At 39.5% G+C, this 72,089-nt stretch overlaps 2 protein-coding genes across 2 annotated transcripts in view; one reads left to right on the forward strand and one right to left on the reverse strand.

Annotated features, from left to right (window-relative positions):
* Positions 1-15,178: 15,178 nt before the first annotated feature.
* Positions 15,179-23,991, reverse strand: slc6a1a (solute carrier family 6 member 1a). Its single transcript, XM_041800084.1, has 15 exons — positions 23,679-23,991; positions 22,335-22,718; positions 21,960-22,091; positions 21,730-21,830; positions 21,540-21,649; positions 21,241-21,373; positions 20,436-20,570; positions 20,241-20,344; positions 19,549-19,673; positions 19,304-19,416; positions 18,547-18,678; positions 18,222-18,324; positions 17,844-17,944; positions 17,513-17,680; positions 15,179-17,401 (listed from the first exon to the last, which is right to left on the reverse strand). The coding sequence occupies exons 2-15, from the start codon at positions 22,564-22,566 to the stop codon at positions 16,946-16,948; spliced, it is 2,145 nt and encodes a 714-aa protein (XP_041656018.1). The 5' UTR covers positions 22,567-22,718; positions 23,679-23,991; the 3' UTR covers positions 15,179-16,945.
* A 41,198-nt stretch (positions 23,992-65,189) lies between these two features.
* The window catches only part of tnnc1a (troponin C type 1a (slow)), a 12,617-nt gene continuing 5,717 nt past the window's right edge, over positions 65,190-72,089 (forward strand). The window contains exons 1-2 of the mRNA XM_041799705.1: positions 65,190-65,262; positions 69,193-69,223. Of these exons, the coding sequence (XP_041655639.1) occupies positions 65,239-65,262; positions 69,193-69,223 (55 nt within the window). The 5' untranslated portion in view covers positions 65,190-65,238. The remainder of the gene's footprint in view (positions 65,263-69,192; positions 69,224-72,089) is intronic.

Here is a 72,089-nt window from a genome sequence, read left to right on the forward strand (position 1 = left end):
GCAAACACGGTACCAATTCCATATTGTGGACAGTTTCTGTTGGTGTAATGGTCAGGTGGCCGAAGACTTTTGTAAATATAGTGCAACGCTACGCTACACAAAGAAAAGATCTTCTATTGGACACTCTTCTGCTAATTTGTCAGCATAATCAATTAAGAATTGCATCTTACCAATACAAACAAACTGCACTGAACACAATGAAGAAAATAAATGGTTTATGAATTATGACAAAGTGTTTGGCCAATGCTGTGTGATGACTAAATTCTGCTGTTCAGGTTAATTAGATAAAGAGTAGCTTTGTATCACTTCTTCAAAAATATGTGTCTGAGAGGGAAGTTTTTTTTTCCCAATTTCAGTCTATTATTGCAGGAAGTGTCTAATTTGTAAAATCTGAGGCAGAAAGCATATTATTAAGCCGACTTTATCAGCAGCTGATATTACCTCCAAACTATCCACACTACTGTCACAGTCAGCACCATGCAACGCAGTCACAGTGGCCACCACAAGATGGCAGCAGCCACGAATCAGTCATCATATTTGTTTATAAAATGAGCACTACTTGAGGGATTATGATGGGGAATAAATTTATTCCAAACTATTTTAATATCAAATATCAGAGCAACTTTGGCATTTATTGAGAAGCCCCTGTTTTCAAATGTCAGTATATGTTAAACGTCCCATCGAATAGAATTTTGCTCTGTCAACCATGTTTGTGCTGGTGAGGTTACGTCAGCGATTACACCCTGTTTGCGTCACTGTTTGTCTCTGTCTTGACCTCATTGACCCCTGCTGTGTCTTTCGGCCTCTCAGTGCACAGGCTTGTCTCCGAGCGTCTTACCTATCACAGTTCAGCTCAGGGAGGCAGGGAGGGAGCTGAGCAGAGGTGCCTGAGGATCAGGAAGGGACAGACTGGCCAGGCCGCCGTGGCCCCTGCCTGGTCGGGCTCACTCATCAGTGAGCACGGCTCCCAAACCTCTGTGACAGATCAGAATAGAAAGCATGCAGCACATCATAGCTATGATTCACTGCAGACCCAAGTCCAAGCACGCCCTGAAGGCCCTCAGACCTCTTATTCATCGTGTGTATGCCGGTGTGTGAGTGTTCGTCTGTGTGTATGTTGGGTTTTTGAAAGGGAATGAGACAGACAGAGAATGAATGAGCTTGTTTGCATACGACAGTGCTCCTTTAAAAGTTTTCTGTGTGTCAGAAAGAGTAAGATGCATCTTAACAGGCCTCATAATGTTTCTCAGAGCATAGCACAGTTTGTGCCTCGTGTGTTAGTCTCAGCTTGAGACTTAGATTTGACGGAGGGGGTCTTTATGCATGCGGGTCAGCCCAAAAATGTTTGTTTTATCTTGCGCAGTCATAATGTGCAGTCAAGGGCATAACTACATGAGTGAAAATGTCATGCAACAGGGAAGATAATTAATGCAAAGCACATGGGGAGGTTACTCGGTCACATTCGTTCTGCCAAAAAGCAAATTTTTGGACACGCACACACAGACAGTGAACCTTAGAGCCTTACCTTAAATATTTACATGAATTAAAGTAACATATGCACCAATTGCCACGAGTTATGCATGTTCTCACTTTAAAATTATATAATTTAAAATGACTCAGCAAAACTCTAGATTTAGAATTAGTATAGAACATTTTTACTAGGGCTGTCGGCATTAATGCATTAATCAAGGTTAATTAAGGCTCATAATTAGTGCATTTTTTTTTTCTAGTTATTCACTTTGGTGAAGACAGTGCATGTAAAATAAGGAAAGATGTCTGACAGCAGATTGTCCATCTCTGGCAGCCTCTCTCACAGACCATTTATCTGAGATGCTTTATATCTCAGACAGGAAATGTTGTAGTTTGCCAGTAAAATGTATTTCCAATTTTAGATTTAATATTCAACTTCATATGTTAACAAAGTCTAACAGTTTTTATTAAATAGCCACACTGCAAACATTACAGAAAAACAAACATTTCAAAAATTAAACAGATAAAATGGTCAGAGGCCTAATCCGGGAATAAATTATGTGTAGATCGGTTTAAGACGTAGTAACACTAACACGCAAGTTAGAGGCAACAGTGGCTTGCTTTAGCTTCATCTTTAGCTAAAGATAAAATGGGTACACTAGCTACGTAGTTAATGTTACTACATAGGTCAATATAGCTAAGTTAGCTTTAGCAATATAAACTTTTGTAAACGTAGCAAAAGCTAACATAGCTATGGAGATAACATATTTACCTAGCTTAGCTGCTTTGTGAGCTTAGCTCTAGCCAGGTTAGCTACATTACCTATTTAGCTCTGTTATGTAAAGCTAAAATAGCTTTGGCAACATAAGCTTTAGTAAACTTAGCAAAAGCTAACATAGCTATGTAGATAACATATCTGCCCAGCTTACATAGCTGTTTTGTGAGCTTAGCTTTGGCTAGGTTGGCTACATTAGCTATTTGGCTCTGTTATGTATAGCGAAGTTAGCTTTAGCGACATAAGCTTTAGCAAATGTAGCTAAAGCTTACGTAGCAATGTAGATAACCTGGATACATAGCTTACATAGCTGCTTTATGAGCTTAGCTATAGCTACATCAGCTAGTAGCTACATTTGCTGCATTACCACATGTTTTCATGGAGGATGACCTTTTTCATGTAAGCACGTTTACCCGGGTTTATGAAACGTTTTGTAAACAGGTTTTGCAGGTCATTTTTTAACCTTTAATTTTGGTATCCAAAGTGTTACCTAATCTGTTCAGAACTTGAATTAAATTTAATTTTGAAAATTTTGCCGTGTATTTCTTTTTTGAGATACACACCATCTCAACTGTCTGCAGACTGTCTTGAAAATAAGTCCAATGCTGCTCCTTAATGCAAGACAAAAGGCATCTTTCCTTTTCAATCGATACAGTTTTCCTTTTTACTTGGATAATTTCATTTCACAATCTTCAAACTATCTTAAGGTCCTTATTTTCTTTTCTAAATAAAATGGACGAAGACAGTTTTGAATGCAAAATAGTGGAATTTAAAAATGGGTAGATAAATTGCAATTGGATATAAAATTTCTGAGATTGGTCATGATTGTAAATGTAATTATTCAGCAGCCCTACTCATTACACTTATCAAAAGCCATATTTCAATTGAAAGTCTGTGTAAAAATCTTATTTCATGATATAAAAAGAAAAAAACAAGGCTTGGATTGCTTGTCATAAATTAAATATCGGCTTCTACAGCAAAAAAAATGGTGATTGTCTTAAAATAAATTGTCAATATTCAAATTAGTAAGTACATTTCATGTCAGGACTCAAATATTCTTGCTGCAAATATGGGAAAATATTTTCCGTTTTTAAAAGCAATTCATGCCTTATTTCATATCCTTATCCTTATAACTTATCCTGACAGCCCTACTTTTTACTCTTATCAGCCTCATTCACATTAAATATTTGGATAGAACATCTAATTTTAAGATATTAAAGGCAAAATATAATCTCAATTGCTTGTGATGTGTAAAATATCTGCATTACCTCAACAAAATGGTGTCTCGAAATAAAATGTATTTTTAAGTAGTAAGTACAATTTGTCATCCATAAAAGGTTCTTTTTTTCCCATGGCAAAGTTCATTTCCTTACTTTTATCTACCCTAAGTTCCTTATTTTCTTTCAAAATAAAATCAGGTTTTTATCATAAAAGGGAATCCAAAAGGAGTGGATTTTCATAATGGGTAACTAATTGCAATAAACTGCAAAAAAATCTACGATTTAACGTAAGACATTTTAATATTTGACAGCTCTCCTTTACTTTAACTTTCAGCCCAAAGTGCTCCACGTATGAGAACTAACAGAAGAAGAAATATTTACAACTGGCGTCATTTTGTAGGACAAAATTATTAAAATAGATCAAATAAAAATGTTCAGAATTAATAAATATAATGTTAAACAGATCACTAGGGATAAATTCAGTGTAAAAGCAATGATAAAAATGTGGATGTCTGGAAATGAATCACAATAAAATCAAATAAAATGACAGTAGTTCAGGGTCATGAACTTTCTCTACCACCTGGTCCACATCTTCCACCTCACTCTCAGTTCCTGGCTCCAATAAACGAAGGAGATTCCGCCTGCTTCTCTAGGACTGAAGTGTTAAGTGTGCTGGCGTAATCTGACACAACTTATTTAGAAAGAGGGTCTTTACTAAAGCTGTGCCTGAAGCTGCTGCCTGCTCACATCTTTACACTTAACAAGAATATTTGTACATACAGCAAATCCATGCCCACACACTCACATAACTTACGTTACATGTGAATGCACCCGTTTATGCAAACGAGGCCTGCTGCACGTCTGCTGTGCATGCACACAGGTGAGGAGCTTGCAGTTACGGCTTTGCTCGCTGACAGGTTAAGTTTCAGGAGATTAGCAGCAGAATTTCAGAGGAACCCTGAGTCTGTTTCCTCTGTTGCCATTTGAGGGAAAGATCCAGCTGCTTTTGATGTTAGCAGAGTTTTTCATTTGTCAGCTATTATCAAAGTCCTTTAGCCTTAAGAGGCCCCTGGTACAGCACAGGGCCAGAAACCCTTTGGACAGGGAATCTACGTGGAGGCCATTAGAGGAGCTTCACTGGACAGCTAGCCCTTCCTCTGAGTAGCTTTACATCAGGGCACAAGATCATACAGAGCAGCCACTGTGCGTGACATCCAGGCTCTCTCACCATGTGGAATTTCTCCCCTTGGCTTATGTTATGTACATTAGCTGGCTGTGAAATTTAAATACATAACACTAGTTTGGACTGAATTTTGTTTTTTCTCTAAAAGCTACGCCACTGTATGCACACATGCCACAGACTGAGAACATATGACAAATGTATACAATAAGGGAAGTAATGCAGCTTCTATTGCAACACACTGCTTCTTTTTTCAACGTTTCACTTCGCCTGTTCCTCGGCCTGATTTGCATTCAGTGTTTGACCCAGGCAGTAATCTACAATGACTCCCCCATAAGCCTCTGGCACATTGGGGAGATGTTATAAGCTGTGACAAAAGACAAGAAGCGCCACAGCAAACTGAAAGTAGCAGGGGGAAAGTCTAACCCTGATTAGCTGGAGTGCTCCTCTTTATTGGGACTTTAAATTCACTCATACTTGCATGGATGCATTAAAAAAACAGCTGCTTTTCTGCTAGATTTATGCCTAAAATGTGCCCCATTTTTGGGATAAATGCATTGTTGTTTGAGCTGAAATTCAAACAGTTAAATATTTACATTAGGGGGCGGGCAGGCGCAGGTTTTGCATGTGATATTGTAGAGAGGCTCTATGAGGGGAGGGCAGACTGGAAGCCTTTTTTGAAGGGTCTGTATAATTTCTACAAGAGGGGGATTTGCTAATCCAAACCCATAGATATTTTAAGCTCATATTAATTACAAGATAACCTGCAAATATTCGCATCGGCTCAGGAATCACATGCTCTGCTCGCTTCTGACTGCAATATTTGCTGTGTCACGAGAGCGCTGTATCAAATAGCAAAATCACTGGGAATCCACAATTTCACATGTCCCAGAGTGCACCCAGTAGTCTTAGATCTTTCCAGCTTCACAGCAGGAATGCTTGATATGTAGGCAGTGATGCAGTTTTATGTGCATGGGTACAAAAAAAACGGGACACTTTGGTGCCTTAAAAATGAACCAGTAAACAAGTTAATTTCAGAAAGGTTGGTATTCAGACTGGAAATGGAGTCCAATTAGCATATATGCAGAGTGAGCTTTGCATGCTTGACATCCTCTCAGCCCCTCTGCTGGAAATAGCCATGCACACAACATCCTCTGATTACATTGATATGTAGATTCATGCATCTGCAAAGATTAGTTATTCATTAATGTATTTGCTTTGAATTCTCATGTGAGTGTACCTCAGACAGAAGTCTGGGGCAAATAAAACGCATCAGAGGAAAAATGTCATAAATGATCACACAAAATCCACATCAGAAATATGCAGGTCTGCTGACCCACGACTACGTAAGCCCAATAGGGCATCAAGATTAAGAAAATCCTTTGGCACCGGGGTTAAAAACAGAGAAAGTATAAGCATAATTATCAGTCATTTCATCTTCACAGCAGAATTAGCTTTTCTTGCTCTAAGTGGGCTGTGAGGATTAATCATTGCAGCCTGTGTGAGTTTATAAGCTGAAGCGTTCTGTCATCCCTTCATAAAAGCATCATGGATCACCAGTTTGCTTCTTCAGTGTCCTCTCTTGCGGCCACACTGCGAGCACTTTTTAACTTTAAAAATAGGCTCGCGACAGAGAGTGCCAAGAAATGCTAAACACCAAACACTGTCCCCTCGCTCAAATCTGCCCACAAAATGGAGCTCAGAAGCCCAGAGCCTCTGCATGAAAAATGTAGTGTCACATTCAAATGAATGAATACTATCTATACCGTTTAATGTGTACACAGCTGATACAAACATGCAGCTAATATAGGGGGCCACTTTGTGGTCAGGTTTATTTATAAACCCCTTTATCACAGAGAGAGGAAGACAATAGGTTTCATACTATCTACATAATGAGGCAGGAGATGAAAAAGAGCCTCCCCACACTTTGAGAGGTGTTCCCTTTATCGGCTCATTAAGGCAAAAAAGAGAGGAAGTGTTTGATGAATCCTTTAAAATTAAAAAAGAGCACTAAAAGGAGATAGACTATCTGTGTAAATATGTAATCACTTACAACCTGACTGTCATCACTGCTGTCATGATCGCTCTAAGTACAAAGGTTGGATTAACAGACCAAATAATCAACCTCATAGGTTTTTATCCAAACATAGATTCAGGATTCTTCCAGCAGTCTAGCAATTCCAGATGAGTTAGCCCATCACCAGCAATTTTGGAGAACATGTTGACCTCTCGGCTGCAGCCATTTTAATGTTGAAACCCAGACTAGCTCTACTGTATGATGACGGACAGTCTCTACCTCTCCTCAGACCCTTAGAATAAACCCGTCCATGTTGAGAAAAAACCCAGCCACATGAAAATAATAATGCTACGTATGTTAAAGGACAGAGAAGCAAGGAGCTGGAGCAGGAAAGGTCAGAGACAAAGTGAAAAAAAGAGATTTTGAGCCAGATCTTACAAAATGTTTGAGAATAACATTTAATTCTTAAAATCTATGTCCAAATGAAGAGTGCATGAGATCCTAAAGGCCTTTACAACTGAAGCAATGTCTGCCAACACTGCAAAAACACAAATATTATCAAGTTCATCTTTCTAGTTTCTAGTCAAAAACATCTCAATTCACTTATTATAAGCTACATTCGCTTGTAATGTCCAGACCAGCACCATTTTTTAAGATATAAAGGATATAAAAAAAGGCCTGAAATGCTTAGAAGTGAAAATGTTTTCCTATTTATGCAACAAGAAAATCTCCTTGAGCCCTGACATGAAATTTGCATACTCATTAAAATATAGACATTTTATTTCAATCTTCTTGCCGAATTAGCCGATCATTAACTTATTACAAGCAACTCAGGCATTGTTTTTTCATTTTATATCTGGAGATAAGATGTTGTATGCAGACTTTTTGATGTAGCTACTCGCAATAAATCTATCCATTATTGTTTTTCACTATTTTTTCATTTAAAGCGGTTTTATTTAAAGGGGGTTTTTTGATCTGTCCTAGGCTAAGAGTGATTGACTCTCTGTTTGGATAGACCTGCTTTTATTTGGAAAGGAAATAAGGGAGTTCAGGTAGATTAAAGATTATAACATGAACTAAGCCATGAGGGAAAAGGAACCTGTTATGGAGACAAAGAGGTTAAGCGAGTGGTGACTTACAGGGCTTAACCCTTGAAGATTTTTTCAAAAGCCTTGCATCTTTCAGGTTGGTAAGAGGCATTATGCTGCTTAGTGCTATGATGGATAAATGGAAAAAGACAAATTATAATAAGGGCTGTCAAAAGATTAGAACTTTTAATCTTGATTAATCTCAGGATTTCTGTACCTAAAGGCAATTAATTGCACCCTTTAAATCGCATTTTAAAATTCCACTATTTTGCATTTAAAACTGTTTTTGTTTCATTTTGGATGTTTGATCTGTCCTAGACCAAGGGTGATGGACTTCCTGTTTGGAAAGAACTGCTTTTATTTGGAAAGGAACTAAGGGACTCCAGGTAGATGAAAGATTGTGATATAAATCCATCTGTGGAAAAAAATGAAAATGAAAAGTTTAATAACACAAAGTACAGATGACTTTTGACCCTCCTCTGAGCTGTCTGTTGGTTTTTTTTTAATTGAACTGAGACAGTAAGCAGCAGCAGTGGACTTATTTTACATCACTGTAGCTGCAGGGAGACGATGCAGCTGCTTTTTAAAGGTAAATAAAGATGCAAATAATTGTGATTTAAAAAATTAGTGCACTAATCCAAAATCCATGAGCAGAAAAATTGCCATGAGATTTCACATATATTTATTTTTGTATCACTTTTGAAACTGATGAATGGAGGACATTTTTTAATCATTTATCAGACTGTGTTTAAAAGGTTTTTAAGTCACTTTTTTATCATGTTGATTAGACAGAGGTCTCATGAAAGAATATATCAAATCTGACACAATTGGCTTTAAGGGGATATAAAGTTAGTAGGGCCATCCATATGCTTTTGATATTTTTAAGTTCTTAAACATCATGGGACTTTTATTTTAAAATGAAGTGATAAAAACAGATTGCAACATAATTTAACATCTATTTAGCTCTAGCTGACATTTCTCTTGCGTCACAGGTGGGTGGGCACACTTTCACTGTCAGGTGGTACCAATAAGGTGAAACCGCTAAAAATAATTTCATCATTAAACCCTAGACTTTATTTCAAAAATGTATGCGTCCACTTTTTAACAAGAACAAAAGTAACAAAATGTGTGTCACAGTGTTAGCCTATTTAGTTTGAATATAGTTGCAAATTTCAGATATCAACCACAATGAATGAAGTTTTATATGTCACTGACCCATAGCATGACCCTGGACCCCAAGCCCCAGATATTTAACACTTGTAGCTCTGACTCTGATTGAAAAGGAAATAAGTGAATAATTAAAAGGTAAATGTTTGCTAGTCAACTTTTGACTTGTCTACTGAGCATCTGTGAGGTTTTTAAAATGAAACGAGGCGTTAAGGAGCAGTAGAGGACTTATTTTACATCACTGTGGCTGCAAGTGTGCTGAAAGGGACAATAGAGCATGCGATTGATTGTGCAATTAATCAGTACACTTATTATAAACCTTAGTTGATCACGACTGATGCCCTGGTGAAAATAGAATCTCTGTTGGGGGCGTGGGACCCTGTCTGCTCAGACATTTTCAAAATTTCTTGACTAAACCGCTGGGCAGAGTGACAAAGTGGAGCAGCCATGTCTGGAGAGTAGTTCCAGCTTTGCATTTAACTTTAAAACATCTCCGTCTCATAATGTTCCATGATTATTTCATAACGTGGTGAACTTGGACTTTGCCATCAATGACTCAGGACTTGACACAGACTTTAGTCCGATGACTTGAAAATACTTGAGATTTTCAGTGAGTGTGTTGAGTAAAAATGTGCCCCCATTCGAAGTATTCAACTAACGCAATGGTACTCAACCCATGGCTCTCGAGCCGCATGTGGCTCTTTAGTTACCAGTTGCGGCTCTTTTAAGGCTTACTTTAAAAAATCCTCCCGAAATCCTCTATAAATATAAGTCCACACAAAGAAGACAGACTTTAACTTCCAAATTCAAATGATATTAATACCGTTGGATGCGTTCTGGACGGAGGAACGTCCGTAAAAGAGTGCAGAGGAAGTCCACTGATGGCGTGTCTCTTCAGTAAGTTCATTCATAGAGGTGTGCTGTCTTGTGTTCAAACTGAAGCTTCTAGTGCCCTTGTTTTAACACATTTCTTCAGTCACTCCCTGCTGATGCTCTCCCATACTCGTATTTGATGATGACTTTTACGATGCGCATTATTATCAACGAGCCAAACACACACGGATCACATTTTGAAATAATGTAAAATTGAGTAAAACTAGTCCAAATATGGGTGTTTTATTTGATCTTAAACCTACCAATAATAAATACTGTCAAAAGGGCAGAAACAGAAAAATGAAAGCAACAAACTGGCAGGACAGAATGATTTGTGAGGGGGAGCTGCAGGTGTGAAGCAGGGCTGGTTTAAGCCATTTAGAGGCCCAGGGTAAAGACCAATATGGGGGCCCTCCCCCTTTAGCTAAAAGCAATAATAATGAGAGGAAAAAAAAGAGAAAGCATAACTTTAAGTTAACAGAGTCACAGAACTACAGTAAAAGTCAAAATATTAAATATAAATACCCAAACAGACACCCATGATTCATCAGCTCTTTTTCTGTTTATTCACTAGGAGGCAGTCATTGTGTCTTTTTCAGTCTTTTTCTGTGTGATTAAGTTCTGTCACACTGGTCTTATTTTACTTTAAAAATAAAACAATTCAAAATGCATTCATTGTATTTGTCAAATTTAATAGATTGTTACATTGTTAAAATGGCATTTTATTTGGTAAACAGTGCTTATGACCTGTAAGGACTAGAAAATTTCAAGCCTGTGACTTTGGACTTGACTCAACTTGTCTTTACTTGAGACTTGACTTGGACTTGCACGTCTTTACTTGAGACTTGACTTGAGACTTGCAAACCAATGACTTTCTCTCACCTCTGCTAGAGACTCAAAAATGTCAAGTTTAAAACCCTTGAATTTACTTTATTGTTAGGTTAAAAATAAAACAATGTTTGGATTTCCAACATTATAGTCTTAGAAATTCAGCGTTTTGGTTCAAGTACATTTACAACTTTTAAAGTTTCTTCCAAAAAATGAAAAAAAACCTCATTATTATACACCTTCATAATAATGTATTGTTCATACTTATATATTTTGTTAAGATCAAATGTATGTGGACCTACTATGTAGTCAGTAAAAACAATTAAAATTGATGTTTAATTCTTCCGAGTGGGTCCTGGGGGCACTTAGCTTTTCTTAGATATGATTGAGGGGACCCAAAGAAAGAAGGATGGGAACCACTGATTTATAGCATGTCGTCCCTCACTTTCCTCTCCTAGCATTGTAGGTCTTTACCATTTTCTCCAAATAAAGGCAAATGCCACCCAAAAATATATACTTGAAAGAAATGAAGTCATACATGAGCTGTCATGTATACATTTTTGAATAAATGAAAGAAATAAGAGGTTCAGCCGCTGGTCACCTATCTTCTAAGGTGGAAAATAATACAAGCTGATATTCTAAACACCAAATCCCAAAGGATGCCTTTTTCTAAAGAAATATGATATTAATATATTTTTTAACCAAATTAATCCATCAATGCCGAAGCTGCTGGAAATTGTTGTCCCTAGCCTACGACTTAATTGTGTTCTGCTGGATTTCCCCCAACTAATCAAGAGCTTCCTCCTTCTGTCCTCCCCTGCCTGAAATGATGATCTATGGCTGTGCTGGACGGAGCACATCAGTCTGGGACGTCTCGGCGGTGACTGGTTTTCATAGGTAATGATGCTAAATTACACAGCTGGGAATAAAGGAGGCCAGTAAGTCATCCATCAGGGGCTAGTTTATATGAGCTGCCATCAGGGGCATTATTCAAACCCCTGACCACTCAGACACTCAGTGCTCTGTCCCCAGCCTCCCTCTCTCTCGTCAGCACATACACATCCACACTGTTTGCCACGAGCTACTGAGGGGACATCTCATTCTTTTTTTTTTCCGTGGCGAGTCATTGTGGCGGTGTCAGCTGGTGCCGTCTCCTTTATCACACTGGAAGCTAATGGAAGCAGCAACTGCAGGAGGTGGGGGAGAAGACGCTGCCACACACGCGCAGAAACACACACAGATACACACAGAAGCCATAAGAGGTTGGGGAGAAGGGGCGGAGGGGTGGGTGGGCACGCCAGGCCCCGGGGCCAGAGCTGTTCTGTGGTGATGTTTTTCTTGCCGAGAAGGCCTCTCTCTATCAGCTTGTGTTTCTGACACTCAATAAACCTCAAGGAAGAGCCTCAGACGCTATTCTCTTTTGATGTTTTCCTTTATTTTTTTACAGTAATGTTTACTCTTTTTTCCCCCGACCCCCATGGGAGAACTAAGCTGGATGTCATCCTCACTCAAAACTACCGAGGAGAGGTTTTTGTTTAATTTTCACACGTCCCACCTGGCCTCGTTCTAACAAAACAGAAAAGAATCCAGCGATGCAACATTTTTTTCTCCTGACTTAATCCCTGTTTGTACGTTTATTGGTCTCACATATTTATCCTTCTATTGACTCAGAATTCACCGTAGACAACATCGGGGTTTATCTACAAGAGAGGGAACAATAGCCAATTACTACAGGAGGATTCAGCACAGCGTACATCTTTTGAGAGGATACTGGGGTTGACCTAATTTCCTGATACGAGGGTTGAAAAGCACGCGGCTGCTACTTTGAGCACACATACTATAAGGCAGTGGTTCCCAACCTTTTTCCTTAGGGGCCCCTACTAAGAAAAGCTAAGCCCCCCATGGACCAGCTTGGAAAAAGTACACATCGCTGTTAATGTTGACAAAATCCCAGCGTAATAGACCTACATACACGTGTTTTTGACAAAGATCTACGAGTGAAATTTCCATTATTATGACAGCGTTTTAGGGTCACTCTATAAATATATAGTAAACTTCATATTCTCAAGTTTCAAAAGTAAATTTGCAAGAAAAAAAAAGTCTGACTGTAAGTCAAATGTACATGAACCAAAACAAATTTTTGCTATCATTAAGTCCATTATCAACCACCTTTTTCCACCTTTTTGTAAATTTTTTGTAAATTAGCGTTTTTTAAAAGACTTGAAATTTTTAAGTTACCAGTGTCAAACTTTAAGAATCTTTGAACTTGTAAATTTCAAGTTTTTTTTCTTGTAAATAAATGACTTTATAATTTGTTTTGTTTTTTTTTTTCACCAAAATTTTAAATTTTCTGCCAAAAAATTCCAACAGGATCTGGATGCAGACCTCTACAATGGGGCAACCTCAACTGTGGGACGGGAAGAACTCACATTACCCAAGAATGGGTGGAACCAGAATGATGTACTGAATGACGTATATTTTCCACTCACTGTCAGAGGTTACAGGAAGTGGCTATTTTTTTTTTTTAATTAAAAATAACCCACCACAAACTAAGGAAAAACCCAACAAGGGTTAGTGTGTCACTTCCTGTCCCACAGTAAGTCGCCCCGTTATAGAGGTCAGCAACAGATGAGCCCACACATCCCACCATAGAGGTCTGCAACCAGGTGCTTCTCTAAGACTGAACAGATTCTCCCTTTTTTAACATTTAGGCTGACCATAATAAACCCTTGCACATGTTTATGTTTCTAATCATGATTCATAATAAATACATTTGTACATCTAATTTTGACATTAGAGCAGACAAGGTCCCGCGCCCCTCCTTAGTTTCCCTAAAGGTTGGGAACCACTGCCATAATATACCGTTGTACATCCTGTTTCTAATCATGATTTAAATATATGTATATAAGGGTTGTCAAGGTTAACTGCATTTATCGCAGTTGACTACTATCCACAATAAGTACACATTTTTTTATTGTGATTAATCTCCTATGCTCTGTTGTCCTTTTGAAAACATTTTGTGTCAACCTGCAGCCACAATGATGTAAAAAAAAAAAAAAAAAAAAAAGTCCACCACATGTCCTTAATGTCTCACTTCACTTTAAAACCTCACAGACAGCCCAGTGGACACTTCAAAAGTCTTCTGAACCTTGTAATATTAAAAATCTAACTACTTACTGCCCCTTTATTTCCTTCACAATCCATAACATGGTCCTTTTTCCATGGTTAAATTAATTTAATAATCTTCAATTTACCTATTAAAGTCAATTACACACCTTACACCTAAGAACAATTTTAAATGCAAAATAGTGGCATTTTAAAATGGCACAAAATTGATGTGATTAATCACAATTAACTACAGAAATCCTGAGATTAAATACAATTGAAATTTTAAATCTTTTGACAGCCCTGATTATAGTTAATGTCTTTTTTCATTCAGCTATCATAACACTAAGCAGCAACATCCTTTATACCACCCTGAAAGATTTGGGGCTTTGGAACCTTTGAAATTTTTAGAAAACCTTCGGGGCTTTTGAAAAAAACATTTGGAACTTTTGAGAAAACCATCGGGGCTTATGAGGAAAACTTTGGCGATTTTTGAGTAAACCTGTACTTTTGAGAAAACCGTCAGGGCTTTTTAGAAAATCTTTGGGGCTTTTGGCAAAACCTTTGGAACTTTTTAGAAAACATTTGGGCCTTTTTAGAGAACCTTCAGGGCTTTTGAGGAAATCCCTTTGGAACTTTTTTAGAAAACCTTTGGTGTTTTTAAGAAAATCTTCGGGGCTTTTTAGAAAAACTTTGGGGCTTTTGACAAAACCTTTGGAACTTTTTAGAAATCTTTTGGGCCTTTTTAGAGAACCTTCAGGGCTTTTGAGGAAATCCCTTTGGAACTTTTTTAGGAAACCTTCGGGAATTTTGAGAAAACCTTCAGTGTTTTTAAGAAAATCTTTGAGGATTTTGAGAAAACCATTGGAACTTTTTAGAAATCTAGGGCTTTTAAGAAAACCTTCTGGGTTTTGATAAAACCTTTGGGACTTTGAAAAAAACATTTGGGATTTTTAAGAAAACTTTTGGAACTTTTTAGAAAACCTTTGGGGCTTTTGAGAAAACCTTCAGGGTTTTTAATAAAACCTTTGGGGCTTGAGCAAACCTTCGGAGCTTTTTAGAAAACCTTCAGGGCTTTTGAGAAAACCTTTGGAACTTTTGAAAACCTTCGGGACTTTGAGAAAGCATTTGGGGCTTTTGAGTTTTCGGGGCTTTAGCCTTGTAAGCCACCCCTTGCTGTGCCTTTATTTTCAATCATTACAATTTTCACTCACAGCTAAAATGTTAGTCTTTTAACAGGCCTAATTTGTACATATTTTAGTTAATTTTAATGTCAGATCAGACAGGGTCCCGTGCCTCTCCTGAGATCTTTTGCGCCCCGTCTTTTGGTGCCCAGACCCCAGGTTGGGAACCACTGCTGTAAGGGACATATGCCAGGCATGTATTGTATTTGTATTTTCTATAACTCTTTATTTTTTCAGTCTTTTTCTGTTTGTATAACATAACAATCGTGCTTTATCATTTGACACCATTTAGATACATATCATGTTTATATTATGTTTTACATTAGGCAGTGAGACAGTTAAAAATATACAAAACAATATTGTTTTACTAGACATAGTTTCTATTTTAATATAATCATCATTATCTTCATTGTCATCATCATCATTTCGTATATTTCTGTAAGATATGTGCTTTAGCTTCTGTGATCAAAATATTATTGCAGAAAACAGCAACTCCATTTTTTCAACATTTAGACAATAACTTCCCATGTAATACAGACATTCACAGTTACATGTTTTACACAGTACAGTTTTACAACAAAGTTCCAGAGAAAACTGTGGTAGAGTTAACTTTATACAAAATTCACAGGACATGAACTGTAGCCATTTCACATTTTCGCTCAGTTGTTTTGCTTTTCAGAGTAAACATGTTCTGTTTCGACCAGATGCCTTTCACAGTAGCTGCCATAGAAGCAAACTAACATTGTCCTAACACGCCATGGCAAAAGTCTGGGGAAATTAAAGCTTTGTGCTTTTCACTAGTAAAGCAAAGACAACAGAAACAAAAAGAGAAACAGACCACCTGCTTACTGGCCTGCATTTCAACATCTACATATGTATTGCTGAATACATATTGATCAAACTATGATTGATCAGTACACATAAAGAAAAAGAATGACTGTACTAAAACACAGAGTTGGTCCAGGTTTTTGTGCTAGCATACAAAGTTTTATTTATTTGTGCCCAGTCATGTAAACAGACTATGGCTTTGCTGAAATTGGTCTATTGGCTTAAGGCCGTCTCTGTTCTTTTTTTTTATTAGTCAGGAGACATTTCAGCAAATTTGATCACTGATGTTCCTGAGGAAAGCATGCAAAACGTAAACAGGATTGACTGTCAGCATTAAGGGATAGTCGATGTTTGTAAATCATGTTTCTAACCCTGTGCTTTTTCTTGTTTTTTTTTTTTTTTAGTTTTTTTTTACTTGTACTTCTTCGTACCCTGTGCTTTGCCAACCGAACACTAAATGGCATAGTTTTTGCTTTTGTCTGCCTATTGATTTTGGTCCTCCATCACAACACATATAGTATAAAACATCCTAAAAATAACTCTAAAAATGTCTCGATCACATACAAGTTTTCCCTTTTTTTACTGAAAAAAAGGAAGGAAAAAAATAACAGTCTCTCTCACACACAAAAATCTTTTGCAACAAACACTGGTTTTGCTCCAGAGCTCCTAAACATGAACTTCTTTATTGGCATTGTGCTTACGTCGAGCTCCCCGTTCGCCTCGTGGCCTGTGGTTTTGACCTCACAGAGTGCAACATTTGGAAAAGAGACAACTGTGTGAGGTTTAGTAAACATCCACGATAAAATTGACGCCATCCCTCGCACTCTTCAATGATGTCAATTTTGTTCACTACTTCATCTACTATATTCACACGGTATTTACTTGATTCATGAAGATATTCAACAAATCTCTAATCTATATCTCTATATTTTTTCTTTTCTCACAGTATTACACAGTATGTTTACATTTTTTTTGTTGGGATTTACGGTTGTATTTGTGAACACTAACAGTCTTTGATATTGTTTTCGGAATGCAAACCAACAATAAGACATCATTGGCTTGGTTTTACAAATGCAGAAAACTAAAACATGGTTTGAAAATCGGTTTTGATCACATATTGCCCCTGGAGGTAGGTGAATCAATTAAAATCTTGGAAGTCCTTTGTAATGTTCTCTTTTGTCTACATGCTCCATGAGGGTTTCTTTGTTGTCTACACGTTGGCCTCGGCATTGGTCAGGTTCGAGGTTGGGCTCGTTGGGTTTGGAGGGTTCACAGGCTCCGTTGGGCTGACTGAGTTTGGCGGCGGGCTGGTTGGGCTGACAGTTGTGGTGGCAGTGGTGGTGGCTGGGTTAGCCGGGGTCGCTGTCGTGGTGACCGTGGTGGTGACGGTAGCAGTAGGACTCGTCACTGGGTTCACCGGGCTAGCAGCGGTGGCTGGATTAGCTGGCGCGGGTGGAGCTGGGTTAGCGGGGGCTACCGGGCTGGTGGAGTTGACGGGAGCCGGATTGGCGGGACTGGCCGGGTTAGCCGGAGCTGGGTTAGTCGGGCTAGCCGGATTGGCTGCGGGGCTGGAAAGGTTAGCGGTGTTGGTTTCCACCTGCTGTTCGGGTCCGTTCTCTTGAGGTCTCCTGACAACTGCAGGAGGCTGCAGCATTATCCGAAGTCGCTGGGAGAGAGAGAGATGACACAAGTGGATTACATAAGAGAGGGGGGATATCAGGGCAGGGAGACAGAATTAACTAAAGCCTTCGACCTGAAGCAAACTGACAGCTCCTACCTCTTTGTAGGTGCCCTTGAGTCCCATGTACATATAGACCATGTATCCTGGTATAAGGACCATTGAGGACAGCGCCATGAGCCAGCCTACTCCCTGACCCCAGCCTGGGAACACATAATCTCCCATCGTGAGAGGAACCATTTGTACGGCGCTGAACAGGAACACCCCCTGTGGGAGACAAGAGACGCTTTATGCATCCTGACACCGCTGACTCGGGGCGCCTCTGTCTGAGCCTGACATGGCTGTAGGCAGGTAATATTGACTTTATTTATTGTCTCATTCCTCATGTCGTGACTTTAGATGTACGCTTGTATTAGCTCGGAGTACTCACACCGACAATGAGAGGCGTGAACACAACCCAGCACAGCTTCCACCATATACATGGCTTGTAGCCAATCATCTCCTGGATGTTGTCGTAGAACTTGTTCACACCTGCGAGACAAATGAATCCATGATCAAAATATTCATATCCAATTTATTTCAATTTGCTGCTGGTCTGCCATGCATAATGATGAGGATGGCGAGGTGGAACACATGAGCGCTCATGACCTTGAGGCTGAACGGCGTTTGAAGCTGTGCAAATATCATTTCGGAGACAGACATGCTGCTTTCAACAGTCATATTCACCCATGTCATATTCATGTGATATTTTGACGTCACAGTGAGTTTAATGTGGAGAAATATAATGAAAATGCTGTAGAATACATACCATAGCACCAGGATATGGAGATGCACTCAAAGAAGACCAAGAAGAGCAGACACATCCCACTGGCAGAGTAGTAGTCGAAGAGTTTGAACACATAGATTCCACCCTAAGTGAAGAAAAAGAGGGGAGCATGTTATAAAAACACTCCTTTGCAGGTGCAGCGTCAAACTCTATTAAGCAAACACCTAAATTGTTTCTTGCCCACTACATAGATGCATGCCTTTTTTACATTTAATCTTTTAATTACATCTCCAAACTCCATAACTCATTTGATTAATGCTGTGCCTCCAACACTCAGTGGTTACATAAGAGAGCTGCCCTGCTGTACCTGTGTGATGTTTGACAGTCCGATCACATAGGACACTATACAGACTATGGCGATGAAGATCTCTCTCCTTCCCCTCAGAGCTCGGGGGAACTCATCCACCAGAGCAGTGATGAAGCCTTCCACAGTGCAGAACTGAAAGACAGAATCACAGAAACATGCATTTAGCTTTAATATTTGCAGCCGCTGCTTTCAAATTCTTTGCTGCAAAGAGCGTGCAGAGTTTTGTGAATATTTTGGAAAATGTATTCTTCACTAAAGGAGTTTTATTTTAGCGGTTAGGCTAACTGATGATGAGATATGACATAGAATTGCAGTGTGCACCAAACCATGGGACAAAATCGCTAACGTAATCTTCTGAATGACCAAGCATCCACTTCTTGGAGGCCATTTTGGTAATGACTCTGTTATGCAAAAGCTCAGTTGCTGTGACATCAAGAGCCGGGTTATAATTTATGTCTTTAACTTTGAAGTTATGTTGGTACATGAATACTTTTTTTCTCTAGTCTCTGTGGCCTTATTCGAACCCAAACATCAAACACGAAAGAAAGAAATCCCGACAGTGAAACCTGTGGGCACACAGAGGTGATAGAGTTGCATTTAAAAGACCTGACAGCTGATGTCAAAGCTCAGCTATATCTGTCCACAAGAAGCAAATTGCACGCTTATCATGAGGGGAGCAGGGGCGAGCTGCATGATATGTACTTGCATTTTAAATATTTAGGTCAGCCCGTGAGCAGATCATCTCCGAGCCCCTTACCTGGCTGTCGATCCCCAGCATGAGCAGCATGGAGAAGAACAGAATGGCCCAGAGAGGAGACACAGGCAACTGGGTTACAGCCTCGGGGTAGGCCAGAAAGGCTAAGCCAGGACCTGGATGGCAAAAAAGGAAAATCAGATTTCACAGAAACATGGTAAGCAGAGATTTTGTGACAAATGCCATATTTACAGTCCAGATCGATGACAGCAGAGATGGAAGAAAGGGATTATTTAAAGTGTAGTTACCTGAAGCTGCTAAATCAGCAATGTTTTTCTTTGTCACGTGAGCCATGAAGCCAACAATAGAGAAGATTACGAAGCCAGCAAACATGCTGGTACAGGAGTTGATGCAGCACACAATGACAGAGTCTCTGGGGAGAGGAAATATAAAATAGGCCTGTTGTCAAACATTTAGTTTCTTGTTTTCGCGTATTACGCTTCTGTAAAGTAGTAAAATCTTAAAGAGACTCTTTGAGCTGTGCAAAAACACCTTTTTTTAAGTTATGACATACATGAAGAGAGCTTTTGAAAAATTCTATTTTGAAGAAAGATGGATCCATTTGAAACAAGGACGCAAAATGAATGCAACTATTTTTATGTAACTGATTGTTTATGTGACCCAGAACCATGGGGCTGCTGGAGAAAACACTCAAGCTTTGCAATCAGAGTTTTTTTCTCCCCTCCAGCACGCACACCGACAGAAAGAAACAACCTTCTCCTTTGATTGTTATAGTATTCATTTCAGCAGCCCACATTAATACGAGCCTTTAAGGGCTCATATTGAGCACCCTTGAGTAAGGCCTTTAAAGGGGGCATACAGTACAGTACAGGGGAAATACAGGAATTTAATTACTCCAGCTCCTCTGATTTGCTCTGATTTATTTCATTCCACATCTCATAGACAATCTCTGCTCATCATAAATCATCTCAGGTCTTACCTGTAAACATTGTTATTGAAAGTGTTATAGCTGCCCAAGGCTATAAGTGACCCCAGTCCCAATCCGTAGGAGAAAAAGATCTGTGTAGCTGCATCCAGCCATACCTGACAAAGGAACACAAGCTGCGTGAGCTGGGGCTATGCTCACTCAGGCATGCAGCACACAGGTATGATTCACATGATTATATGTCATTACCTCAGATTGTTTGAGTTTCTCAAAGTCAGGGGTTACATAGAACATAATTCCCTCCTTAGCTCCGGGTAGAGTCACCCCACGGATGAAGAGAATGAACAGCATGAAGTAGGGATACGTCGCAGAGAAGTAAACCACCTAAAGAATGTGAGACAGTGATCAGCAGGAGGCCTCGGCTGCATCTTAATTAAACCTATCATGCATGCTGTATTTGAAATTTGAATTCACACAATAGCATGAAATGTAATGATGCTTCTTAAGGCTTTTCTGGATTTATTTCCTTCATAGCAAAAAAGGGAGCTGAACATTCTGTAAATAAATCACTGCAGCTCCCTTCCAGTGTCCACTTGTGTTTGTGACTCCGTGCAAGCAAACTGTGCAAGGGGATGGGGTATTTTGTGACCAAAACAAATTTTATTTGCCATGGTCACATGATGTGTTCGACTTTCGAAATGTAGCACCCCAGGGGAGGAAAGCTGCTCCAAGTCGAGGGAGGAGGACAAAACCAGATTGAAGCGTATGGCTGTTTGTTGCTCCTCCTATCATGAATCCACACTCAGTGTAGACTCTGTGTCAGGAGGGTTGGAATTAAGAGGAAGCCATCGAGAGGGAGACGAAGATTAGCGAACACGAGTGTTTGATGTCTTTTCTCTTATTTTGAAATCAATCTGGACAATGCTGACTGCAGTGTAAATGATTGATGAGGCGATATTACAATGATAAATATTGCATAGCTGTCACTTAAACTCCTCATTGGGAGCCAGTGTAGCAGAAGAGCTCATGGATACCCAAATCTGGCATGTCTTACCTTCCCTGTCCAGCCAACCCCTTTCCAGATACAGAAATACACGAGGACCCAGGCGATGGCCAGCGTTATAGCCAGTGGCACTCGAATCTGGCCTGGTTTTTCCAAGCCATCAGTCATTTCATGCATGTTGCGCCTATAAGTCAGAGCGAGCAACAACAAGACTATTATCCACACAGTGAAATAAGCGTGCAGCAGCAGAAGAAGAGGAGGCTTTCTTTTATGTGTCTCTGGGATGCATGCAGGATACTTTAAAGCTCTGCTGTTGTGAAAAGCAAAAAGAAAAGCAGTCAATATCTTACTCCCAGAACTCTACCACTGCACTGGTGAGATTGGTGGTGTCTAAAATGGAGTGGTTTGTATAACATCTCTCTGTGTTCCATGGGTTGTTACAAGAGCTCCATGGAAGATCCTGCAAAACAAAAATCATTCTGATACAACGGCCTCAACTCTATGATGTGCCATGACCCCAGCACACCGTGCCATACTTACAGTGGTGAAGGAGTTGTACAGGTAGTAAATGGCCCAAGCAATGATTACAATGTAGTAAATGTTAAGCCAGAAGGACAGGACAACTGCTGCAAGGCCCACACCTATCATACAGAAATGAATTAGGCAGTGAGTCATGTGTGCTATGTGGCCTTGAGACAAAATTATCTCTGCGAAAGCAGCAAATATTTTTCAGACAGGCCGGTTAGCCAGAGATCTAGAGTGAGATGTACCTTTGAACATAGGAGCAAGTTTCCACACACCAAGCCCTCCAATGGAGGTGTATTGACCAAGAGAGCATTCCAGTAGAAACAAGGGGACCCCAGCAAATATGAGAGTCAAAAAATATGGAATCAAGAAGGCTCCTGCATGGACAAAAGTAGATTTAGCATTAAAAGAAGCACCAATCCGAGGCTGAAAACTGCACTGACGCACTGTTAAAAACACCACAGCACAACATCAATTAATTAGGCTTGCAAATGTAGGTGATCTTTTCATGTTATCGACACAGTCAATTAGGCAAGCTCGGCTATGTGCGTGCATCATGGAGCTGAATGGGCCGTGCAGTGTGCTTAAATTAGCAGTGAGGAAAAAAAAATATTGTTTACCTCCTCCGTTTTTTCCACACAGATAGGGAAATCTCCACACGTTTCCCAGTCCAATTGCATAACCCACACACGACAGGAGAAAATCAAATTTCCCCCCCCATGTTTCTCTATCAGGCAATTCCTTTTTCTGCTTTTCGGGCTTCACGTCCAGTGACTTGGGTTTGTCATTGTTAGTGGCCACCTCGTTCAGTTCTGTGACTTGTCCATCCGTTTTGGTGCCGTTCGTCGCCATGTCTCTGGATTTGGCAGAGGTCCTGGCAGTCGGACGGGAGGCTTCAGCACCAGTCCACGTAGACAGCAGCTTCGCGGTTTTTCGACCTAACCTTTGGACCAAATGTCTGGAGATGAAGCCTGTGCACACACGGCTCGTCAGTCGCCGTTAACCTGGAAGCGTGAATAGAGCATTTTGGTCGGTTTTTTATGCAGGAGTCGCTGAAAATGTTGTGAAGCAAATATGGACACATTTTGCACATTCATTGGGTCATTGAATCTGATTCAACAAATCAGATTTAATTAATCCAAACACTGACATTTTCACTGAAATGTGCATTTATAAATCATCTCATATACACTTGGGCTCTTGACAAAATTTTTCATTCATATCTGACTCAACAAACATCAAAAAGCATCGATGGCAAAGTCATGCTGGACCTGATCCCAGAACTAAAACACACACGACAGATTGCGCGTAAATTAACAGTAGAAAAAAAAAACATCAGCACACACGGTAGCCTTAAAAAAGTCTGCATTTTGATCACCCACAAAAAAGAAAACAGAAATGAAAGCAGTAATAGCAACGAAAACTTTAAGAGAAATTACCCAAACAGGCACCTCAAGCGCAAGACGCACCGTAGCAAAAGCAAATAGCCTATGAGAATTAAGCATAATCAAGTCCACCAATTACCACCTGCAGATTCTCCAAACACTTATCCACGAACAGATTTTCAAGCAGCAGGGATACGGAGAGGTCTCAAACAAACTGGAACACAAAACGCATAATGGAGACAAAGGGATGTCCAATGCGTAAAAGCTTTACGCATCAAGCTGCACAAATAGCCTCTCCGTTCTGCCCTATTAATTGGAAACCAAACGCGTTATTAGACGCGCCAGAACGCGTCTTCACATTTTGCAGCGTCCAATAGACTAGCAAACAGTAATCAATTCTGCATTTAATTGGCTACAGCGTGTAGGTGCAGAGCTCATCGTGCAGTCATTACATTGACCCAAGCAACATATTGACAGTCTCATTCACAATTTAATCGAAGACGAAATTACAGAGAATAAGCATGCATTTGGCAGTGCTTCGTATGAGGGCTCAGAGAAAAAAAAAATCAGTTTACTCACAATTAATGTGGGATCTGTGCCGCCGAGGATCCGCTGCTGCCTGCCACAAATCTCGAAGCGAGGTATCCGTAGATTCCTCCTGTGGATGAAGTTGTAAACTCCCAGTATTTCTTGGAACATAAATAGATTTTACTTCCATTAAAAGACTTAAAGGGACCATGCAGCGTTGTACAGAGGGTTGTCCAAGCGGGAGCTGTCCAGCGGGGAGCAGTGCTGAAGACCAGGAGGAGGAAGAAGAAGAAGATGAGGAGGAGGAGGAGGCTGAATCAACACGGGCAGCAGCCGCTTCGCCTTGTGCGACTGTCTAACATCAACAACCAGAGACTCAACTCCCATCTACACAGCCTCAATGTCATCTCAAAGTCGCCCCCCCTCCTCCTCCTCTTCCTCATCATCCTCTTCTTCATCTATAGGCTACGCTCTCATCGCACTTACAATGTTTGTTTTTCATAATAGTTCATTTTTACTCAAATATTCAACACACATATTGAGGTTTTCACATTTATTCCCAAAGCATTTTTAAATGAATTCAAACTGACTTAAAATGAAAGAAAAAAAATCACCACACTCAGTGATTTTTTTTTCTCCACTTTTAGGGGCTTTTTCCTCCCCATAATTCGCTTTTTCCCACCATTCAGACACTTTTGGAAATCGTTTGTTTAATTCCCTCAGCAACGCTCAGCAACACAAAATGTGACCCCTCCGCTACTCACCCCAAAAACGACCCCCTCCCCTCCTCCTCCTCCTCCCCTCCAGTGATAAAATGTATGGTGCAAAATGGAAACATATGGAGGGTAATATAAGCAGTATTATCAGGTCCACGCGCGTCTATCTGTGGAGAGGGGTTGAGGCCAGTCAGCGGCTGTCTGCAAATCTGGCAAATTGTGATAAAGGGAGCCCGTCAATAAAGGGAGGGAACACTGGCTGCTTGTCTAACTCTGCCTGTAATCGTCCAAAGCCCGACGTCTGCCACAAATGAGTGGATGATATGCGAGGAAACAAGACTTTAGGATCATGAAAAAGAATAAAAAAATGGAGGAGGAAAAACATGCGTTTGGGGAAAATGGCATGCGTAAAAGGAAACGCGGATTTTCTTCCTTTTCTTCCAAAGAAAAGTCACGGAAAGTGGCAGAAAACAGCGACAGATCTCCTCGTGGAGCACGACTTCACCGCCCAGTTCAAAGGTAAGTGATGACTTTGTGTATTAAAGGGCCCACTTGTTTGATTTAGTGGAATATCTGGCGCAAGTTTTCTCCCACTCAGCTGTTTTGCTTTGTGATGTCACGTTTTTCTTCTTCTCTGCTTGTAGGCTTTGTTGGTCTTTTGTTTTGAAACTCCACGTGTGCTGCCTGCTACTTCTCTTTTGATGCTTTGAGTTAGGAGGAGGGTTCACTCACTTGCTGCAGTGTAAACTTGTGTAAACGCTGTGTGTGCACCGTGCAGGGAGAGATCAGCAGCGTTGCAGACTGATAGTGTGAATGTTCACTATCACAGGCTGAGAGGGCACCAGATGGCAGAGCAATGAGGGGTGAACTAACCTACTAAATGATAGCACATGAAATGCAGCATTTAAAATCCCATCTGGTTTGGCGTCTCTGCGGACACGGGGTGTGAAACATGACACATATTTATACACCTGCTGATGGAGCACACAGGCATGTCAAATAGGCTGGTGACATGTTCACTCAGCCAGCTGACCTCACCCTGCAGCCTTTGCTTTGATTCAGCCTCAGAGCAGACCCCTACTCTCATCATTTCACTCTGTTTGGGCTTCCTTGTGAACACTGCACGTGCCCCATTAGGCTGGGATTACTTGTCCTTTCTTGTAATGGCTTTTTAGAGTATGTGATGGAGGCTCTGGATGCCCCCTCTTTACTGGCCCACTGGCTGTAAAATCATTTTAATGTCAGGGTGGGTGAGGGGATGTTTGCACAAGGATACAGCTAAGGTGCTGTACTTGACACTGACGACCCTCGTGCTCCTTTACTGTCATATTCAAGGCAAAGGTTGTTATTAAAGCTCCTGTGAGGATTTTTTTATCTAGGTATCAAAGACTTTGATTTGCTACTAATGTCTGTTTTATGAGCTACAAAAGCAATTTTTTTTAAATTAATAATTTATATTTAGTTTTTCTTTTAATACATGAAACTGCTGCTGATTTTATAAATTACTTATGGTCAATATCATTTGGCTTCTTGACAAACAAAAATACAAAAAAAAAAACCCTCTTTAATGTCCTAGTAGAAACAGATTTCTACAAAGTAATGTAAATTAAATAAAAATATGTAATGTAAACAAGCACACAAGCAACTCAGAAAAAAAGGATATTGAAAAGTATGGATAAAAACAAATCCAAGGTACTTAACATCCCCTGGAGTTCAGATAAAGTAATTATCAAGAAATGAAAGGACTATGGCACAGGTGGAATCTACCTAGATCAGGTCATCCTCACAAACTTAGTGACTGTGCAATAAGGAGACTAGTGAGAGAGGCCATCATTGTGACTACTCTGAAGTCACTGCTGAAGAAAACTCCCATTCTGGACCAGAGTTCACCAAAAGGCATGTTTGAGACTCCATGGTCAAGCGGAAGAAACTTCTTTGGTCTGATGAGACCAAAACAAAACATAATGAGTGCAGCAAAATATAGGAATATCCTTGAGAACAATCTTAATCAGTCTGCAAGAGAATATGGCTTCAGAGAAGATTAATTATCCAGCAAGACAATGACCTGAAGCATACAGAAAAAGCTACACAGAAATGGTTTAGAGAAAGGTTTGAGACTGTTCTGGAGTGGCTGATTCAAAGCCCAGACCTCCATCCAATAGAGAATTTGTGGCTGGACTTGAAAAGGGCTGTTCACACCTGGTTCCCATGCAACCTGACAGAGCTTGAGCAGTTTTGCAAAGGAGAATGGAGTAAGATTACAGATGTGCAAGCCTGAATGAGACCTATCCACACAGACTCAGTGCTGTGATTGCAGCCTAAGGTGCATCTATTATATACTGATTTGGAAATGTTACATATTTCTAATAATAACAGTAATAATGATATAAAACGACTCTCAAACAATGATCCAGATCATATCGTTCATGTAAAGAAGCCGGCACATTCATGAGAGACACATCACTAGTTGGTAACCATGGCTGCCACTGGTGTAGCAATTAGCTCAGATGTAGCCATAATATAGCAGCAGTTTTATCAGAATGGAGCACATTTCTTCATGAAATAAAGAGCAAAGAACAGCACTGAAAGCTTTCCATGATGGAAAAGGTGTTTTTGTTCTTCTGCAGACCCACTTCAACATGAATTTGAGATGATTGGGGGGGGGGGTTACTGTAGTCTGGGTCAGCATATAAAATGGCTGCTGCAATTAGTTCAGATGTAGCTCTAGCAGCAGTTTAATCAGACTGTGACTATATACCTTTATTAAAACAAGAGCAAAGAGCCACACTGAAAGCTTCTCTTAGCAAAGATGTTTTTTCATGTCTCTTGATCTACTCTGGCATGGATTTTTGCCAGGGATAAGCTCCACTGTTCCACTTGCTCCACTTGCTCTGATTGGCCCATCATGAATGTGACAGACATTATGTTCATCCAATCACCTTTAGAGAGGTTTTTTTGATATCCTGCTCTTACCAAACACTATCTATAGGAGCTTACTCGGATAAATGTGAAATGTATCCATGCAATGGGCATATGAAATAGTCTATGTGGTGTGTCAGGTTAGCAAATAACGGGAGAATTCATCAAATTGACTTACCGTCATCTCATAATCTTCTATAAGTGCATTTCCTCGGCCATGTCTTTCAGTGGCCGAACAAGCGCAAAAATTCCCTGCTCTCTGCCAGCGTCTGTACAGTCCATCTCTGATGTCTCCTCTCTTTTCTCCTTTGCAAAATCCACTGCTGCTTATCAGCTCCAACATCATATGCTGGGATCAGTTCAGAAGGGAATGTGGCATGAGAGGAAACTGGTGATTTAACTATTTTAGAAATCACACTGATGAGTAATGTTTTGGTGGAGTATTGCTTAGGAACACAGACACCAACACACATGTATGTAGTTTTGCTTTTACAAGTAAAATTGGCATTTCATATCAATATGATATCAATATTATTGATATAGTTTATTTTTATGTGTACAGTAAGTATTATATTAAGAGGATCCATTGCAAAAAATCAAATGAGGAGTCTATATCTCAGTGGTGTCTAGACTTTTTTCTGCTGAAAAATACAGAAAAATATAAGGATTGTGGGGCAACTTTCATATCTTTACCCTGAGAATATTAAAGTTAGCAAAACTAATCAAATGTAGCTCAAGATATGCTAGTTATTGTGTAAGCTTAAATGGTTAGTTTATGGTTGACTAGGCAAATAGATGATCATTTTATGATTTCTGGGGAGGCCAATCAGATTGTAGGGGCTCTGGTCGGCCCTGGCTACCACTGGCTCCACCCTTGAATGCCGGTGTTATAAATCAAATATTGTTGCTATTTTGGTTGCCAGTATTGTTACCATTTGCAGTGTTTTCTCATTTAGTTATTTAACAAAACACAAGTAAATTCTTCTTGTCAAAATGTTTGTTTACAGAATTAGCATGGAAGCACCCCCCTCCGCTTAAACTACAGCGTACAGTACAGTCAAGCACAAGCTTCTCTTTCTACTTTAGGCCATATTTCATATTAAGGATTTAATGCAGGCCAATCAAAAATAGATGACAGGCTGCATTTGGGGCCAGGGCCGTAGTTTGGACACCCCTGCTACGGCTAAATAACCTTGTACATCTCTGTCCAAGACACTTGAAAAGTATATTTACTGCTCTTGCAGATATTTTCAGTCATTTCAACAATTTCACTTTAAAAAGAACAATAAAAATGATATTTATCAGACTTGACAGGTATTTGTGGCTCAATTTAAGTGCAAGGAAATGTTTTTATTAGAAATTAGAAAAAAAAAACATTTTTCTATAATTAAATGTTTAGCTCTGATTTTCTCAAAAATGTGTGTCAAAACTTAAAATATTTTTTTTCTTCTGACAATAACAGTGAGGTCTGATAAAATGGTATCACAATCCCCTGGTTATCTAATAAGTAAGGCTGTCAAAAGATTTTAATTTTTAATCCATTCAACCACAGGATTTCTGTAGTTAACTGTGATTAATCAACCCCTATTCTTCGCATTTTATAATTCCACTATTTTGCATTTGAAATTGTTATTCTCAAATTCCCCAAACAGGGGCGGAGCCAGACATTTTAAATTTCCAGGGCTTAGCCCACACAGCGGAGGTTCAACGGGGCTGGATTTCCCTGGAAATCTTTTGCTTATTGGGCAATTGTATGCACTATTTTTACACAATTTTAAACACAAATGTAGATTTAAAATGCCAACAAATCTACATATCATTTGGTCAAAAAAAAGCAGTTCAACCTTGGAAAAACAAACAAGAAAAACCTTTCGGTTCTTACATTTTTTTTTTTCTAATCTAAATGCACTGAAAATGTCCCTTGCATTCTAAAGTCCTGATACACAATGTTAAAGTTCAATCATTTTCACCTTTGCCTCTTAAAAATGTTTATTTTTTGAGTTACATTGCATAGGTTGTGTAGGAATCTGGTAACCTGGCACATCTGGAAAACCTCTCATACACAGCGTTTGGCTGAGGCTTTGAAAAAAAAACTCAGGGGGTGATTGGATGAACGTTCTGTCTGTCACATCTTTATGAGACAATCAGAGCAACAAAACACGTGACGCTGCCGCTACTGAGGAGTAAACTCCATACGGAACTGCATAACGCGAACCATGTTCACTGTAGACATGTCAGTGCACGACTTTTGTCGTTTTTGAAAAGAAAACAACTCACTGCTGTTCTTTGTTATTCTTTTAACGAAGAAATGTCAGCAATTTCTGATAAAACTGGCGTTTTAGCAGCATCCACGATAATGTCTTCCACCATATCTGCACCGGCCTCTTGTTGCTGCCTGCTTACGTCCTCCGCCATGCCTGAAAGTACTGCCCCTCATCGCTGATTGGTCCTGTCACTTTCTAACCGGGCCCAAACTGTTCAGGCGGGAGCTTTGCAAGATGGATTCGCCAGTGAGAACTGGCGGAAACTGGCATATCCATCCGCTTTGCAAGGTTAGGAATTTTAAATGTTTAGAATTGCAACTTCATTTTCACAGAAAGAACATATAAAGCAGCATATGGGGATACAAACATTGATTTATTCACAAAATTGATCAAATGTGAATTTCTAGAGCACTACTAAAATATGAGGAAGGCCCAATTGTTTATCAGTTTTTGCACTTATCTGTCATGACTATCATAAGCAACATACTTTTAATCATACTGGATGGTAAACATTCCTGGCTAAAGCCCCCGTAAGTCCCGCCCCCCGCCTACAGCCCTGAAAGTTTTCTCAAAAGCTCTGAATCTTTCAGGTTGGTAAAAACATGTTGCTGCTTAGTGTTACGATAAATAAATGCAAAAATACATTATCAAAGACATTATCAAAGGATTAAAATATTTAATCCCTGTGGTTCTGTAGTTAATTGCAATTAATCGCACCCTTTTGTGACATTTTAAAACACCACTATTTCACATTTAAAATTGTTATTGTGCCATTTTGCCATTTTTTTTTATGAGATGAGGCATTAAGGTGCAGTGGTGGACTTTTTCTATATCAGGAAGATGCTTCAGTGGCTAAACCAAAGTGTGCTAAAAGGGACAACAAATAATACAATTGATCCTGATTTAAAATTTTTAGTGCACTTTTTGTGTATTGTTGTGATTAATGCACTTAATCTTGACAGCCCTACCAATAGGATTAGATTAAAATCAAGAAGATGTCAGAAAAAAATCTTCAGGGTATGCTTTAAGAAATCATTCCAATTTAAAAAAAATATTCAGTTGAAAATAAAACTGTGTGTTAATTGCCCTCTATGAGAGTATGATATAATTTAAAGCAAAGTAAACCCTCTGTATCTTACAGTATGTTGATGACAGTCCACTTTAACATCCCTCCTCTAATACAGCACCTTTAAATTGTTGATTTCACCTCCTTCTATAATCTCTGTGCATTTCCCAGCATTCACTGAGCTTTTCCTTGGACTCCCATTTCTCAGCACTAGTGTGCAATTTGAGGTCCCAAAATGAACTGATTAGCATGATGATTAGTCATTAGTATGCTAATCATAAGCAATTCACATATTTTATTCATATTGTCGCAGACTTGTTTTTCCTCCTGCTGCTGGGATTGTGTACACATCCTGGTTTTATTTCTTCATTGTAAACATGCAGGTCAATCCTGTGGCTGCTGATGACGATGATTTTCACCTAGCTTAACATCGTGTCACATTGTGTTTGCACTCAAAATGGCTTATAGACACGGATAAGACACTACTTTATATATAAAGGAGGAAATAAACACAGATGCACAGCTCAGCCTCGAAGGGTAAAATGCTAATCGTGCAGAATATATGCATGCAAACATTCATTGTGGGGAAGAAAATATGTATTCACAGATCTGTCTGCAGAAAAGCACACATCTGGAGTAAAATCAACACAAAATATTTGCCTTGTTTTGACAGCCAGGCAGTTCACATCAGTTTATTTAAAAAAAAGTGTTATTAGGTAATCCCAACCAGGCATGGGCTGTCAGATTTGTCTTTCTGTTTGTTTTTCTCATCTGCACATTTTCTCGACTCATAAGCACACAGTGTGTTTACGGCTGTGGTCTACCTCTTGTGTCTTGATGGTAGAGAATTCATCATACATGTATCTCACTGGGGGAAGTAACTGAATAAGCGCTCACTCAATATTTCTATATAAAGCACAAATCAGTTCAGGTCTGCCCTCCCAGGGATGACTGATGAAATTTACCTCACACCTGCATATACTGCATGCAGACACCTGAGATATTCCCTACATTAAACACAGCTTCTCCCATCCCCAGTCGCTGTATTGTTGTCCGTTGAGTATAAGCCTCAGAAGATGCAGAAAAATCACTTCAAGGCTAGCTGCCCGTAGTTGTCTGTGCTTCTTTAGTATAGCATTTGTTTAGCATGACCTAAATTGCTGTGAAGTGAGTGCCTCAGCAGCTCTGTCTCGCCTCTCTCTTCTTCCCTCCCCACATCTCTCTCTCTCTCTCTCTCTCTGTCTCTTTGTATGCCTCCTTTTCACTTTCACTCTCTCTCTTACACGCACACACAAACATGATTTACAAACAAGCTGAGAGGACAGGTTTTTTTTTATAACAAACAGCTTTTGCCAGATCTTATTTACATGCGTAGTGAAGTATTGTGGGATGTAGGAATCAGTGAGGTGGGCCGGCCAATGATATTTCAGGACTCAGTGAGTGAATCATCTACCAAATTTGTGGAGCATGCTCTGTGTCTCTCCTCGGTGTATTTTCTTTTTTTCTCTCTCCTTCAGATTTTACCTTCCTGAAGGGATCAACTATGCAAAGAAGTTAAATCCCACAGCTGCAGAAAAGACTAGCTCCTGCCTCTGCTGGGATTCTTATGTTGCTTAATTCAGAAGAGCTGCAGCTCCTGCAAAGACAAAAACGAACAGGCATGATTTCAAAAGCAACGGTTGCAGGTTTAACATGTCTGGCATCAACATGTCGACATGCACTGTGCAGGACGGGGACAGGTATGCGTGTCTATCTGTTGACATCCCTGTGTGTGACATGCAGCACACGCTGTGGGTTTGGTAAACATATGACCTCCATGATCACCAGTATGGGGGCACTAAATCGCTTCAAATTTTGTACATGTGTTGCTAGGCAACAGCATAATCGGTCTCCGTCTCCCCCTCCTTATATGGCTCTCTACTGGGATTGCTGTGCTGCTATCATTGAAAATGGTTAATTAACTTCTACAAAAAGTCCATTAATGGTGCAGATTAGGCATCAGAGGGTTAAACAGCACATCCAGGCAGCACAGAAATATACACCAACATACACAAGATTAAAGGAGCACTTGAAATAAATGATCTTAGAAACAGACAATGGCTTGTATTCTAGCATTAGCAGCCTTAATGGCTGCTATAAACAATATTATCAATATAAAGGTTATGTGGTAAATTGGGCTCAGTGGTTTCATTGCTGATGAACTCATTTATAGAGATAATCCGCTGAGATTGATTCTCAAAATGAGCAAACAGTTTAATGCAATTATAAAAGCTGCTGCAATAAATAATACTCTGCAAGAAAATAGTGTTTAGACACAGCATTGCCACACACTAATAGTCAACATTAATAATGTTTGAATGTGTGCAAACACGCACACATACCCAAATGTGGCCTTATCTTTATTCAGTTGAAAAGAGGTCTGAACAGTGTTGAATAAAAGCAATATAGTGATATCTTTGTCCCCTAATATATATTGTGATGTTAAAAAAGACAGGAAGTTATTCTATGTAAACTTAGCACAAAAAAGTAAGGAAATTTGTGTTTGGTAGATTATGTAACATTGTTTCTTGGAAATAAATCCTAAACTGTTGGAAAGCCTGTTTATTACCTTTTTAAATGGTGCCGCATTTATAAGGATCATGTATTTGTGGGATGAGCAGCAGAGCTGAGTATGTGGGTTGCGCCAATGAAAAATGTGCCAAATCTAATCTGCCAATGCCAAACAGCTGATTGTGCCATTAACTCTTGTTTGGTGTGTGGTGGATTGGATGATTGGCATCTGGAGAATCATACTCACCTACAACAGCCTGGCACCTCCTCCTCACGCGGATCACCAGCCTGGTCACACACTGCTGTGTATTTGCATCCCATTCTTCGAACAGCATTTGTGACAAGTCAGCCAATGTGGTAGTATTGGTCACTCTGGCATGAACAGCACGCCCAAGCTGATCCCACAAGTGTTCAGTGGGGTTGAGGTCAGGACTGCTGGCAGGTCATTTCATCCTCTCCAAAATTCTGGAGGTAGTCTCTGATAAACCCAGATCTGTGGGGGCGAACATTGTCATATTGGAGGATAGAGTCTGGTCCCAGACTGTGGAGATATGGGATTGTCACTGGTTGCAGAATCTCATCTCGATATCTCTCTGCATTGAGATCGCCTCCAATGATGACAAGTCTCGTTTTTCCAGTGAGGGAGATGCCGCCCCACATCATCACACTGCCTCCACCAAAAGATGTTACTCTATCAGTGCAGCAATCAGCATAGCGTCCTCTACATCTTCCCCATACTTTGACCTTATTCAGCTGCCATAGGCAGAATCTGGACTCATCGCCGAACATAACGTTCCTTCACATGTTCAGGTTCCAGTGCACGTGTTGCCAACACCAGGGCAAACAGGCCTGACGGTGAAGGTCAGCCATGGCAGGCCTCCATGTAGCCCTGGAGATAGCAGCATGCAGTCTGTTTGGGTTGTCTGGGCAGAGAGCCGTGGGCCATATCGTCCTGTAAACTTGGACTCCAAATCTGTAGAAGACAGCCTACGGTACCAAAGTGCTGACAGAGTGAGGAAACGGTCTTCTTGGGGTCTCAAAACAAGAACCCATAGTAACAGCAAAATAATGAAATATGGGCGATTTTTTCATGGGTATAACCCACATACATGTAAGATTTACTGCCAAAAATCATTGTTACAGCAAAGAAATTATCTACAAAACATAAATTTCCTTACTTTTTGTGCTTGGTTTATGTTGTGAATTTTTATACACTAAATTGTGCAGTTAAGAGTTAATTCTTGCAGCTATAATTAAAGTATTCTAGCCCCAAATTATGATTTAAGTCAAGTAAACTTTATGTTACATGTATTGCTGGTGTCGAGCTAAAACCTGGTTTCTCCATTTTTTAAATCTATTTTATTTATATTTATATTTTTAAATGAATCAGAGCTATCAGTCTCTGTTAATATTTTGAGAAATTTAAAAGCAATAAAAACTGTCAAAAAGATGCTGACAATGACCAATCAGTTTTTAATTTCTGGAAAACTTCTCGAATTAAAAAAAAAACACTGTATTTTTATTTTCTATTTTATTTATCCTTTGTTTAAAATAATAAAAAAGATAAAAATACAGGATTTTTTTAAACACCATTTTTCAGGGAATTAAAAAAACTATTTTTAATTTTTACTTTATTCAAAATAAAGGATAAATAAAATAAAATAAAAAATACAGCATCTTTATGAATAACCATTTCAGGGAATTAAAAAAGCTTTATTTATATTTTTTATTTTATTTCAAATAATGGATAGATAAAATAAAAAATAGAAATACCATGTTTTTTTTAATTCCCCGAAAAATGTTGATTTTGGAGATAGGAGGTTTTTGCCTGATACCGCACATTTCATACAACCCAAGACAACCCAATATGTTTCCACTTCAGAAGCAAAACAAATGTAGCACCATCATAGTACTGCAAATCCAGTATATGATGCACAAATTTAGAACAAAAATGAATAATAAATATCAAAATATACACAACAGAAACACCACAGATTAAGCACACATTCACACACACTAATGCAGCATAAAAAAAGCTTTAAAAGTCTTAGTTTTATGATATGCCCTTTTATAGAAAAAATGTGATTAACACCAACACTGTTACAATGATAAGAAGTTTCATAAATGAACTCATAATAAAGAATGTGAATTTGCTTCAGCTACTGCCATTTAAAACTGTTTCTCCTTATTCCAGTATAAATGAAACTTTCTTTTAAAAAGAGTAATTTGTAACAATGACTCTGAGGGTAGCTGATAGCAGCCTGAGTTTCATCTGATCGCATGAAAATGGTGAGAAAGGAAGTAAAATGTGCACATGCTGAGAGAGAAAGCATTGGTTGTTCTCACAAATGATTTATATCGAGGCAAAAAGGTCGTACACCGTGGACGCTCCTGTTAATGGGTTAATTAAGTGACATTTCAGGCTCCTCCTCAGACTTGTGAATGTATTTGTGAGCCGCCATCTTAAATACACAGACATACATGTGATCCAACACGGCTGAAACCATCCTATTTTAGACAATAACAATTACAGAATTACTTTCATATGCTTGTTTGTTTTAGATCTGTGTCTTATTTTGAGTTTATTTTTCAATTTGATAAAAAGAATCAAATAAAAGCAAATCAAACCCTATGATGATACATCATAGAAAACAAAATATGTTAAAATTTAATAAAAATCTCTTTATCCAAGAGTGTCCAAGCGGAGACAGGAAGTATTATCATTATTGATTTATTTATGTTTGTGATTTTTTTGTCTTATTGCTGCCTCTTATGTGTCTTTATTCCTTTAGTTTGAATGTATTCTTCGTGTCTGGTTCTTACCGTTTCTGTATGAATTTTGTCTGCTTGGCCTGACTGCTGATGTTTATCCTGTTATTTTTCTGAGTTCATGCCTTTGCTTCGACCGTCAGAGCCTTTTGTAAACATCTGTTTTTCAAGGTGCTATAAAAACGAAATGTTTGTTGAGATGAAAAAAATGTGCAGGCAGATCTTTTCAGACGGATGTGTCTGCCTCCAAGTAACCTTAAAAGCCTCCAGTGAGACCGGCCTATTAGGTTTCAGCTCTTTGTAATTTAATTGCTTGCAGCACAAAGAAACAGACAGAAAGCTTTATATATTTTTATGTGCACTTTTTATGACAAATGAAATATTAAGATTTTCAAAGATGAACAGTCAATATGCATATTTTGAATCAGCATATAATTCAGCATGAAGCACACATCTATGAGACAAACAAGAGCATACTCATATTCTGATGAACATGTGCTGTGTTCAGTTTTGATAAAAACCTTGAGTCAGGTTCATTGTGGATCAAATTTTTATACAGTAAAATAAATGATCAAATCAGATAGCACATCACTTTGTTAATTTGTCTGAGGCCTCTGAGTGAGAGCAAGGAAACCTCATTTATTAGTGAGGTCAGCCTCAGCGTGGGCATTGAGCCAGATCTCTGCTGCTGCTGCAGACCCTTTGTCTGATGTTCGTCTCCTTTCATATCTTATTATGAGGAATAAATTACATTTCTCAGGAAATTGTGTTTAAAAGAAGTGCTGAGGTGCTTTGTGGTGCTGAGTGGAGATGTTGGATGTTCATAGCTGCTGTGATTCATGGGATTAAACCTTTAAAACTGCAATTCCAGTCAGGCCTGGTTTTAGTGGTTTAGAGGCCCCAGGCAAAGACAAACATGAGGCCTTTCTTTATTTAGCCAAAAGTAATCATAGGGAGGGAAGAAAATTTTTGGAAGCTTCTTTTTTTTGGGTTACAGTGCCAAACAACTGCAGGAAAGACCCAAATATGAAATATAAATTCCCAAATATCTGCAAGTATATTATCACGCCTTAGAAGAGCAGCTCAACTTAAACACAGCTATGAAAGATGGCTGTTCAACATGTGTCTGGTTTTGCTTGAAGTTCCTGCCTTAAGTGCTGAATGTAGCTGCCAATCTCATGGTGGATTCATTTGGGTATTTAGAAATAAAATAAAGAAGTCGAGATCTGCCTGTTTTATAAAGTGTGTCGAGATAAAGTGCAAAACAAATGACGACTGAATGATTTATTCTAGGTGAGCAGATTCAATTCCAGAAAAGTTGGGGTGCTGCAAAAAATGTAAATAAAATCAGAATACAATGATTTCCAGATCTCATAAACCCACATTTTATTACAATATTCATTGCATTACAATAGAACGAAAACAACACAGCAGATGTTTAAACTAAGACATTTTACCATTTCATGAAAAATATTAGCTCATTTTGAATCTGATGGCGGCAACATGTCATAAAAGTAGGGACAGGACCATGTTTACCATTGTGTAGCATCCCTTCTTCTTTTAATAACAGTCTATAAAGACCTGTTGCCAAAGTTTTTTCGTGCAATGTTTTTTTTTTTATGATGAGCAAGGCCCCCCCTGAAAGAGACCTAGTCTGGATGGGAGTATACAGTATGTTGCTTAAAAGTCTCTATGTACTTTTCAGCATTAACGGTGCCTTTCCAGATGTGCAATTTGCCCACACTGTAGGAACTAATGTAACCGCATACCATCAGAGATGCAGGCTTTCGAGGTCATCTGACCAGAGAAGAGTTTTCCATTTTGAAAGAGCTTCAGCTAGGGCTGTGCGAAATATCGAGTATACTCGATGTATCGCAGTTTTTGCCACACACGATGTATAAAATGACTATATCATGAACATCCAAGTATAAATTATGTGGAAGTTTTGAGCCGTCAGCGTGAATTTCTCGCTGGAGTTTTGCTTCTCCCATTGTCCCTGAATGCATCACTCACAGCAGAGAGCTCTCTCTCTGCCTAGCCCATCCAGAAAACTCCTCCCCACATGCACGTTTTTGTATCAGGGAGAGGAAGGTAAACAGAGCAGTGTGGCGAGTTAGCGGAGAGTTTAGCTGCATTTAGAGACCGACAACGAGAAACAGCGCTGGATCTGCTGCGTTGAGCAGTCGTTCAACTTTGAGAAGGAAGAGGTCTAACTCACATGGGGTTCATTAAAATACGCCACAAGATGACTCGGAGATAACGGCGGCAGTAACACAACATGTCACATGAGCCCAGTGTTGTTGAAAAGCCAGGACAAGCTTTTTTTCTCCCATGATCACACAGGACAGTTTCTTGAATAAGGTCTAAAGATGCCCCCCTGTTATGAACTGGTCAGAAACCGCTCCAACGTTCATCAGCACAGAACTTGTCTCGGACTCGAGAACATTTTTACTCGGCCTTGTCTCAGTCTCGAACTAGCCAGACTCAACTTCATTAATGTGATAATAAGGAGAAGCACCTGCTAAAACAACAAATAGCTACACATGCACAAACTCAGACATCAGTCCATCTTATTTCTAGTCAGAAATACCTCTGAACACTTACTTTAGGCCTCATTCAGCTGCAAATCTAGATGTAAGCACTTCTATATGCACTATGGGACCAAATAAGCAAAGGCCTACTAAGATTCTTTTCAAGGATGAAAGTAGGGAAATAAAGATACCAAGACACCTGATTACCTTTAACAAATTAAATTGCCGGCGTTTATTTAACACAGTCTTTGACCATTAAAGACTTTCTTTCTGTTTGTGCACTTTTTATATCAGTTCAGTTCCTGTTTTATTTTCTCTTTGTGTTGTCCTTTGAGTTTTGGAAACTCAATTTTTCTATTCTTCTTGCTGTCTAAAGTTGAGGAGAAATAATACCAAAAATAAAGAAATAAAAATGTAAAAAGTTCAGAGCTCTGAGAAAATAACAAACCAAATTAAATAAAAATGTCCATCTACCCGGGTAGTATGATTTTTTTTTAATCACTGCAGAGTTTGAATATTTTTTCTTGTGCTTATCTGGACGTCCTGGTGAAGAAACTGGAGAAAACTGACTGGTAACTGCCTCTCTGCACACCCGTCTGCGTCCTCTTCAGCTCTGGCATGCAGCAGGACAATGTGTCATTAATCTGATCTCTTTCTTTTAACCAGATCTGGATTTTGAAACATCTCAAAATACAAAGAAATGAATTTAGAGCAATACATAAAATAACTGCACATCAAATATCCTAAACAGCTTCACATGTAGAACTCTGGCATCTTCATACCAAAACAGTAACATGAATTAAATCTTATCTGAACTGTCTCTTCCTGTGTTTTAACTTGTAAACAGAAGTTTTACTCCAATCGGTTTGTGGTTAAGTTTTATTTCGGGAAGCTATCACGTTCTAAAACACACACAAAAAACCCCCCAAACAAGCTATACTGAGTTATTGACTGAGCTTTCTTAGCTAGTTCGCATGGCAGAAGCGTAGCAAACACTCACTGGAGAATCAAATACACAGCTCTGCAATCCTTGACCCATTGTTCTTTTCAAACCCCTCTGAAGACAATTTTAACTTTAAAAAGTAGCTTTACATTAGTTGTTTGTAATACTTAACTGTGTAGTTTCTGCTCAAAAGTCTGCCTAGCTTAATCTGACACACCAGATGGATTTGTTTTGCACATCCGTCTTGAAAACCTTCAATACTAAGCGTTTGGGAAAGGGCAGAGGCTTTGAAAAAACCTCGGAGTGTGATTGGATGAACATTCTGTCTGTTACATCTCTACGGGCCAATAAGAGCAACAAAATACGTGACGTAGCCATGACCGAGATGTGCGTGCACAGCTTCCAAAGACTAAAGCCAACCATGGTGACTGTAGACATGTCAGTACAGGACGTTTGTCATTTTTGAAAAGAAAACAACACACTGCTGTTCTTTGTTTTTCTTTTAAGAAAGAAATGTCATCAAGTTCTGATAAAACTGACACTTTAGCAGCATCCACGCTAATGTACCGCGTCACGACTCCGCCGCACCTGAAAGTACTGCCCCTCGTGATTGGTCCTGTCACTTTCTAACCGGGCCCAAACGGTTCAGATGGGAGCTTTGCAAGATGGATTCGCCAGTGAGAATCAAGGAAATGGGCGTGTCCATATGCTTTGCAAGGTTATGCCTAGCGTGTACTTCTGTTTTCTCTCTGTCGATCTGTTCTCTTTCATGGGCGTAATCTGCTGTAATCTGATCTGCTCTGCAGCAACACTATTGTTCTCTGCTGGTCAAAGCTAGATACTGCAGATAAAGCAACTTAAAATGAATTTCAGCTTCTAAAGATGTTATTTTGAGTGGGTTACATGGATAAACACCTCAATTCAGATATTTAAAATAATTCTGGACTTGTCAGTGGCTTTTAAATACATACAAGGGTTTTTTTTAAGTTACTTGAACAAATTTGTTAAGATTTAAGATTTTTGCATGTTGTGCTTTGAAAGAGTTGCAGGCGCCTTGTTCTTGTCTGTCAAATTTATTAAAAGAAAACCGAAATTAATGAGAAAATGGTCTTTAACTGTTCAACCTTGTCATGTTTTTTAAAAAAAAAGATTTTTATGGTCTTGGGTTTACCTCTTGACTCGGTCTTGACCCCAAAGGTCTTGGTCTTGTTGTAACTTGGTGCACTCTGGTCTCGGACAAGTCTTTGTCTTGGTTAGTGTGGTCTTGTGTACAACACTACCTTGCAAACAGAATTTCTCCAAATTCTCTGAATACTTTTATGATATCATGAAGTGTAGATGGTGAGAAATTAAAGTCTTCATAGTTTTACATTGAAGAACATTTTTCTGAACTTGCTCCACAATTTTTGGAACATTTTTTTACAGAGACTCTCTAAAATACTCCTTTTATACCAAGTCATGTAACTAACCTGTTGCCAGAATGCTCTTCCAGGTGTTTACACTTACTTTTTTAGCCTTTTGTTGTGCCGTCCTTACTTTTTTGAGATGTGTTGCCACCATAGAATCCAAAATGAGCAAATATTTTTCATATAATGGTAAAATGTCTCAATTTCAATATCTTGTATGTGGTTATGTCCTTTTGTGTATAGAATATGGGTTTATGAGATTTGTAAATCTTTTTTGGATTTGGGTTTGCATTTTTAACCCCGATAGAGGTATGAGGCCCCAGATAATCGCCAAATGGAAAAACAGCCTATGTAGAGAGCATTAATGGGCCATTTGAACCATTGTCATGGGTTTCTTTCAATTTTCCTGCCTTTCCTGTAGAAAAACAAGTAGTATTTCTGTTTCCATATTTCTTTGCCTCTGTGTCCACCTCCTCCTCATTAAAACCAGGGTTACCAGATACAGATCAAAAATGCAAATATTGTGGAGGCATAGCGAGTCCACAGTAATTAGATTCCTGGTCATTTTTGGGGACATTGACTAATCATTATATGAGTATTAATACAGGAAAGATAGGCACAATAACTGAGATTACACAGAAAACTAATTTGACATAATGATTAATTGAAGAGATAAGGATTATGATCTTAAAATGACTGCCTATAAAGTGTCAAAAACATCACATTCTGCAGATTTAAAGGCAAGCTAATCCACACGGTACAATCTGGAGGTTTAAGTGAGTGTGCACGATGTGTTGGAGGAGATTTAAAAGCTGGATTACAGAAAAGTTATTTTAAGGCATCATTTTATAGCACATTTCATGATATTTCGCCTGGTTATAATTCAAAACCAACAAGTTAATTCTGCAAGCTTTTGCAGGGTTTGCACTGAGGTCACACGTTACAGTGAACGAGCGGCTCATCAAATATTTTACACCTGAGAAACCAGCTCAGAAAGAGGAGAGAATATAAAACGCGTCTGCACCGGAGGGAAGCGAAGGGGAGTGAAGGGAGACGACGGGGCCATCATCAGCATCACCAAATAGGAGGGAGCCTCTAAATGCAAGCTTTGACTGAAGCCTGCAATCCTTTTCTCAGCACACTGCCCCTGCTAATCCCCTCCATTCAACTACATCACTATGGAAACTGACTGCATGTCTCACCCTTGCCGCCTAAACTTGTGCCATCAAGCCATGTCCACTGACATGGAGGTTGTTGCGGTTAAACGCTGCCTGATCATGGCGCCACTAACCACCACACGTCTCCATGCTTTGACCTTATATTAATGTGAAAACAGGAGGTTGAATGTGTTTGAGCTGATCACTTAAGTTTAAAGCTCTGCAGAAGTGAAGGAAAAGCTCGTCTGCACGGTTGGGAGTTGGAGATGGATAGAGCAAATGTTCATATTTCCTGCGCCTGCTACCTATTTCATTTCTTTGCCTCTCCTCTGGCGAAACTGCAGGAGAACATTTGTCATGGTTTTAAAAGGTTTATCAGCTTCAAAGCTGAAGGAGCTGGTCTTCCAACCCATCAGTGAGACCACGCAATCCTTCCAGCACAGACAAGAATGGGTTGAGAGCATGTGGACGAAATTCCCCAGCTAAGCTCCCAATTCAGAGCTTTTTACATAAAGCTTGGAGAAGAGAATTTGCATTTTTTGCCATTGACGTCAGCTTTTTAATCCATCCCAAACCACTTCCTCAACCGCCTCAACATCTCACAGAGGAGCTTCAGTGATTGCTAATTAACGAGGGGAAAAAAGGTGGTAATAATCGCTCGCACCATCAGCCTGATCAGCAGCTAACACGGATGGCCTGTGATAAGCTGGAGTCAGCTGCAGAGCCTGCAGGTACACATAAACAAAAGCAAAGTGCTACATGCATCTGAAGCCCTCTAAAATAAACCAGGAGAGTCACATGAGCACGGTCATATTTATTTGGCTCGCTGCTGTCATCTTGCATCTTTTCACAAAAACGCCAAAAGCATGCTGGGGACATGAATTACCTGCCTGGGTGAGTTTTTGTCCCAAAGCTTGATGCACATGGCATGCTGAGCTGTGCCATCATGTGTTTAATTACATCAACCTATCAATGTATAGACAGTCCACAAGTATACAAGTTAAAACATGCTACTACAGCCTTAACTGGAGTATTTTAGCTCTTTATTTGTCATGGATTTAATTAACAAAGCAGAAAATCCTCCTTTTGGAGAGCACAATTTACACGGGTTTTTGTTAATTCCAATAAGCCATCTATTACAGCAAGTTTTAAGCAGTATCTTTTGAAAATAACACATTTTAGTGGCATATACAGTTCCCATAGAAAGTATTCACTCCCTTGGATGTTTTACCCAGTTAGTGATTTTATAAATCAGCCATGGTCACTATGTTTTTTTATTTTTATTTTTTTTGATAAAAAGAAAAAACCCTCTATGTCAAAATGAAAACAGATTTCTACGAAGTAATGTGAAGTAATTATTTGCATATATATTCACCCCCTTCATATTCAGTAGATGCACCTTTGGCTGCAATCGCTGCACTGAGTCTGTGTGGATAAGTCTAATTCAGGCACTGCAGTTTTACTCCATTCTTTGTAAAACTGTTCAAGCTCTGTCAGGTTGCATGGGGATCGGATGGGAACAGCCCTTTTCAAATCCAGCCACAAACTGGCTACTGGATTGAGGTCTAGCTTTTGACTCAGCCACTCCAGGAATATTCACCTTGTTGTCTTTAAAGCATTTCTGTGTAGCTTTTGCTGTATGCTTCATGTCATTTCCTTACTGGAAAATACATCTTCTCCCAAGTCGTAGGTCTCTTATTTTATTTATTTAACCATTATTCAAGTCTCAAAAATCATTGAGGTTTCCCTCATTTACAATGATGTCGAGATACAAACAGACACAAAAAACAAACAAAAATAAGAGTGATGCTCAGTTAAAACAGTCACATACTGTAGTGAAATGATTTGAGAGAATTTCCTTAAATTGCCCAAGAGAAACTGGAATGCCAATCTTGAGAGTTTCCTTTAAATTGTTCCAAATTTTAGGAGCATAAAAGCTACAAGCAGATTTCCCAAATTTAGAGTAAACCCTCAGGACCTGCAGTATTAAGCAGTCAGCATAGATGTTATATAGAAGGTGTATGTCCAATCAGGGATTTATAAATGAAAACATACGTTTATCACGCCTCTGTGCCAGAGAGGACCAACCAACTTTGTCATACAGAATACAATGATGAATGTTATAAGGATCCCCAGTTATGAATCTAAGAGCAGAGTGATAAACAGAATCTAGAGGTTTGAGTGTGGAAGCAGCAGCGTGTCTACAGACAATATCACCATAATGTAATACAGCCAGAAAAACTGCCTCAACCAAACTTTTCCTACAATTAGGAGGAAAATTAGCTTTATTTCTTTACAAAAACCCAAGTTTCTGCCGAAGTTTGCTGTTTACATGGGAAAGATTCATCTATCCAAATACCAAGATATTTATACACTGATACCACTTCAATAGTGTTGCTTTCATTAAGTACAATTTTAAGAGCCATAAAAGCATGTTGAAGTTTTACTACAGCCAGCTGTGCAGAAACAGCAGAGAAATGCAAAATAATGTGATCTGCATAAAGATGAAAATCTCAGTCTATTAAAGATGAAACAACATTATTAATATAAATAGAAAGTAAACCAGGGCCCAAAACGGATCCTTGTGGGACACCTTTTGTGAGAGATTGGATGTTTCCAGCCTTTACACACTGTGATCTGTTAAAAAGATAATCATAAAACCAGTTACAAACATTTGAATCAAACCCAACGTTAAGTGTCTGGATTAAAAGACTATGATCAATTGTGTCAAATGCTTTCGATAAATCAATAAAAACAGCAGCACAGCACCTCCTCTTATCCATATTGGAAACAATCCTATCAATAACCACAGTGGCTGTAGAGATGGTGCTGTGCTTTGCCCTAAAACCAGATTGTAGGGGGCTTAAAACAGAGTTACTAGACAGAAATATTCAATGTCTTCTTGCAGACTGAATAAGATTATCGTCCAGGATTTTTCTATATTTTACTGCATTCATTTTACCCTTTACAGTATGATCCTTCCAGGGCTGGCTGCTGAGAAGCATCCCCACAGCATGATGCTGCCACCATGCTGTTTGTGGTGATGTGCAGTGTTTGGTGTCTACAAAATATAGAGCCAAAAAGCACAACTATGGTATCACCAGACCAAAGAACTTTAGGCCACTTGACCATAAGGAGTCTCCCACATGCCTTTTGGTGAACTCTAGTCAAGATTTAATGAGTTTTCTTCAACAGTGGCTTTCTCTGTGCCACTCTCCCATAAAGCTTTGACTGGTGAAGAACCCAGGCAACAGTACACTGCTTTCCACGTTATTAAGCAAATGACATTTTTCTGTTATTTTCCAAAATATTTACGCAAATGACAGTCAGAGTATTTTTCAAGTCATCAGCCATTAGAGCATAATTCAAATGTTTTTGAACAAACTTCATAATGATAACTGTTATTTTTTTAAATATAAACCTCGGGGTGCAGATGGCCAAGTGGTTAAGGTGTGCCCCATGTACGCGGACGGTCCAGGATCAAATCCGGCCTGAGGCCCTTTACCGTATGTCTTTCCCCTGCTCTCATCCCTGTTTCCAACTCTATCCGCTGTCCTCCTCTATCGAATAAAGGCATAAAGTGTCAAATAGTGTAATGCCTTGGACAAGGAATGAAAACATTCAATATTTCATGAAAAATTAATCGTGATCAACGTACTGTGAAGAAATTTGTGGCTTATTCAGAGCACGGATGGGTTTGTGCAGATAAAGGCATAATGAGGAAGGTTTCTGACAGACAAATTCATGAGATTAAGAGAGCAGATTCTAAAATGCCATTACATAGCAGCAAACAGATATCTGAAGCTGCTGGTGCCTCTGGAGTCCCACCAACCTCAAGGTGTAGGATCCTCCAGAGGTTTGCAGTCGTGTATAAACCTACTATTCAGCCGTTCTATCCAATGCTCACAAGCAGAAACATTGCAGTGGGCCCAGAAATACATGAAGACTCATTTTCAAACAGTCTTGTTGACTGATGATTGCCGTGCAACCCTGGATGGTCCAGATGGAGGAGTAGTGGATGATTTGTGGATGGCCACCATGTCCCAATAAGGCTGTGACGTCAACAAAGAGGTGGCGGAGTCATGTTTTGGGCCGGATTCATGAGGAGAGATCTGGTAGGCCCCTTTAGGGTCCCTGAAGGTGTGAAAATGACCTCGGCAAAGTATATAGAGCTTCTGACTGACCACTTTCTGCCATGGTAAAAAAGAAGAGCAGTGCCTTCTGTAGCAAAATGATCTTCATGCATGACAATGCACCATCTCATGCTGCAAAGAATCCCTCTGTGTCATTGGCTGCTATACGCATAAAAGGAGGAAACTCATGGTGTGGCCCCCATCCTCCCCTGACCTCAACCCTGTTGAGAACCTTTGGAGCATCCTCAAGCCAAAGATCTATGAGGGTGGGAGGCAGTTCACATCAAAACAGCAGCTCTGGGAGGATATTCTGGCATCCTGCAAAGAAATTCATCCAGAAACTCTCCAAAAACTCACAAGTTCAATGGATGCAAGAATAGTGAAGGTGATAGTGGTCTTTATGTTAACATGTAACTTGGCCTGTTAAGATGTTTTTGATTGAAATAGCTTTTGATTTCAGTAAATATGACCTCCTAATGCTGCAAATTCAACAAATGACCATTTTCAGTTCTTTACAACCAAAAAAAAGTTTTAAAACCCTGTCGTGCTTAATAATGTGGAAAAGTGCATTTTGGGGTTTTTATTTTTTTTAAAAATGGTTATCATCATGAAGTTTGTTCAGAAACATTTGAATTATGGCTGATGACTTGAAAAATATTCTGACTGTCATTTGCGTTAATATTTAGATAAATAAGAGAAAAATGTCATTTGCGTAGTAGTTGTATGCAGAGTCTCTCCCATCTCAGCTGCTGAAACTTGTCTCTTCTTCAGAGTAGTCATAGGTGTCTTGGTGGCCTCTCTCTCTAGTCTCCTTCTTTAACGGTCACTCAGTTTGTGAAGACAGCTTGATCTAGGCAGATTTACAATTGTGCCATATTCCTTCCATTTCAAATGATGTATTCAACTCACCTTCAGGGGATGTTCAGTGCCTTAGAACATTTTTCATATTCATCCCCTGATTTATACTTTTCAATAACCTTTTCTCTGAGTTGCTTGGGGTGTTCCTTTGTCTTCATGGTGTAATGGTAGCCAGGAATACTGATTAACCAGTGACTGGATCTTCCAGACACAAGTGTCTTTACACTTTAATCACTTGAGACACATTCACTGCTCTCAGGTAATTTCCATTTCCCTAACTGGCAGGAATTCTGTTGAATTAGGTCAGTTACTTTAAAGAGGGTAAATATTTATTCTTTCACTTACTTTAAATTGTATATAATTATTTATTTGACAACTCTTTGTAGAAAGTTCTATTTCACTTTGACAATTTAGAGGCTTTTTTGTATTTTTTGGTCTAAAAAGTCAAATTATATTGACCATTGTTGATTTATAAAAGCAATAAAAGAGTTAAATATCCAAGGGGTGAAATTTTTTTATAGGTAGTATGCATTGCTGTGTTTCTCTGTTACTTATATTTCTGTCCAGTGTTGCCCCCTCCCCCAACAACAAATAACGTGCAAACTTTGTTTGAAAGATCCACAAATTCCACAAATAAACCTTTGCAGGAACTAAAATAAATCAAATCTGTTGGCCTTTTAAGGGTTGTTAAGATAAAAAGTAAAGTCCAAGGTTCAAAGTAATATTTGTCTATTTATATCTTAATTTGACAGGATTTAATATCATCTGTAACACATCAGCACACAGTCAAACATGAAATAAATAAATAATGACCTTGTTAAATGATTCAGGAGTCATTTGTACAACAAATTCACATTAAGCCACGCAACAATCAACTCTCTTCTAACATTTATGAGGGTGTTTAAGAGCCATGTCATATGTTGTTGACACTGGCTGTGATGTTCCCGTCTCGCTGGAGAAAGTAACATCTGGGCTGATGTGTTTGACCAACTGAAACATTTTCAGAAAAGGATTTTGGGGCAAAGTTTTCTATTCCTTTTTTAGAGCTGCAAGAAAAACTTATATGCAAGGACAAGTTTTCCCCAGACAGAGACATACGATGTGCACAATTTGTGTTCTTGTTTCAGTCACTCAGCTTTGAGACGCACAGGGAAGCCTGAGACAAACACACGTTTTTATAATCAGAATATGTGGAGCAGCTGATGCAAAGACATAATATGGTAGGAATTTTTGAACCGTTCAGCTTAAATGAGATAATAACTGTTTAGAAAATCACAGATACATGTATTACAATGCTGGGTTTGTGGGGACAACAGAGAACTTTGTAATTCCACCAAATCAGACTGAAAACTTTAAGATCCTCTCAACTATGCAGCCTTGTAAAGAGAACAGCTTTTAATTTAAGTGGTAAAGCTAACCAACTTTACAGGATGAAGACAAACATGTAGGAGAGTGGCAATGACAGCTGACCAAAAAAAGATCGAGAGCAAGGGTACATGAAGAGTTTGAATAATTCCTAGGGCCCTATTACTGACAGGCATCCTTAAAGGGATTTTTCAACATTTTGGCAAATTCGCCCATTGCCATAATTCCTGTAGTCTTAGTAATAGGTTTGTTTCCTTCAGTTGTCGGTGCAAGCTGTTTTTAGATCTGGGGGGACCAATATACCAGCTGCACAGCTAACGTTATGGAAGCAGACGGTATTTTTTGCTTTCTCTCATCAAACTCATCAAATACACAATCCAACAACTCCAAAACGCTCTCATGGACAAGTTGTGACCTACACATTTACCACGCCATGAAATAATCATGGAACGTTACGAGATGGAGATGTTTAAAAGTTGAATGCAAAGCCGGAACTACACTCCAGACATGGCTGCACTGTGTCACTCCACCCAGTGGTTTACTCAAGAAATAGTGCCGAGTATTTGCTTCATGTGTCGTAATGTTACATAATTATACATTATTATTTCATAGTGTGGTGAATGTGTAGGTCACAACTTGTCCACGAGAGCGTTTTGGAGTTGTTGGATTGTGTATTTGATGAGTTTGATGAGGGAAAGCAAAAAATACCGTCGGCTTCCATAGCGTTAACTGTGCAGCTGGTATATCAGTCCCCCCAGATCTAAAAACAGCTTGCATCGACAACTAGAGGAAACAAACCTGTTACTAAGACTATAGGAATTATGGCAATGGGCAAATTTGCCAAAATGTTGAAGTATCCCTTTAAATTACAAGTTAGTCCTCCATTTCTGACGTCCATCATAACTATGCTTCATGTTGTCTATCGTTGCCATTGCTGCACTTGCATCTTCGTCAGTTTGCTTTCTAATGGGCTATGATTGGCCAAGTGACAGTCCTCTGTTTCCCCTCACAAAGCAAGATATTTGATTTTTACTATATCAAATCAAGGCAACTCAGATTTTTTATTTGACCTGTATTTAACCAGATAAAACCCCACTGAGATCAAATCCCTTTTACAAGGATGACCTGGCCAAGAGGCCAGATCGTCTGTTGAGCAGATCTGAGAGGGTAAAATAACTCTTAACGCACCTCATATCACAGGAAAATCTGCCAATATAATCTTAGAATCATCAGATTATCAAGCCTTTGCTGACTTTGTTTGGAAGAAGAGAATCAGGCTCTGATCTTGTAGTGTGTACCCTGTCAAAATCAGCTGACCTCATTTGTTCCTCTTCCAGACAGTAGACCTTGTAGTTGCTCTTTTTCCCACATTCATTTACAAAGAAAGCATACAGAGATAAAAAGAGAGAGAAAGCTCAGAGTGCCACGACACCAGCAGTCTCAGGGCGCACTCACATTAGGCCATCCGCCTGGGCCCGTTTCAGCCTAAAGTCCGGTACGTTTGGCAAGTGTGAGTACAGTCGTTTTGTGCTTTGGCACAGCACGTTTTGCAGCCCCGGCACGGAGGGATGAGGTGGGCCTAGGCACGGCATGGATGCAAATGAAGGAGCACAAGTGCGGGAATGTGACGTAGTGTGAAGTAACAACAAAAGGACCCGCTTCAGAGTGCAGAGAGCACACCAAGCAGCAGCTGTATGCTAGAGACAGAAGGAGTTTTTCTAGAGAGATAGAGAGAGATCTGTATATTTTGTCTCATTGTATTTCAACAAGTTACTAAGATTTTATAAGAGCTGAAGAATTTAACTTTGCGTAGCTCCACTACAACTTTGTTCTAATGAATCCCAGTCCAGTCCACATTTCTGACCAGTTTCTAGCAAAGTCAGGCTTTAACCACTGTGAGTTTTTTTGGTCTGTGAAATAAAGCTTCTTCCCTTGATTGAGTCACAAACAGCAGCTCACAGGATAACAAAAACCTTTCATCCTCGTAAGGAGGAGGCGTAAAGGAGAGTCTGCCAAATACGCGGACAAGTGTGTGCCGGGGTTAATCCCATGGCTGCTTTAACCCCTCTTATTATATTCTTGTTCTTATTATATATCTATATTATTCTTCCCTCCTAAATCTGTGAATCTTTATGGATGCAGAGGTGGAATAGTTACAAGACAAGGACTGAGTGTTTTTTAGGTGTTATTTTTTTGGTTTTAGGGTTTACGAAAGGGAAAGCTGGCACCGTAAGGTGAAGTTAAAACCCTGCACACCACTGACTGATCAGAGAAGATTGTTTCTACAATAGTCACTAGAATTACATGGTGCATTCTGCTGAAATGGATCCTCATTTACCGGACACGATCTGCAGATAATTGTATCATCACGAAAAGAGCCTTGTACCAAAGAAAGAAAGTTGAGCCCAAATGGAAATGGCGCTTAAATGAAAGTTAAAGCAAAAAGATGCGTTAAAAGGTTTGCTCTAAAGGCCTCCACAGAGTCAAGATGTCTGAAATCAGCAGGTGGGTTTCTCCAGAGGAAAGGGAGCATGATAGGAAAAAGCCCAGCAGCCTGATGACTTCTTTTAACTCTAGGCACAGACAGAAATCCTGTATCCTCAGAGTAGATAGCGAGGGATGGATTGTAAGGTTTAAGGGGATCAGAAAGGTATGAAGGTGAGAGCCCATTTACAATTCTGTAAGCCATGAGAAGCACATTAATGTTTGATATAACATGGATAGAAAGCAAAGCCATGGAAGCTTAAACGTGATATTTCCATTAGTCACATGGCAGGACAGAGATCACACATAGTGATAATTATGGTGTTGTCTAATTTTGTTCCTGTGTTGAAAAGTCATTTTCAAAGTTTTCAAGTTTATTTTGTCAGTAGTGTGTGTGACATGCTGTCATCTGGGTCAGTGCTCAGTGTGTAAAAATTACAACTGCCAGGTAGAAATGGGAAAGACAAAATACTAGCACCAGGGTTTGATAGAGCCCTTAAAGTAAAATCAGTACAAGCTATGACAAATTGATTAACGTTTTAGCATAATGTGATTTAGAAAAACAAAGAAACATTTGTGGATAAGTTTAAGTCTTTACAACCCCGACACAGCTCTGGCAGATGGCTGTTCGACATGAGTCTGGTCCTGCTTGAGGGTTCTTCCCTTTAAAGGGAACTTTGATCTTAGCACTGGAACTTTGCTAAATTTTGCTAAGTGCTAAGCTCACAGCAGATTCATGTTGGGTCCTTGTCAATGATATAACAAAGAGTACAGTCTGGACTTGGACCTATAATATTACAAAAAAACTGATTTCAAAGTGACAGCATAAATATTCACCCCCTTCAAAGTGGCAGAGGTCCATCCAATTCCTGCTAGTAGTTTAATAATTAGTGAAATGGGGATCCCATGAGTGCAGTGAATGTGTCTCAAGTGATTCTAGTATAAAGACACCTGTATCTGGAAGGTCCAGTCACTGGTTAATCAATATTCCTGGCTACCATTACACCATGAAGACAAAGCAACACTCCAGGCAACTCAGAGAAAAGGTTACTTAAAAGTGAGAATGTCTCAAGAAGAGTAAAACATCGAAGTGGGTGAATACTTTTCATAGGCACTGTATAAGCCACATTCATCTTGCAAAAGTTCTTATTTCAGTATATAACAAGTCAAAATAAGGCCTGAGTATTCAAACACTGATTCCAAAAAGCTGGGACGCTGTGCAAAATGTGAATAAAGACTGAAAACAGTGATTTGTAAGTCCTCTTCAACCTAGATTCAATTGAATATAGCACAAAGTCAATATATCTAATGTTCAGACTGATAGACTTAAGTGTATTTAGAAGTAAACACATTTTGAACACGCTGCAGTCATGAAAATTGGCTTTAAGTCGACCAGTTCCTCAGTCAGATGTGTGTTTTAACACATGAGCAGCTTTATTGGGTATTTTTACTGCTGGATTTATTGAGTTTTTTGGGGGGTTTGAGGACATTTGTCATCATCTATTTCTCATTTCTTTAAAACGCCCACTTGTTCTCTTCCCCAGCTTTACTTGTCCTTCCACAGGATTACCTTAAATTTGACTGCTCTAAATCTATTTTGGAGCATGCTTCAGGTTCTGTGCTTCTTTACATGTAAAGCAACTTATTTTGTTTAACAGGATTGTCACTTTTAATTTGGTCTCCTTTTAGCATAATACTTTGCTGCTCTCCATTAGAGCAGAACATTTTTGGTGCTTTTGCACATAAGTACAAATGCATTAGTAGTAAGAGCTGGAAAAAAATTTAAATATGCAGGATGATTACAAGACCCTGAAGTCTTTTTAGGACAGAGGCATTCACAGTGGTGATGCAGTTGCAGCAAATTGTGCCCTTTTGATTCATGTGGTTTCTATTTGTTGTATGTAGCCAGTGACTGAGCTAAATGCAGCTGTTTAACCTTTGCTCTGTGATGGAATAAAGAGCATGGAATCACAAATTGCTTTATGAGGGAGACATGTTAATACACCACTGTTACTGTCACACATGACATGTATGACGACAAACCCAGAGGTTGTAAGTGCACGCAGCAAGCCTGAAGGTGTGTGTTGTATAAGCGCAGACACTTCTAGAGGTGGCAGATGACTTGCATAACAAACCCGATGTGTGTGTTTCTCTGTGTGTGTGAATGCTTGTTGTGTTCAGGGTTTAAATGCAAACGATCACTGCAGCGTTTGAGCAAAATGACGCAACACCTCCAATGTATCCGTCTCCTAAAATGGGCCGGATGCATGAGCAAGAGATGAAGTCACTTAATTTAGTTGTTGGCAATGGCATCAGGAAACATTGACCTTTCGTTGGCTCCTGGGGGCCATGATGTGAGTCACATGACAGCCGGATATTTACAGTGCCTCCTGTCAGTGGCCTTGTCAAATCACAGCACACTTCACTGAAGTCTCGTAGGCCTCAGGCTGGACTTCAGCAGCACAGACTGATGCAAAGGTGTTTTTTTCTCCCTCTTATAGCCTGGGCTTGCTGTGCAACCCTGAATAACATGAAGAAACAAGAGGGCATGAAGGGACATGTGTGTATGTCGGTGTGTGTGTTTGCGACTGTTGTGCGGGTGAGTTTGCACATTGAAGAAGACGAGAGAGTGAGACATACAAAGGGAGACACACACTGTCTGCAGGACCAATGAATTTCAGGCCAATTTGTCTTCTGAATGAGTCTCTGGAGGGCATCATTCCCCAGACACTTCTATGAGTTGTATAACAAATAAAACTGTATTTCTGGAGCTACAAGGCTGGAAAGTTGCAAGCAGAGGATATTTTTTTTCACTCCACCTGTTTGTCCAGGAGATTAAACAAGCAATGCATGAAATGGCAGCTTAGTTTCACTATTCTGTTTTACTTTGAGGTCTTTTTATGAATGTTTGAATCTTATGATGTAGGTCATACTGTTGGACTTTCTTCTATCAGATTATTTATATGATGCTAAAAACTTGATTTAGCAGATGCATCTTTGGCTGCAATCACAGCACTGAGTCTGTGTGGATAATTCTCAATTAGGCTTGCACATCTGGACACTGCAATTTTACTTCATTTTTCTTTGCAAAACGGCTCAAGCTCCGTCAGGTTGCAAGGGGATCAGGCATGAACAGCCCTTTTAAACTCCAGCCTCAAATTCTCTATTGGATTGAGGTCTGGCCTCTGACTCTGCCACTCCAGAACATTCACCTTGTTGTCTTCAAACCATTTCTTTGTAGCTTTCACTGCATGCTTCAGGTCATTGTCCTGCTGGAAAAAAATCTTCTCATAATCTATAGTTCTCTTGCAGACTGAATAAGATTAACTTTCAGGATTTTCCTGTATTTTTTCGTATTCAGTTTACCCCCTACTTTTACAAGCTATCCAGAGGCATCTGCTGAGAAGCATCCCTGCAGCATGATGCTGCCACCTCTGTGCTTTACAACAGGGATGGTGTGTTCGTGGTGATGTGTAGTAACACTGCATCTTGTCTGATAGCCAAAAAGCAAATTGTGAGACTTCTATCACCAATTGGCTGAACTTCTGTTGAAGTAGGCAATTAAAAAGCTCAATCATATAGACCATGATTAATTTATTAAAGTAGTAAAAGGGTAAAACATCCAAGGGGGTAAATGCTTTAATAGGCACTGTATGGTGTAAGTCTGGCTAAAACTGGACTTCTGAAAAAAAAAACTGGCCTATAGGTGTACTGAGCATGCTCCACAGTTTCCACATTGACCAGGTTGTCAAATGGTCCAAATGTGTAGAAGAAAACCAGGAAGTAAACAAATGAAGGTTTAACGATGTTGAGTGCTAGAGCAGATAAGGAGACGTCATCCCCGTTTAGACCTTTGACGGATTAACATCTGTTTTGGCATTTGAATGGCCCAGAAGTGGCATTCCTCAATGCTAGGCATGAGAGCACCTCAAGTGTACTGAGGATGGCTTGATATCTGATGGCATACAGTGAGGTAAAGTGGGGTGAGGTGGTCTGAGTGCCTTATTCAGCCTGGTTTGGTTTGCTAGTGCAGACACAGCGTGTACCGACACACATTAAATACCCATCCATGAAGTGACATGATCTGTTGTAGTCTACTTTGTTTGTCAGTGTCAGCCTTAATTGTAGAGATGACTCGTAGTTGCAGCTCTTTTATAGATCTGGATCATGTGGCTCAGCTCAGTAATAAGAGCTGGTCTTTCAGTTCTCATACAGCACTTCATTTAGTACTATTTTGCCTTTTTATGGCTCTGAAATAACAAAAATGTAAATGAAACTGATTCTCAAAAGGGGCTGGGCCCATTTGATTATATGAAAGAGTCTACCCTTAGAGCTGACTCATCACAAATTTCACATCATGACTCCCTCATATAACTAGTGGTCTTGAATTGAATTATATTTTCTAACTGGTACTCCACAAGATTTATTTGCTAAACAATATATCACCATGTTCTTAAAAGCATTTTTTTAAACATGAGGAGGAAAATGTTAAAGTACACATGTTCCTGCTCTCACTGAATCCATTGCTCATGATATAAAATTGACTTGGTAAATGGATTTGAGCTCGTATAGTGCTTTTCTAGTCGTCTGAATACTCGGTGCGCTTTATGATATACTTGTCAATATTGTGTTTGGATTACGGAGTGGGGATGAGGGGACAGGGATGGGGTGGGGGAAGGGCAGGGGAGGGAGAGATGGGGTAGGGTGGAGTGATTTTGTTTGTGTGTAAAGCACTTTGTGCTACATTGTTTTGTATGAAAAGTGCTATACAAATAAAGATTGATTGATTGATTGATTGCTTGATTGGTTGATTGAAGTCTTAAAGAGGCACCAGTAGCCTCTTCGTTAGTGGCTAATACTCCCCTGATCATCCTTATTGTTGCATAAGTGGAGGACGAGTGAATGCTGATATCAGGTCGTCACTAAAGACATACTGTTAATTCATAGTATGGATACATACTGTATATAAAGTGGCATCACTTGGGATCCAAATACCCCAACAGCATGAGGTCCCATGGTCCTCTCAGCCCAAAATATAACAAATAATGACAGGTCATTTTGTGTTATTAACAAAAGATGTAGGTGACCCAGTTACAGCTTTACCTGTAAAGTAGAACCTTGATTTTTGCATTTGTGTAGCCCACAATAAGTATAAAAAGAGTTGTTTTATTTCAACTTCCTTTTAATAGCAACATACCACTCAGCAAAAACTAAAATAGAATTAATAAGTAGAGATGGATGACTCTTCTTCCTCTTTTATGGTCTAATTTCATGGCTTAGGCTGATTGCACTGGTGTATCGTGACACAGAAACTTGCCTGATGCAGCTTTAAAGCCCACAGTCTGTTCAAAGCTCGGTCAGTATCCCAGAGCTATTTCAAAACATTTTGTCTTGGACACAGCACACAGAGATCAGAATAGTGCTGGCCAAAAGCGAATACCAGGACAGAGACACAGCACCTAGCTTATCCTGCTAACAGCTCTATAAGGCTGCACTCAGACACAATGATGCTGAAAGCTAAAAGTCAGAGCGGGATGCTGTGTTCTCCTGGCCAATATCCTCTAAATATGACACATAAATGACACATTTAATATAGATAAACAAGAAATATGGGGAAGGAGAAGAGGGATGGCATGCACCAAACAGTCTGAAGAATAGGAGTCAAATCTGTCATGAGTGCAGAAAAGACTGTAGCCTCTAAGCATGGGGACAGCAACCCAAAGTAATCTTTTCAAAGGCTAAAGATTTTGCCGAAGACTAGGATGGATAGGACAAGGAGAAAAGTCCATCTCAGTGTTCCCCTCAGGATACTGTGTATAGTTGTTGCTGAATTTCAGTGCACATTAAATCTGTCCACCTTGTATGCATAGAAAAAATTCACTGGATTGATGACAACATGCAGGTGGCACAAGAGGAAAGTTAGTGGTTCACTATCTTGAATGTGTGGAAATCTATTTCACAAATGTTTCATCTGTAAATTAATGGCCATCCATCATGGAATAGTTATTGAGACATTTCCCTCTACAAACACTGTTTTGAACTCAACTTGATACTGGAGGTAAGGTCAGACAAATTTAGACTGGATTGTGCTCACATGTTGTATATCAAGATGAACATAGTCACGATGATCTCACCGGCTGGTTCCCAAAGCCGTCTTTTGAAGCCCATCTATGGTGTTCCTCATATTGTAATGTCTCAAACTTTTGGTCAAACCAGTAACCGGCAAAGAGCTGGAGCTGAGTTAGCCTGACGCCTCATGACAAACAGCTACAACCAAGCAGCTACCTCAAGTGTTGATAAGTTAAGCCAATGCAGGAATGCAAAAAAACTGTAGTTTCTTGACTGTCCACTAGAGGCTGGCTGCAAGAGCAGCAGAGGTCACATACACACCCATTCAAAATGTCTGTTTTTAAAGCAGCAATAAAGATTTTTACAATATGGTTTTAAAAAAACCCATTGATCCATAAAGCTCATGTTTTACACTACCAGGAGTTTCTTTAAAAAAACAGATCTGTTTTTGTGTGATGAAGGATAATAGTCCTTTAAACAGTTGCAGAAGGGTTAGGGTTAGGCTTGGGCCTGCCATCACTTGATGAAGTGGGCATGCTTAAATATTTATCCATTGTTGCTAGCTGGACCTGCATACCAAATGTATCCTGAGCAAAATGACTGATGTGTAATGAGAGATAGATTTACGTGATATCTTACAATCATATTTGAGTTTTTATGGGCCAAAAGCTGACTTATGTGAGAGTCATTGGTTTAGTATGGTTGTTTCATGGTGCTGTGGTCCCTACATGTATATATTGGATTTTTAATTACATGGCATTACTTTAATCATTTATTTTGAATTATTTTGTGGACCCCAAGCTGTGGCTCGTGGACCCCCAGGGGTCCCCGGGCCCCAGTTTGTGAACCACTGATTTAGTGGAATGAACTTGGTATATTTGTACAGTGCTTAACAAATTTATTAGACCACCTGTCATATTTGTCTCAGAGACCATCCGGCATCATGAAGTGCTTTAATGTAGACTCTTTCGTTTTCAGTAAGCTCTTCACGTTTTACTATTTTGAACAGGAATGAGGAATTTCAAACTGAATTCACTTTTTTATACCCAAATTTGAGCCAGCTCACTTCTCTGACAACCACTAAACCTAACTTTTCTGTTCAGGAATGCAAGTAATTAACTGTAATTTGACATATTAATCAAGAAATAATAATGTGCTTTACTATTTTTTCAGTTTTGTTGTAAATCAGTAAATTTGAAAATTCATGGATAACAATAATAATTATATTTTAGCATTAAAAATATCATTTGGGTTAAAGAGCTTCTACATATTGGTGTATTAACCATTGCAGAAACATAAAAAATGATTTTGGTAATTACCAGTGCTGTTAATTTAGGGCAGCTGTGGCATAAACCTTACTTTGGGCGGTGGTCTAATAAATTTGTTAAGCACTATATATATGTTTAAAAACGTGTTTAATTACCTGAATAAAAAATTCATTTTAATTTTAAATTAAAATGACTTATTATACAAACATAAAGAGGGTCTTCCTCCACAGACTCTGCCATCCTCACCACCACGTTTCTACTGATCCACAGAAGGGACCAAATAACAGTTCCATGTTGGTTTTCACAGTAACCACCAGAAGTGCTCAGCAAGAAGAAATCAAAAACAGAAAGGATTGTTGTTTTACAGTAAAGTTGGTATTGGCAAAATACTGAAATAATTGAATCCATCATGGATGATATATTCTTTTTGTCCTCACAGGCCACCATGATTTTACCAACAAGGTCCGTGAGTAAGTAAGCTTTTGAATTTAGAATCTGACTGTTGGATGTTGCTGATATTCCCAGTTTTATACACCTATCTCTAAATTCTCTCAGTACTGCAGGGGGAGATTTTCAGTTAAATATTCTCCTTTTTACTGACTTACCAGAATGCACAGGACAAAACCAGGTAAAAGAGAAGATGTGTCACTACATCCACAAGAGGTGCAAACATTGAGACAAACCAAACGTTCCTTCACAAAAGCTTTAATTCTTCTTATTTTTTATGAAAGTTTTTCTGTCTGAGTGCAAAAATGTACTGCTCTGACTTTGATTCAGCCCAGAATGACTGAAGTATAGATCTTACAGTAGGGTGAACACATTTGGTAGAGGGAAAATTGTGACCTGCTTTTTCCACAGTACGCTACAACAGGGCTGACTTTTAAAATGTAATAATGCAGAAGTTATACCGCTGTTCATTTTACTTAGAAATGTCTGAGACATTGTCAGAAACCCTGAGGGCCCACAGATTCCATTTCAGAGCGCTGCTATTTGAAGGGAAGAGGAGAAGGCAAAGACTCTGACAAATCTAAAATGGGTGTGTGCGCACAGGGAAAATTTCTACCCTGACAGGCAACTCCTATCACAGTCTACATTTACGTGGCCTTAAAAATACCAGTCAATAAAAAAAGAGTAAATAAACTAGGTAATAATTATCATGTTTAGGACTGTGTGGAAATAAGGAGGCAAACCACGCACACATCTTTAGGGTTAACAAGAATGTACTTTCATTTGGGGAAGATGTGCACAGCAAAATTAAAAACATTATGAGTTATTTTATACCCAACGAGTATAAAGTCATGTACGTTGGAAATATAAATGATTATGTGACTCTTAATGACAGCTATCTAATTGAGATATTGATAACAAGTAAGAAGGAAATAATAAGAAACTAGACCAAGTCAGATTGCTGTAAAAATAGCCATAAATTCTACAAAAGTATTTATATAGTGTGAAAAAATGGTGGTCCAGCCAATTAGTGCTAATAGTCTCATTATTAGTGAAACAAAGATCATCTGAGTTCAGTGAATGTGTCTCAAGTGATTGAAGTATAACGACACCTGTGTCTGGAAGGTCCAGTCACTGGTTAATCAGTATTCCTATTCCTATAGGACACTGATAAAAGAACACTCAAAGTATAAGTCAGGGGATGGATCGGAAAAAAAATGTAATTAAATTTTGACTACAGTTCACCAAAAGGCATGTGGGAGATGCCATGGTCAAGTGAAGATCTTATGAGACCACAATGGTGTTTTGGTGCACCACCCCAGCTGTGAAGCATGGTGGTGGCAGCATCATGATGTGGGGATGCTTCTTGGAAGCCCTGGAAGAAAGTATAGAGGGTAAAATGAATGTATAAAAATATAGGAAAACCCTGGAGGACAATCTTATTTAGTCTGCAAGAGAACTGTGGCTTGAGAGAAGATATATTTTCCAGCAAAAGACTGATCGGAAGCATACATTGAAAGCTGCACAGAAATGGTTTAGAGACAACAAGGTGAATGTTCTGGAGTGGCTGATCCTTGTGCAACATGACAGACCTTGAGAAGTTTTGCAAGGAAGAATGGAGTAAAATCGCAGTGTCTAGATGTGTAAACATGACTTGAGGGAGGGGGAATATTTATGGAATCCCTTATCTGACCATACATATTTTTACCTTAATTGTTTTTTTGTTTTAAAAAGACAAATTAAATTTACCATAATTGATTATGAAATCAGAAAACGGTAAAACATCCAAGGGAGTGAATACATTTTTTATAGGCACTGTATTTGTCACATTTCCCCTGAAACTCTTTCTGGATGATAAATCTGGAAACAGAATGTTGACTGTTCCTTTCGCTGCCACACAGAGGAAACACATTTTCTCTTTTGCTTGAAGGGAACTTCATCAGCCATATATCTGAGAGGAAATCTTCTCTGGGTGTCTCACTGTTATAGAGGTCGGCAGGGTTAGGGGGGAGGTGGGTTCGACTAGGAAGGGGTGGCAAGCGACTTGGTGGTCCAGTGGGCTGGAAAACGCTGCCCGCTGGCACAGAGTTAGTGAGTGGCTCTATCGTCGGGCGCTGGAGCCAATGTGGCCACTGCCTCATTAGAGCTCTGATGTAAGGAATGCTGCGTTACACCAAGTGCCCCAACGCAAGGAATCTCAGATAGGATCCGGTGAATGCACTGAAGCAAAGCGCAGACTATCTTCTTCTCTAAAGCCAAATCCCTCAATTTGGGTTAGACATTGTGTCTGATTAGAAATCTCTAATAAAGCACTCAGTGGACAGGAAGAGATGCTTTTATGGTGTGTATCACTCAGTCACATGCAGAGCTTTCACAGCTTGCCACAGGAGCTGCTGACAGGTTGGTCATCAATGAAAGGAGGCAGAGAGAGAGATGGATGGAGAGGGGAAAGAATAGAGAGAAAGAAAGGGGGGCTGACAGGCTCGGCTCCCCTCCTCCCCTCGGCAATCAAGGAGGTGAGGACGCGGGGGGGTGTAGGACCTATGCTTCAAGCTCAGCTGCACGTCAACCCAATCATTGTATCAGACGAGTATTTAAATGGACGTGATGTATGCTGTGTATAGTAGATCTCTACAAATGTAGTCCAGCTGATTCAGTACTGCCAGCATGAGACGTTACACCCCCAGCACTTTGACATATTGCACACTTGGAATCTATAACGTTATCTGCAGGGAAAGATTTTAGTAGTAGCCTTTTCGGACAGCAAGTCAGTCAAATAACTGTTATTATGTTTGGTAGGAAATTTGTGCACAATGTGCATGATTGCACAACTTCAACACACCTAACCTGGTAGGATGGTATAAAAGAAGCCGAATCCAGTATTTATCTAGAGACATTAAAATAATCACAGAACTTGTAGGATTCCTTAATTTGCATGCACAGTTCTGCTGCATGAATAGCAATTATTAACCCTGATTGTGACCCCCGTATGTGCGTGCAATTTCCTCTGTGCATGTGTGCAAGAAATAGAAAATAATACAGTCACTCTGAGGACAAAATGTGGTGGCAGGGAGGCAGAGAGGAAGGTGGAGGGGGGGGAAATAGCCCCGCTCATCTCCTCTCATTTTCTGCCCGCTTCTACCCAGCAGAGTTTCTATGGCAACCCCTCAAAAGCGGTGTGCGGTGAATTGTGGATTTGAGATGCGCTGTCTGATTGCGCTGTGTGGAGGAGATGGCTGGCTCTTTCGTCAGCCTTCCTCTGTAAGAGGAAATTGGTGGAGGGCTCCAATGAAACAGCACTCCATATGCTTTCTTTGATGCGTGTGCCAGTCTTTGGTACTACAGCGTGTGTGTTTATGTGCGTGTGTGGGAGGGGGGGTTCTTCATGTGAAAGCTTTACATTTGAATCTAGTGCCCCCTGCAGAGCTGCTTGTCACTCTTGGCAGCCAGCAGACTGCACTGAGTGCTCCAACTGAATCTGTCTGGCTGACCCTGTAGACTCATCAGTATGCTTTGGTTTTAGCTGATGGAGTCTTTGCCATTGATGACGATTCATTTCTGCAGAATACCATGCAGCCATGAGTGTTTGGACTGGGATATTTCGACGACTGACTGAGAAAACACAGAAAGAAAACCGCCACAAAATCTCAGTTTTGCCTCATGCCCCCCTCTCACTTCCCCTCCCCATCTCAGCGCCTGTCTATCTCCATGGTGAGATGGAGTCACCTGTCACCTTTGCATGCGACTGATGTGCGATGATGTGAGCATGTCTTTGTCAGGAGCTGTGAGTCTGTTCCTGTGTAATAGTAGGACATGTATGATGTTCAGTTTGAGCTCCTTCTCTCTCTCTCTGAGTGGCTGTATGATGCTTGTAAGCTGTGCCAGTCCCCATTAGCATCCCATTATAAACCAGCATGATCACTCGTCATTTAGAATGCCTGCCACAGCATGCTCTGCGTGTGTGCGTGTGTTTGTGTGTGTGTGAGAGAGAGAGGGATAGAAAGAGGGGGAGCTTTTGTGAGAGCACGTGTGTCAGCGTGTGTGTGATTCACACACTCAAGTGATTGAGATGGCCTTGTTTCAAAGGAGCAGGAAAAAAATGCTGCAAAGTCTTGCGCTGCGTTCAATTCAATTTGAATGTGTCTGCAAGTGTTTGGTTTGTTTGACCCAGATTTCTCACCTACCCCACTGTTGATAAATTGGATAACCGGAGGCAGCCTTGCGCAACAATTTAATTTAGTGGATATATGATAAACAGCACCCTCTGCTGACTGACTCTGGGCTGCACATGAGGACTAAAAATTTTAATCCTCATGAATTATGCAGGGGGGGAATTACCTGAGATGGGTTCTCTATAGGCTAAATCCTGTGTGTATGATTTCAGTATCATTGTGAGTGTGATGTTGTAAAATGCATGGGGGCTTTGAGTAAACAAATATTTATGGAAGGTCATATTTTCTTTTTAGAATCAAATTTTGTCACCTTGATTTCTGTGGCTCTTTTTGGTAATTTTTAAATATCTGTTTATCAGATTTTTAACAGTTTCTCATTATAATAGAAGCAAATTCAAATTTTTAATTTTTGTTTGAATATTAACTCTATTTTTTATTTTTTCACTGAGCCCAAAATCCCTGGCAGGTCCCCTGTGGATGATTCAGGCAGGGACACTGCCTCTGAAAATAGATGGATGATTATTTTTATTTCTTCAAAAGGCATATTTCACATTATTAGAGCAGAAATAAATCATTTTCACTTCTTTTGCATTAAGATTAGTGTAGAAATCTCAAATCTTACTTTTTTCCCTAATTTTTTCTTCACAGATACCAACATAAAAAATCCTGTCAGCTTAATAAAATGCATTTTAGAATAAGATAAACTTAAAAAATCCTGTCAGCTTAATAAAATGCATTTTAGAATAATATAAACTTTTGTTGATCCCTGTTTGGGGGAATTTGATTATCACAATAGCGCAATTCTAGTAATTAGCAAATACAGTATATATAACAAAGCAAAAGAAGCGCACCTATAGTAATGAAATACAAGAGGACAAGACTCACAATTACAAAAACCTATAGCACAAAAAGCAAGGAATTATGTGTTTGGTAGATTATTTCTTTGTTGTAATAATGCCTCTTGATAATAAATCGTGTACTGTTAGAGAGCCTGTTTATTACCCTTTTAAATGGTGCCACATTTGTAAGGAACATACATTTGTGGGATGAGCAGCAGAGCTGAGTGTGTGGGTTGTGCTTGTGAAAAATTTGCCATGTCTTCTTTGCCAGTACCAAACAACTTATTCTGCTGTTGCTATTGACTCTTGTTTTGAGCTTTGGTACCCCCAGGTGCTGACAATCAGGTTCCAGTCAGACACCTGATTGTCAGCACCTGTGAGCATGGGTCCTGCTACAGTGGTCAGGATGTGTCTGCTCCAAGAATCAGCATGCCACATTTGACAGATCTGGACAGAGCCTGTGCAATAGGGCAACTTCAAGCTGCTGTTCTGCAAATCCAAGTTGAGGCATTGTTTTTGGAGTGATTATTTTATTTCGATTGCACTTTGAGGGACGTTTGATTTGTGGACTCATTGAACTTTCCAGATATTGGATTTATGACCCGATTGAACTTTGGAGATGTTTGATTGATGGACTGATTGAACTCTGGGAATGTCTGATTTCAAACTGAAAGAGCTGTTTTGGGATATTTGATTTTTGAATTGAATGAACTATTTTTTGATAGTTGATTAATGAAAAGCATGAAATGATAATTGACCACTTTGTAATATATCTGTACGCCAACATCAATATCTGTCAGAGTGCCACTGTTTAGTAAGATCCACTGAGCCCTAAATGACATGATTCAGTTGGTTACTCAGTTGTACATTCATACTGTCATGCGAAAAAAGCATGATGGTTCATATAGCTCTGTAACTTTTCTTTGACTGATAGACATCAGTGCACATTCCCATTTTGCAGTTTTGCCATGACATATGCTGGGGTGTGAGGGCCCATTAAGTGCTGTATGTAGTAGTTAGCTTTATTACTTTACCCATGATCATTAAATAAAGCACAAACATCCCACATATGCGTACCTGTGTGTGTGTGTGTGTGTGTGTGATCAGGTCTTTGACTGATCCCTTCTCTGCTTACCCCACCCTCTTTTTTCTCTCCTTCCTACATGCTCTGCTGGTTGTCATCTGGGGCCACATCCTGGTCTCCACCCTGTTACCACCTCTAACCCTCCTCCAGCCCATCAAACACACAAGCATGCACACACGCACCATCCTGAGCCCCTTTGCCTCTCTGAACCAGGTCTGGAGGAATGTTGAGTGTCTCTGTAGCCTCCCTCCCCGGAGATTAGGCTTCACCATGCATGCCCCCTCATTCCCTCCCCTCTTCATTCCAGCCCCCCTAAGAGCTGCTGCATTTTTATCTGAGCCGGGTGATTGTGACAGATTGGCCAAATGACACACATACACAGACACACATTTGTGGGCATAAAATGGATGGGAGGCCGGTCAGTCCACTCTGGGGAGGGACCAGACAGCGCCGGGGCTTAGGGCTATAAAACCCTCCCAGGATGAGGCCAGCGTCCTGCCCTGAGCTGGACTGAACCTCCTTTCCTGTGTGCCAGGACGCCATCAGGACAGGCAGCAGACAAACCTCCAACATGAACGACATCTACAAGGCAGCGGTACGTCTTCTGAAAACTCAAACAAATGAAAGAGTGGTTCCTGAGATGAGAGGGATTCAACCTATAGATGGTAGCCAGAAACACTGATTTTAGTCTGGTATAGATGGGATGGTTGTTTGATTTTAACCCTAACAATTCTTAAAATTCAGAATCTTAATTTTGGGTTTTATGTCGCTCTTCTAGGGCCACTTGTGTCATCTTTCATTGTTGAAAAATGTCTCTGATCGGTTTGTTTATATGACATTTGACATTGCTCAAATGTCTGACAAATCCCTGGTTGATGGGGTCTATGCCGCACATCGCCTCCATCACCAGCTGATGTCAAAAGATCTCTGACACCATATACATCTTTAGATGCTCTACCACTTCATGTCTATCAGAGCTGATAGGAGCCACTCAGGAGGTCACTGACAGGATGGGCCTCTGCTCTTCATTCATGACTTCAAATGGAATGGTCCCACTCCACATGGCTAATTTTGGCCAGTTGTTCAGTCTGTTGTTCTCTGGTGCCAGAGAAGGGGCTTCAGGTTTAGATTAAACCCCCCACGGCTGAATTCCAGCATTATCTGTGAGCCAGAGAGCCGTGTGGCCATGTTAGTCCACCTCAACATTGGACGCTCTAGCGGCTGTCTCATCCACTCAAAATGAGTGGTAGAAAACACAGGAATGTATATTGCATATCTGCTCAGATATTTTATTTTCATACATCATCATCACATTAGCGTCTGTGTGTTTACGAGATTGTCTGACTGTGTGTGTCATTTATAGTGGACGACAGACGATAACTCTTACATAAGCAGCTGTCTCCCTCTCTCATTCGTGCTAGCTTTTCCAGGATTACTACTCCATTGTTGGGCCCCGATCCACAGCTATGCTAATTTAAAGCACCGTGTACTGTGTCCTTTATCTGTGGTTACTGATCCTCCTGTCTTTTTATTTTTAACTCCTCCTCTTACTGACACTCACATGTGATATGTAGGCTCTGTGTTTTGTCAAGGATGAGCCCTGTGTGTGGGACCAAAATATTACCTTTGCTGACCCAGAAGTTATCAAAACAGATGGAGAAAGTCCGGTCTAAAGGCAGGTTTTACACATAATAAATCAAGACCGCTTAACCTATTTCAATGACGGAAATAGTCTGCAACAAGTACCACTTTTTTTTGAAGCACTGATCTTAACTGCATACTGATGTAAGCATAGGTTTTTAGAAATGAGAACATATGGGGCAACTGAAATATACTGAAAGCAATAAATACATTAATTAATTATTTAATTACGTATCAGTTAAAGCTCCTCCAAGATGTTTTTAGCTGGTTTTGATATGGACTAAAGTTAAAAGTGATAGCACTTTATTTGCTTTTTGTGTTTTACAGAAGGAGAAAAGATCATCCATCGGCAGACTGAGGATGTTTTAGTGTCAAGGACCAAGATAGTTTGATTGCACCTGCTGTATACTGTGGCCACAGAGTGTAAAAAGTTGTCATGCATTTCTGATGAAAGAGTTAGATATCACTGGCATCGTGCCAAATCTTCATATCTCAATTTTTCATTATTTTTTTTCATAAACCAGTGCTTTTGGTGACCCTTTACATCTGAGTGGGTTTTACACATTTTAAACCAATAAAAGGGGTCCAAAATAGATGCTGACTGTTGCAATTTAGTGCTAAAATCAATTTAAAAATACAGCCTTTTCTTTATTCCCTGAAAGTGAGGATTTTGTAGATAGGAGGTTCTGGCCCGTTGCCAGCGATATCCTAATTAAGATAAATTTCATTTATTATGATTATACCAACAATGCCTCTGTAGCAAAACTGTCAGCATCAGCAAAAATTAAATTCATGGAACTTGATGCATTTTCTCTACTGCTGGACATATGCCCCATATGCTCAGTGGCTCCCAAATCTTTCAGCCTGTGACCCCCAAAAATAACAGTGTCAGAGACTGGAGACCCCCTGGTGATTAAAACATACAAAGTGCCACTTATCAATTCATATTTTGTGGAGTTTTAGTTAAAAATTCTTGCATTTATAAATCAGTCACTTAGTATCTATGTTTTATTTAGATTTAGTTTATTTTAAGGTTTTTCTTTTCACAATAATGTTAGAATATGCCAGTTTAGATCAATTTAAATTTCAATATGTCTTTTCCAAAAGCATCCTGTGACCCCCTGGGGTTTCACATTATGCCCACTAAAGAGGGCATTTTGTCAAATGTTGTCCACTTTGAAGTCACCCTTCAGCAGTGGTTCTCAGACCGTTTCGCCTTAAGATCTACCATCAACTTCTAAATGAGAAACTGTGATCAAAATTTGTGATATCTTGAGAGGGGTCTAGCTGCAGACTGTACGTCTCTGATAGCAACACTTACAGACCACTCTCACACCGCTAAAGCTAACTTAGCTTTAGCAATGTGAGCTACATAGTTGACGGTGCTAAAGCTAACTTTGTAGATAACGTACTTATGCAGCTTACACAGCTGCTTTGTGAGCTTAGCTTTAGCTATGTTAGCTCTGTTATCTTATAGCTAAGCTTGCTTTAGCGATGTGAGTTTTAGCAACCGTAGCTAAAGCTAACTTAGCAATGCAGATAACATAGATACATCACTGCTTTGTGAGCTTAGCTTAAGCTCCATTAGCTATGGAACTCTGTTAGCTACATATTTGTCTGTTAGCTACATAGCTCTGTTAGCTATGTAGCTCTGTTATCTACATAGCTACATTAGCTATGTGTGGAATGTTGTCCATGAGGACGAGCTTTTCTCGTGTAAGCAGACTGTTTACTCAGCTTTTTTAACATTTTGTTATTAGATACTGAAGGTCAGGTTTTTAACTTTTACCTTTTGGTATCCTTCTCATTAGCTTAACCCTTACCCTAACTCTAAACAAGGGTTTAATCTAATCCTTTTGAGATATACAGCATCCCAGATGAACAGTCGTGAGAGTGGCCTTCAGAGATGAATGAACTGCCTAGCCAGACTTTCTTGGATATTTTTCAACCAATCAGCTTTATTTAATTAAACAAAGTTCAGTTTTGACCTCAGACAGTACAACAAATCAAAGGGACCTGACCATACAAGCAAGTTTTAAGAGTTTTAAAGAATGTTGGCACAATTTTTCTCTGAGCACACATTCATAACCCACTGAAACTGGCTTTGCAACTCATATTGGCCTTGACACACCAGTTGGGTGCTAATATTCTAGACAGCACTTTTTTTCAAATTTTGCCCAGTTAAAAGACACCAACAAGGGCGCTGCATTATTTCTTACCACTATCGGGGCATCCAAGAGGCCCCTTTGGTCTTTCAAACACTTGGACATGGGGGGAGGGGATAAGGCCCCTCCTGTCCCTGATGAAACCATAAGTGAAAAGAATAACTTTGATTTTGTATAATTTCACACCTTAAACTGCTACCATGACGATTGTGTCAGATAAAGTGAGTGACAGCATACTACCAGACTTTTTTTCAATCGGTGACTGTAGCATAGGTGGAGGTACAGGTTGTGGGTTCGATCCCCAGCTCCTGCAGTTACATGTCCATGTATCCTTGGGCAAGACACTTAACTCCAGTTTGCTCCTACTGCTTCATCAGTGGCATGTAACAGGTACGGAGGCATTTAAACGGGATTAGCTCAAACTGATGGCCAAGTCTCCTTAGCCCTCAGTGTTTGAATGTAGAGTGAAAGGGGGTGAACAGGTAGGTGTGACCTGCTGTGTAAAAGCAATTTGAGAAGTCAGATGACTAGAAAAGTGTTGAACGAGCTAAAGTTAATTTACCACTTGAGATTTTGCTGAAAATATCTCTTACAAATATACAGGAAAAAAATCAGTTACATACAAGGTACTGCGATGTCCACAGGAGATGCCAAAATCAACATGAACTAAAAGTTAATCACAGGAACTGTTTGATTTTGATTTTATTTTTGTCTTGCAGGTTGAGCAGCTGACTGATGAACAGAAAAATGGTACGTGACCAAATCCTCTTATAATCACGCCATGCAAGCATGCACCATTTGTTGTAAACTTACATTGACTTTTATGACATATTTCAACAGCAGATAGGTATGAAACAAAATAACAAGGAAAAAAGAACAACAAGGATAATAATGATGCATATAATGTGTGATTTAAGTATCTATTCAACACCCCAGATCAAGTCAATTTTTGCATGAAAGTAATGGCATCATTTTTCCTTTCCACATTCAGCATCTGGGTTTTGGTCCTTAAAAACACCTTAAATTAACCCAGTCATTTGTACTTACAAGAACTCACGATAAGGGGTTTCAGAGGGTGGTAAAGTTTTTGACTTCTTAACGTCAAACTATCAAACCATGAACACTTTGATTCTTAACATCTTGACACAACAATTTGTGACCTGTCAACGCATTGTTGTATGAAATTAGTTTTTGAAGTTTAATCATCTTAATTTTTTTATCCTCACACCTGAATTTTTGAAATATTTACCTGTCAGAATTTGACCCGTCAACACGTCGAATTTTGAACTGTTAACGTGTGAATTTCTAATGTCCTCACATCATATTTCACATTTGGGTTTTAATGTCTTTTAAAGTGCCATTTTTTGTTGTCTTAACATGTGCATTAATAACTCTAAACCTTGTTTAGCAATGTCTCAACACCCTAATTTTTAGACCTGTGATTAAATTTTAAAACCTCTTTTTGGATGAGTTGACATGTCGATGTCTGATGTCTTAACAAGTCAGCTTTTAATGTCTTAATGTGTCGATTTTTGTAGTCTTAACACTTTGGCGTGTAACCATGTCAGCTTTAAAAATGGCAGTGTATTAAATTATGTTGTCTTAACAAGTTAATTGTAAACTTAACAAGTATTTTTGATCTGTTAACATTGTCAGTTTTTCCGTCTTATTACGTTTTAATGTCTGAAAATGCCAATTTCCAATGTCATAATGTGTCAGTTTTTAATATCTTAACACGTGTTCATATTAATGTTGCACATTCACTTTTGACTTCATAATACATCAGTTTCTAAAATCTCAATGTTCATTTTTGACCTGTGGACATGTTAATTTTTGCTTTCTTAACACATTATTTTCTGAGGTCTTAACCAGTGTTGTGGTAGTATCTCAGTACACATTACTAGTTACTTAAAAAGGATCACACTTAGTTACATCTAAAAAAAAACTGGTTAGACTACTAGTTACATTACTTCTGCATTAATCTTTGCCACCTGAGATCATTGTTAACTTTATTGCCAATAAAATAATGCTAAAACTTACATATTCCCACATCAGTGTTATATTTAGTAATGGCACTTTTTTACAGTAAAAGATGTACGTGATTTATGTCAACATACAGGGTGATGTTCAACTACAGGACTTGGTGTATATTATTATGATTTATTATATTATTTAACTTCATTTAACCAGGAAAACCTCATTGAGATCAATAATCTCATTTACAAGAGTGTCCTGGCCAAGGCAGGCAGCAGCACAATGAACAGAGTAACAGACATGAAATATAACAGTTATAAACACAGATCAAACAAATTCCAAATCACAGAGCTCAAAGTCATTGGTCAAAACATCTACAACTTGAAGCATCATCCTCAAAAGCCTTTAATCTACTTTTAAAAAGATTTAAAGAGACCAGCTCCCCAATACAAGGAGTCTCCTGCAGTAGATTCCAGGCTGCAGGAGCAGCGTACCTGAAACTCCTTTTACCCATTTCAGGACAGACTTTGGGAACAGAGAGCAAAAATAAGTCTTGTGACTGAGTCCCAGAATGAAGACTATAACTTCCCAAACTTTTCATGTGAATAAGATCAAACAAATATGATGGAAAATATGTGCTCCATGAGAAATTATCCTACAGTCGAGTCCATCTGTCATACTGATGAGAGTCTCTTGCGCTTCAGCCCCTCCACGGGTGGAGGTCAGTGCTCACAGAAAGGACCAGCAGCAATCAGGGGTGTTTCAATGGGTCTAGCAGGTAAACCCAATGAAGAAACTGGAGCACACGAATCACTTGATGACGTTTAATCAGGTGCAGAGGACTAACGTTTCGATGTGCACTGCGTCTTCATCAGAGTCAAACAAACTCTGACTCTGATGAAGTTTCTTCATTGGGTTTACCATTGAAACACCCCTGATGATTCCATCTGTCATATGTTATGTTAAGTCAAGTAATATTGATAAAGTCAACAAAAGCCAGACTCTGCTTCCTAATATTTCTACATAACACTACAGTTAGCACAAATCCTTTTTCTAATAAGGAGGACTTACACAGGATCTCTCCTTTCTGCTCTTTAATATGAAAAAGGTGACAGCAAAGTTGTGAAAATCAGACCAAAACAGCACCTCACAGAACAATGTGTCAAGAACAAGGCCTCCAACATCAACACTGCCATTAGCCTATTTATCTCAGCTTTTGAGGTTACCTGTGGCTGATGTTGAAAATGGAGTTCTGGCTGTTTGGTAGGTGTCGGCAGCTATCTTGAGCTCCTGGGGGTCTTAACTAGCCTTGTTAATAGGGACGCTTGCTTTGTATTCTCTGTGCTCCTGTTTAAACGTAGTTGAAGGATTTAGGTAACACAAGTAATGGGATAAGTATTCTATAGTAACAGTAATGTGATCACTAAATCAGTAACAGTAACAGGTTACTCTACTGCCTTATAGGCAGGTGTAACGTGATTACAGTAATGTGTTACTTTATACCGCGTTACACCCAAGACTTGTCGTAACATTTCAGTGATGTAACACCTCAAGTTTGGCTTGTTAACTTCTCATTTTTTATGTCTGAACATGTCCGTTTTTGACCTCTCATTATGACAGTGTTTGCTTTTGCATGGCAGTT

Source organism: Cheilinus undulatus, linkage group 11 (genome assembly GCF_018320785.1).
Source record: "Cheilinus undulatus linkage group 11, ASM1832078v1, whole genome shotgun sequence".
Lineage (NCBI taxonomy): Eukaryota > Metazoa > Chordata > Actinopteri > Labriformes > Labridae > Cheilinus > Cheilinus undulatus.

Excerpts from the sequence above, each read along its gene's own strand:
- slc6a1a (XM_041800084.1), bottom strand. The coding sequence starts at position 22,566 with ATGGCGACGAACGGCACCAAAACGGATGGACAAGTCACAGAACTGAAC. Across the intron at positions 21,650-21,729 it reads TGTACAACTCCTTCACCACT|GATCTTCCATGGAGCTCTTG; the intron begins GTAAGTATGGCA and ends TTTGTTTTGCAG. Across the intron at positions 17,945-18,221 it reads CTCCATATCCTGGTGCTATG|GTGTGAACAAGTTCTACGAC; the intron begins GTATGTATTCTA and ends TTTGTCTCGCAG.